General features: G+C 34.0%; 1 protein-coding gene across 3 annotated transcripts; it reads right to left on the minus strand.

Annotated features, from left to right (window-relative positions):
* Positions 1 to 24,909: 24,909 nt before the first annotated feature.
* LOC144300198 (uncharacterized) lies at positions 24,910 to 60,607 on the minus strand. 3 transcript variants are annotated; one of them, XM_077876140.1, is made up of 5 exons: positions 60,484 to 60,597; positions 59,251 to 59,317; positions 55,405 to 55,568; positions 54,480 to 54,573; positions 26,755 to 26,927 (listed from the first exon to the last, which is right to left on the minus strand). In XM_077876140.1, the coding sequence occupies exons 2-5, from the start codon at positions 59,305 to 59,307 to the stop codon at positions 26,874 to 26,876; spliced, it is 369 nt and encodes a 122-aa protein (XP_077732266.1). In that variant the 5' UTR covers positions 59,308 to 59,317; positions 60,484 to 60,597; the 3' UTR covers positions 26,755 to 26,873. The 3 variants fall into 3 exon arrangements, 1 of the variants encoding a protein (XP_077732266.1); XR_013366790.1 differs by lacking the exons at positions 26,755 to 26,927; positions 54,480 to 54,573; positions 59,251 to 59,317 and adding an exon at positions 24,910 to 25,408 and having other exon boundaries at positions 60,484 to 60,607; XR_013366789.1 differs by lacking the exons at positions 54,480 to 54,573; positions 59,251 to 59,317 and having other exon boundaries at positions 60,484 to 60,607.
* Between the last annotated feature and the right edge of the window lie 341 nt (positions 60,608 to 60,948).

A 60,948-nucleotide genomic window follows, 5' to 3' on the forward strand; every position in this document is an offset into this window, starting at 1 on the left:
GAATGGCTGCTAGTGGTTTTGGACTTGAATCAAAAAAGTCCTATGAACAGAAACGAAGAAAATTTATTTTCTTCAACAATCCCCATTCAAAAAACCTTGGAGAAGGAACCTCTCATCCAGTCTTTGTTACTTGCCAGTTTCTAGAAGAATCACCGTGGTCTGGGAAACAAGATCAGACTAGCCTAATTTGGAAGACTTATCACTCTCATCCATAAGATTACAGAAGCATTCTGCAAAACATATGTATGGACTCAACAACATGAAAAAGTATATTTCAGAATAAGAAAATTGGTAGAAATAAGGACAAATGTTCATGACAGCATTATCTTCTCCTGCTTCATGTGCTGTGCTGTAATTTTTCCTAGTGTTTTCTACTCCCACCTCTAAGGCAGTCAGTTGGTTATGTTCTATGATTCCATTGGTAATATACTTTAATGCATCTCATTATGATGTCATTCTATGATCCAATCTGTCGTTGACAACTTGGATCTTGTCAGATGCATTCTGAGCAACTCTTATGTCTCACATCCCAGACATATCTTCGGCTAAGATAAAAATTATATGGGGAAGAATCTGGTACTCTCTAGACCTGAAATTCTGGGGGCTGTTTTATTTTTCATTTCTCTGTGATTTATAAATTTAAAACCTATACATTATTTTTTCTGTGGAACAGTATATTCAGCCTTAAAGCTAATATTAAACTGTCTTAAAATAATTTAAAATAGTATCTTATTTAATCCCATCACATTCTTGTTGAGAACATCTTACAATATCCATTTTGTATATGAGTAAGCTAATGTCCTTAGAGATCAAGTAGTCTGTTTAAAGGCTCATGAATTTGTTAGTGTCTAAGTCTCCTGACTCTTTGTACAACATTCTTTGCATTTTGTGGCACTGCTATTATTGTTGTTATTAAAACCCATCTTTAGGCTTGCATTCATCTGCATTTCTGCACATCTTCTGAGATGCTCCATTTCAAGCCAATATTCTGTTTTTAAAAAATGATCTTAAGTACAGATTTAATCAAACATTACGTTGTTAATACACTTCAAAGTCCATTTTCTTTCCCTAACTAAAACATACCCTGAATGAGTAGATATTGGCTATGCTTCGACTTAGTCAAGGATACCAAGTGTAAAAGAGCAATAGAATTTCATGTAGCTGGCAGAGGCAATAGATTCACGACATCCTGACAGTCAAATCTAAGCTCCTAGGTCAACTCTTACAGCTTAAATGACTTCAGGGGTCAGACAAAAATATCAACAAGTGAAGTATACAAGGGTTGCTGCAAAATAGGATCTTAATAGTATTCTTTGGACAGAGACACACCTTGAATATTAGACACATAGGAATAGATGTCACGAGATGTGCTGTCACTTTATTTTCCCTTTTAGGAGGAAGAGAATAACAATCAAGCATGGTAATGGATGGTAAGTAAAACTTGGCCTTGGTGTTAGGGAGACATGAGACAATAAGAGGGACGAAGGGGAATGGATAAAATATATCTTCTCAAAAGGGCTAGAAGCTACCCAGTTCCAACTGATTTTTTCCATGTTAGAATGCCCAACCACCGTGGCTGGGTAGTCAGCTTTTTCAAGGGATACAATAAAGTCATAGATTCATACAACATCTTTACATGTTTAAATTTTGGCAGCCAATTTAAAATTATCAAAAAGTTATTGTTTGGGCCACTATGAAATCCACATGCTCTAGACTGAATTAGAAACACACAGGGGGCATTTGGGTGGCTCAGTGGTTAAGCATCTGCCTTTGGCTCAGGTCTTGCTGGGGTCCTGGGATCGAGTCCCACATAGGGCTCCCTGCAGGGAGTCTGCTTCTCCCTCTGCCTATGTCTCTGCCTCTCTCTGTGTGTCTCTCATGCATAAATAAATAAAATCTTTAAGAAAAAAAGAAACACACATAGATGAATCTGAAACCATGAAGCAACATGAAAATTCAGGAAAGCGGTATATTTTAAAGACTTCTGTGAGAACTCCTGTCATAATCAGAAGGTTCATGAGTTACAATTCAGAGTAATACTTGAACTAACCTTTTATCAATTAAGTGAAAGTGTACTTTTCCTTGTGTAGTCTGACAATTCTCTAATCTAAAAACAATAGCCAGGGAACTAATTGAAATACCCACAATCCAATTGCTAAGTAAACAGGTAGATTGTTTGCTAGGAGACTTTAGCTTTCCAAGTGAGAGATCCTGAGCAGAAAGTTAGAATCTGGGCTCAAAGAAGGAGAGACTCTGGAATCCTCCCCCCAATGGCAGCCCTTTGCCAGGTGCCCTCTGATGACTGAGATCACTGTGCCATTCAATCAGAGAAAAAGTCTACCTCAATGGTATTCTAGAAATCCAGAGTACCTCCTCTACCTTTTCTTTATCTCTTCTATCTTCTAGTACAGGAAGTTTTTAACAACATAGAAAAGAACTATTGTAAGCACTTGTAACCTAAAATAATTAAAGCTTTTTCGTTGAAATGATACTCTTAGAAGTGATTGAGATTTTGAAATTCAATACTGGTTTTTGTAAGAAATATTGTTCACACACCCTGAAATGAAATCTATAGGTAATGTAATATAGCTTCAAAATAATATTTAACAATAAGCAATGTAGGGATGCCTGGGTGGCTCAGTGGTTGAGTGACTGCCTTTGACTCAGGTCATGATCCCTGGGTCCTGGGATCAACTTCTCCATCAGGCTCTCCGCAGGGAGCCTGCTTCTCCCTCTGCGTGTGTCTCTGTGTCTCTCATGAATAAATACAATCATAAATAAATAAATAAATAATAAAAATAAGCCATGTAATGCCCTAATTCAAACATAAAGAAAAAAAATAAAGGAAATAATTTATAATATAGAATAAAGTAATGTATGTTAAGATTTGTGAAACACTAATCTAAAAAGCTAAAGCAGCCTCAAATTTTTCCCAAATGCCCCATAGGTAGTCCTACATGTGATAAGAACAGCTTTCATCTATTTAAATGTCTGGTATACATGTAATTTGCCTAGATAAGTGTTTTCCACAGAATACTGGGAGTTCCTTAGGACAACTACCTAGTGAGATGCTTAGAGTAAAAGAAGGATGACATATTCTAGTCTGTTTTTGGAAATACTACCAATTCATGTGCCCATATTTGACAGTTTGTGAAGTCCTGCAGAAATGAAACTCACTTAATTCAGTTTATCCTAGCAGTCTTCAAATTTGTTTGATTATAGAAAACCTTTTTCCAAATAAACTTAATTATATTTCTCTCCTGGTTTGTTTCATAATGGAGAATATTCAGGATAACAGCTTTCCTAGGGGAAGGGACCAAGGTCTGTGTAGAATGAAAGTGGATTAGAAATAGATGCCTATTTTAGGCAGTTCCAAGGATATGGATCACCTAAAAGACTATGCTTTAAATATCTGGGTAATTTTTTTAATCCTCAAATTTTCTAGATGGCTTATATTAATCTAATTAGCAATTCATGGTATATCTAATTCCACAAGTATTATTCTGGTTATCAATTATTGTTTTTTATATACTATTTAAACACATTTAAGTAGTTCTTTACTAAGCACAGGCTTTGTTTCCAGTAGTAGTAAATAGACATGTGAGTTTGTTAAATTACTTGCCCTCAGAGAATTTATTTCTTTCAAAATATTGCAAGACCATCTTGGGTCTTCTGTAGTATTTAGCAAATGCTAGACACTTGGTAATTAGTAACTGATTCACTGATTTTTATATTTGAAAGACTTATTTAGGAATATATAACCTAAAAAAGCATAACTGGATTTTAAACATATATGGTGCACTTGAGGAAAGGAAAATAGTCATTTTAATATCATCACATCATCATTATCTTCATCATCATCATCATCATTACCACCATCTGTTTCTCTGTAAGTGACACCATACAAAGCTTCATATAAAAATTTTAATAAACAGTCATTTCCTTAAAGAAAAACCACTGGTGAGAAATTGCTTCTCTTCACTTCTGTCTGTAGCATCATCTTCTTCATTATGAAGCAGAGAAAGGAGTCGGTACTCTGTCAGCCTGGTAGTTCTAATTTTTTATAAACATGTCTAGACAGAGAGGTATAATTATCAACATTATCTATATCATCAGTGCCTAACATTTAATGAGTATCTATTATGTTCCAACATTCTGCTAACTTCCCTACATGAATTATGTCAAGCAACCATCAAACCATCACAGCTCTGTGCACTAGTGGTAAAGATAGAGAAACCAGGGCAGAATGATGTTAAATAATTTCATCAAGGTCATGTGTTAGGGCCAGAATTTGATCTCAGGGCTTTTGACTCCAGAGCCAAAGCTCTTAAGTTGAGAAAGAGTCAAGAAAAGAACTTGGAAAAAAAAAAAAAAAAAAAAGAAAAGAACTTGGGTTGCTCTACCTGCTTAACTTTCACACATGTACTTGTGAAGCTGTGTGAATTGTTGCTCAAGCCCTTAATTGATTGGTACAAGAAGCAATTCTCAAAGCTCAGTGACTTGACTTTGTTCTGTAGTTCGAAGACTTAGTTTTTTCGAAGATGTGCCCATATTTGCTTTTTAAAGGAGAAATATTTAATTTTTTATTTATTTATGATAGTCACACAGAGAGAGAGAGAGAGAGAGAGAGGCAGAGACACAGGCAGAGGGAGAAGCAGGCTCCATGCACCGGGAGCCCAACGTGGGATTCGATCCCGGGTCTCCAGGATCGCGCCCTGGGCCAAAGGCAGGCGCCAAACCGCTGTGCCACCCAGAGATCCCCTAAAGGAGAAATATTTAAATCAAGAGTTTTCCAGTATCTCTAGGATGGTATCTATATTTCAGCCAACTTAATTTCTTAGCTTGATTTGGAAGCAGAGTTGAAGAAAATAAACCTAAATAATCTGATCTTTTCTCATCCCATTTCCCTGTCTTCTCTGATCTTACAGTCAAATAGGCAAAGATTAATTTGAAGTATGGTTACTTTCAAACATCAAAATTATGCATTTACAAAAAATATTTAGATATACATGAAGAAAGATGGTATTTAATTGATTAATGAATTCAACATTGGAGGGGGAAATGAACAGGAGTTGTTCTTCTATGAATTTCCTTGTGAAAATTACAAGAGCATCAAAAATGTGAGACTAAGAACTTTAAGATCACACACCGCTGAATAGTTTCCTACCAAGGGATCCTTCCTACCCAGCTGTCATTGCTGTCAAAAGAGGCACCAATACTGCTAAAAGAACAAAGGCAAAGGCAATACAATTTTAAAAGATACTGGTTTTAAGTAGAAAAACAATTGGTCAGTAACTGATCTTTGGATTACTCTATTCATCACCTAATTTTGCTTATTAGTAAAATATTTTCCACATATACTCTCATTTTTCGTTTTCACTTTCTTCCCTTCTTTTACTTTCTTCACTTTTCATCTTCACTTTCTTATATGAGTCTTTACTGTCTTATAGACAAAAGCAAGGAAAACAGAAACAAATGCCCATTGTATTCATGTGTAAGTATCATGACTCTAAGTTTTTAATTCATGTTCAGGATATCTGCGCTAATAGTGGTCAGCTATACACTTACTTCTGCTTCTTAGACTCTGTATGCAAATTGCCAAAGTGTACACAATTGTACAACATATAGCATTTTAGGAAATTACTTGGACTAAAGAAAACACCTGTATTTCTGGCTTTAAATTATATACGCAATTTCTCCCTCCACCACCACCACATGCTTGCATTTTCCCATGTGATGCTAAAATGAGACTGTACCACATTAAATTTCATCTGTAACATTCCCAGTCACGGCTATATTCTATTAAGATTTCCCTGTAGCTTTATCCCGACTCTCCTCTGTCTACTGTTTTTAAAGCAAGGTATGGTCAAGTTTACTCCAATTTCAAGGGCATTTATACAGAAGCTAAATAAGATTGGCCCTAGTATAGAACTCAGGGGAACTATACATGTTACTTTTCTTTTCTTTTTTTTTGTTACCTCTCTCTTTTTTTTTTTTTTTACAGTCTTCCATTCACAATCATGGGGGGAAGTGTGTGTATGTGTGTGAGAGTGTGTTTTACTGTCCCTTTTGAACTGTATTCTCAAATACAATTTGCTCAATCTATTGATACAACACTTTCTGGACATGAGGAAAGAGCTACTGTTAAAAAAAATAGCATTCTTATATTCATTCTAAAGAAAACAAAGCTATAAATTTATCTATAGTAACACATGCTTAAAATCAAATATGCAAAGAACATACTGAATATCATGAGAATAAAAACAGGTAGTAAAACTTTGACTACATGATATCTTTAATCCTGTTTTTAGTTTAAAATAGTTATCTACAATTTAGCGTCCTCTTTTCAATTTATGGGGTTTTTCCCATAGAAGTCAGCTCTGCACTTTGCAGGTTTCATATGCATATAATTTACTAAGTTTTGAACCGAATATTTTCTATATCTGTAAGGAATATTTTTAATTACATATATTGTTTTTATAACAGTAATGGTGTTATGCTTTGTAATGTCTCAGTAGATTTATTTTAAGGACTCTAGAAATCAGCATATTTATCGTTAAAAGTATTGTGCTGTAAGAGTAATCATTTCAAATTTGGTAGATTTTAGTGATTGGATTATGAATCAGGGATGTCGATCAGTTATGTGCTTTCCTTAAAGTTAGAATACTTACTAGAAAGCATTTTTTATGTTATAAAATTATAGATTTATGTATGACTTATTTTTGAGATCTCCACCTATTGTCATAAATTATTCTGAGAATTGAGTTTTTAACACATTTTTAAAAATTTCCTGGGACATCACTATACACAATAAAGATTTTAGAGATTTCTTTTTCCATCATGTCCGAGTATGGCATCAAATATGAAGTATCTTTCTTTAGAAATACCTGCTCACATATTTGAAACATTCACCTATTCCTACATGTGAAAGACCATGTAGAGAGGCCCTGAGATCATATTAAGAAAGAAAAGGATCCAGAAAAACTCAGCCTAGAAGCTGCCTTTTCCAAGACTGACATGAGGGAAGCCATCTTGGACCTTCACTGAGTTCAGTCACCAACTAAATACTGCCAAGTGGTCCCAATTGGTGCTACATGAAACAGACTATTCTGGAAGTCTACTCCTATCCCAATCCTTTATGTACAGATTGTGAACATATTAAAATGATTGATATTGTTTACGTGACTAAAATTTTGATTGCTTTTTACACAGTAATTGATACTGGAAAACTACCTTTCAGATTATAATAGAATATTGACTTATAAAATATACTTTCCATTTCTTTATAAATACTATTTATATGCCTATTGTTTATTAAATTGAAAAAAAGAGTACTTTAGCTCCTTCTTCTGTCTTATAATATTTTGTACAGTCCTCCATCATAGATTTTTTTTAGATTCTATTTCAATGGTGGGCTTATGTGTTTTGCTTCTCTCTCAGCAACCCAAAAAGAGACAATATAAAAAGCAATAGTTTTCAAGACACTAAACATCAGATAATGAATATCCTTGAAAGACAGGACAAAAATGAAGTATCTCCAGGATTCCTCTGGGGAGGGAATTCAGATACAGTTTGATAAGCCCCATGAGTTAAGGTATTGAGACTGAGAGGCAGAGCAAGGCATCTAGTACTTCATCTATAGAAGAAAGTACTAGAGAGGAGAGGGATGCACCAATACAGAGAATTATGTGAAATCACCGAGGGTTCCCTGGATTATTCAGCTCAGTACTGATCATATGACCTGAGACCTAGAGAAAAAAACACCTGAGAGGATTAGATACCAGGGTGTGGCACTCACATAAGGACAGGAAGACTATCTGTTTCATCAACCAGACTGGCTAGAAACCCTGGGTAGAAACCACAGAAGAGTCTTTCCTAGTAGGGAAAATAATTATCCCTAGACTGAGCATATAACTTTCTGCTTAGGGTGGGACTATGAAAATTTACCACTAACTATTGCTCATTTTTTTATTGCCTAAAACTTAGTCATATGCCCACATCTACATAAAAGGGAGGCTAGGAAGTATAGTCTTTAACTGGGTGTCCAACTAATAATTGACTCTTCTTCTGGGTCCCTCTGTATCTTGTTCTACAATGTGGCTGTGGAACTATTCAGTTCAAGAACAACATGTTCATTAACCCCTTTCCCCCAGTAAGAAACAAACTAACAACAAGAAGAAAGCTGAAGAAGAAGAAAGCTAAAGAAGAAGAAGAAAAGAAGAAGAAGAAGAAGAAGAAGAAGAAGAAGAAGAAGAAGAAGAAGAAGAAGAAGGAAGAAGAAGAAGTAGAAGAAGAAGAAGAAGAAGAAGAAGAAGAAGAAGAAGAAAGAAAGAAAGAAAAAGAAAGAAAGTTATTTCCTCCCTTCGTCAATGATAAAAGTACTGTTTTTAAATTCTGAAATACTTAACATATGGTTCTGTTTAACTGACAGATCTGTGGCATTGTACAGAGGAGATCTAAAGAAAATCCTCCCTTTTGGAACAAGCAGAAACAGTTGGTGCCTTGGGGAAGTAAACAACCGCTATTGTCATGGCCAGTTATAAATCAGATAAATTGTTGCTTGCACCTTACTTTTTTGTTAAATAACATGAGAATGTCATTGCAGCCTAACTTCCTTTTATGACTTTGAATTTTTAAAAATTTCATTTCTAGAAGAAAGGATTTAAAACAATGGTATGATAAGAAAGGGTTTAACCAATTCATTAAATAAGGAAATAAAATCCTCAATAAAAGACAGATTCTAAATAAATATTCTTTTTTTCTAAATAAATATTCTATTTTAAAATGGCTCTATTCTTAAGAACTATCACATGGATGATCCTTTTCCTGTTTTGAATTCAGTGTTTTACTTTTCAATAAGGAAAAATGGACAAAAGTCTGAGAATTTCTATTGTGTTTCTGACCATTTAAATACCACACACAATGTGTATAATTATCAACAAAATGAAAGGACAAAACAACTTTAAGGTGCAATTTGCATTAATTACCTTTTTTTCAAGTCAAAGAGTGATATATATTAGAAGAAAAATGATGGGAGGCAACCAAAAACAGGGCTATGAAGATAACATTGTTTTTCTCCTCAGTTTTCTTCTGTCATAACATAACTCTGAGTTTTTATCTACTCCAATACTATAGCTCATCCTTTACAACTATCTTCTTTCCTGAAAGCTATTGAGGAAAATGTTACATTGATAATCAGAGAATGGAAAATGATGAGCTAGAAGAGACATAATGTGCTCTCTCAGTGATCTATGATATCATGATGATTAAGAGGAATAATTAATAGTAGCCAAAAATCTTAATGCAGTTAAGAAGAACTTTCTTTGGAGGTTCCTTCTGTATTCTAAAAAATAAATGTAAATTTAACTATACTTCAAGAGATTTCCTCAAGTTCTCACAAATTGTTAAGGCTTCATTTTTATCATTTCAGATGATTTCTTCCTTTTGTACAAATGGGACTTTTAACTTACCTTAAAGCCTATGCCACATAAATAAAATAACTGCAATTTTGTACTTTTTTTTAAGCTTAAAATGTATATGGAAGCAAAGTTTACCATATATAATGAGTAGATGAGGAAGAGATTTCCTCAGGGCCAACCAAAACATAAAGTGTCTTTTTGTCTTAAAAAAAAATAATAATAGGGCACGGGGTGGCTCGTGGTGGCGCCTCTCTCTGCCTTTGGCTCAGTCATGATCCCAGGGTCCTGGGATGGAATCCCATATCAGGCTTGCTGCAGGGAGCCTGGTTATGCCTCTGCCTATGTCTCTGCCTCTCTCTCCATGTCTCCCATGAATAAATAAAATCTTTTTAAAAAATACTATTATTTCATTTATTTTCCATTTTCATATATTTTTCCTTAAAGATAAATGGACATGATTCAAATTATAAATCAAAAGTTCTGGGTTAGATTCATGGCTTATGATAAGTTCCTTAATCTTGCTTCAAATTTCCCATTAAATCATCTACAAATTATGAAAATGTGGGGAAAAATGTCTACATTGGCAAAGATAGCGAAGGAAAAGTATTACTCATATACCAGAAAACTGGTGGAATTTCTGCTAGGTATAATGTCAAAGGAACCATTTTGTACCAAATCGAATACAAAAAATATCAGATCAATTGACAATTTTACACAATGTTATTTCTCCACTTTCTTTGGAGCACATAATATTTTTGTTAGGGATTAAAACATTGATAGAAGCCAAATGACCCTATTAATTTAAATAGTCTTTAACTGCACAATCCTCTTTAAACAATATCTGGATCCCTGTTACCTTAAGAAACAAAGAAATTAAGAAAACAGACATTACCAAAATGAATACTTTCTCAGAATATTCTTCCATTGCTTAATCTTCAAATGGTGCCTACTAATATTTTTTCCTTTTATCTAAGTTCACTCAAACATGAAGATTTCTTTGTGAACATTTTGAATGGAGATACAGACCTATTATCAACAGAACCCAGCTCAGTTCTTGTTTTTATTTTTATTTTTTTCAGTTCTTGTTTTTAATTTCAAGTCATTATTGACAAGAATATGTAATCAGTTTATTAAACTGTGTGAAGACAATGGTGTACAGATATGAAATTTATTTATTTTAGTTCTTACACCATACCTGTTACTATTCAAAAGTCATTCCAAGAGTGAATGCAGTTGACATCCAATTGTTGAGAAAAAGGACAATCTTTCTGTTAGACATCTTTGTTTTTTATGAATTACTTATTTGAAAGCCTATTTTGGTTGGCCTGGATTATCAGAACCCCCCTCTCATCTATCTTATTCCCCTCTTACCAAAACATTGCAATTTTAACTTGCTTTCTCCTTTCCCTGGTCTTTATGCTTATAGACAAGGTCCATAGAGTGCTGTGTATGTTTGGGGGATAGCATTCCCTGTTTAACTAATTCTCAATGAGTCCTAAGAAAAATGTTTGGCTCCAGTAGTTCTTTTACCATTTTATTGTTTATGTGGACTTTTTCTTGGCTTTGGCCTCTAGCTGCCACTTCTTTTACAACAGAAAACTTTCATTCAACATCTTTTCAGAAATGGACATGTTTGCATAATTGAAAGACACTACAATGCCATCAAAGTGTTCTCCAGTCAGAAGAGATGGAAGCAATATGCTAAAAAAGTTTTACCTAAGCCATCAAAAAGGGAATAAACCAACCCATAGAAGAATTCTTTAGAAATGAAAAAATGTTTCTAAATTATAAACAGTGATGATAAAAAAAAATAAAAAATAAACAGTGATGATGTGTCTGAATAACAGTCATACTGATGGTAGATTAAAAATACTTTGTTATTCGTCCCATTGACAAGTGAAGTTTATTTTTCTCTTTTGAATCTAGGCAGGCTCTGCACTGCCTGACCAATCTAATAAAATGGTAGTGACGCTGTGCCCATTTCTGGGTCTAGGCATTAAGAAATTGGCAATTCCCATTTCCTTACTCCTGTAACTCTCACTCCTGTGAGAGTTTTTATTGCCCTGAGGCTGCCATGTTACAGAGACCATGTGGAAAAACCACTTGGAGGAAACAAGAGATTTCACAAAGAGAAAATGTTGCTTGGCTAATCCTCCAACCATTCCAGCTCCCAGCTTTTAAAACCATTTCATAGGAAGCCAACATGGAGCAGAGATAAATTATTTCACCTGGACCTATCCAAATTGCAGATTCATGAGCATACTGATTGTTGATATTTTAAGTCATTCGGTTTGGGGATTATTTGAAAGATAGTAATACATAAACAAAACAGACATTATAGAAGATAAAGGAACATAAAAAAGACAAACTCAGTAAATTCCCTAAGAAGGTAGAGTTTTAAAAAATAATGATCTAATCATAAGAGAGAAAATTTTATCTTTGATGGACTAATACAGAAAATCTGACTTACATAGAGTGGGAATTCGGGAGAGGAAGCATAACTTGCTCTTGTTTCTACATGAATGTAGCCATGAAATGTATATTTTTCTATAATTTTCTTCATTTTATAAGTTAATATATGTTTCAGAAGAAGGTAGTACATCTACTATTGTCTATATATGAAGAAAACACAGAAACATAATGGAGAAACATTATTATATTTCTATATATCTATCACATTAAATTATAAAAGATATGGAAAATCTGAACAATAAATAAAGTTGAATGAAGTGATCTCTACCTTTAAATTTCCCATATATATGTGATGCTTTATTCTTTCTAAAAACTTTTATATTTCTTATATATAAGAAACCTCTTATGCTTGGTGAAAACCCCCTTTATCCAATACTAACACCAACCACACAACATATACATCCTCTAAAACATGCTTTCACATCTGAATATTTATTTGCTCACAAAAGAAAAATTAAAGTGATAGAATTTGGGAGAAAATGTATATCAAAATTCTGAGGAAAAATGCAAGATTGTACTCATTTATAGACAAATAACTTTAACAGCTTACTTTAAAAATAAAGCATTAGAATGTATGATAAAAATTTAAGTATTTTCATTTATATTTAAAGTCTATTCTGCATATTTTAATTTTATTTTGAAATGATTTAAGAGAAATGGCACATGAAAGTAAATGAATGAATATTCAGTTACAGAAGTTTAAAGGTGAAGAATTAAATAAGCCTGCTGAAATAGCAGAAACGAAAAATATTGAAAAATAAATCTACTAACCAAAAAAAAAAAATAGACTTATGAATAATTTCCCAATCTGGTCTTAAAGCAATAAAGTAGTACAAGTGCAGTCAAATTATTTTGAAAATGAGAGAAAACATAAATATAAACTGGAAATAAACTTTGTATTTCAGAAATATTTGATTTAGTATTATAGGCTCCTTAACGCATGCATTTTCAGAATTCAGGATAGTTCTTAAGAACAGCAGCATGTGGGAGATTCCAAGAGTCTCTAATTCTCCATCCCCTCCAGTCCTATATAAAAACCAAAGCCTCTTCTGGTTTCTCCTTGTTAGCAGGCCTCTATCCAGACCTAACACAAAATCTTAGTCTCTGTGCCTAAGCCTGTACCCAGAGCTGCCAAATTTCGTAGAGAGAGTTGCAGACTCTTAACTGGTTGTTGTTCTGTTTCGTTTTGTTTTGAGAGTTTCTCTATTGTCTGCTCTCTAGAAATGTATTCCTTTGGTCCTTTGTGCTTCTACAGCTCTCTGAAAGCCTTCATATAAGATGGTTGTAAAATGTCATTTTTTTCTCATTTTTATTAGTGGCAGGATTGGTTTGCCATGGACTACATCATTTTGCTTGAGTGTGAAAGCTCTCTTGTTTTAGAATTAGCCAATCTTCTATTTCACTATAGCCACAGTGTTGATCTCAAAGTAACTTGATAACAGCACGAGGAAAAGAAGAAAGAGCACTCGAATTTTAAAGTGTTTTTATTTTTTAGCTCAATTATACAAAACAGAAAATTTCTTCCTGCCTGAAGTTATAAAGTTCTAATGCCCACTAGTTTTGGCAAAAATATTAGTTTCAAGCGGCACTGTTTCTATCCTAGTGTAAGTCCAGTTTAGATGTTAATATCATTTGTGTTTACTAACATGAGACTAAGTTCTCTTTTGGAAGAATCTTTATTCCATATAACTAATAACACTTCCATCTGGTTCACAGAATATCTTCACCATAAAACTGCTGAACTTGTAGGAGTCAAGATGAAGCACGTCTGTATGCAGCGACAGAGCCTTCAGGAATCAATCTGTGTAATTTGTTTCCTCTTCTATCACCTTTGTACACAAAGAGCAGTGTTGTGCTTACCTTTTAGTTACGTCAAAAGAAAAGAAGGACATAAAGCATAGGGTATTTCATTCCGTGCACATAAAGGATCCTAGGCAAGTCAAGCAATGTGTGGCATGAGTTTTGAAAAAAGCTTTACTCAAAAAGTACTTGTGGTACAACAACCTGGATAGCTGGAAGATTCAAGATCAATGCTAAGCCCAACATAAAGCCAGAGGATAATGAAAATAAACAAAGAAGAATAATGGTTTAATATTTCTTCCTCAAACAAGTGTGAAACAAAGGTGGATTGTTGCATAGCATAAGGTAGGCAGAAATGAATCATATGTTCAATTTCCCAAGAATTAGATAAAATGACATTTAAAGTATTTTAAAATGGCACATTGTGCATTGACTTTGAAGATATTATTCCAAAGTTCTAATAATAGAGCATAATCCATTTCATTTAGACTTCAGTTAAATGTGTTTTTGATGTAATAATACATTAACATAATATTCTAATATTTTAAATTATGACTTCAGGTCATGACTAATTAATCTATGGGGTTTTATTAGACTCTTTTAAACCCTAGAAATAGTTGGTAAAAAGAAAAATGACGTTTTAATGACTATTTTAAAGCAGTTTAGTCTTTAAAAAGAAATCTGGCTCTAAAAGTTCAAAATTGAAATTAAAGGGTGATTTAATGCTTAACTTCTTCATTTGTTTGGACTAAGAATTGATAGGGAAAGCTAAATAAGGAGGTGCAAAATGGCTCATTTATATGGTAACACAATTTTTATATGGATAATTTTTCTATTTTGGGAGTTATGAAAAGATGAAAGAGTTCTTTAATTTTTCTGGATCATAGAACATTGACATCTCCACCTGGAAATATTTTCCCATATTCCTCTGCCTAATGAATATTGACAATACTGAACTCTGAATCACAAACAAGAGTTATGTTTTTCTGGAATTGGTTTAGTTGATGCAAAATTTGAGTATATTTGAAGGCAAAAGATACACCCACAACTTTCCCAGATGATTTACTACAATTAGTAGACCTAGCTACAGCATATTCTCCCTTGAGAACAAAATCTTATACTACAGGCTAACAGATACCATACACCAGGATCATTTAGCTGACCCCTTACTAGAAATGAGTCAGATAAAATTGCAAAGGAGGACAACCTGTGGCTTTCCAAGGATAATGCCAAAATCTTGATGGAATTTATTCACATACTCATTCTTTCATGAATCAAGTGATAATTCATGAAGTTCTCCAGTTTATCTATGGATTGGATTTTTATACTCACTTAGTTCTTACTGATTTGTATTGAATTAAGTCAAAATAGATTTTAAATGCCATTTTGAATTATGTACCCACTAATGTGCCAGCTCAGAGTTTGATAAACTAGAGCTTGAGTGCAAAACCCAGCCTGCCATTTGCTCTTATAACACTTGTGATCTAAGACTGATGTTTTATATCTTTAAATGGTTAAAAAAAATCAAAAGAAGAATTAGATTTTGTGACACATAAAAATTAGACTAATACCGAATTTCAGAGTCCATCTCAAAAGGTTCATTGGAACACCGAATTAAAACAGAAATTGTGAAGAGCCTGAGAATTTACCTTATTTGCTGATATATTAAGATAATATGTTGGATCTATTGAGTCAAATAAAATAGATTGTGAAAATTAAATATACTTCTGTCTTTTAATAATACTATTAGAAAATTTGAAATTACATATGTATCCCACATTATATTTCTACTGGACGGGAATGCCTTGGTGATTGGTCTTACTAATGATCTTTCAGAGAAGTGTAAATAAATGCTTCATGTCTCTTTTAATAGGATTAACTGATCAATACAACAGAATAATGTTCAGATTCTACAAAAGATTGGAGTTACTTATACCAAAATAACAGAATATGACAAAATGATAAATGATGATATCAAGAATATAAGGCTTGTCCAATTCAAAGTCCCCATTACGCCGAATTCTCCAATTCCTTTGTCTTAAGAATTAACAGTATTGTAAGATTAAATGGTTTTGGAAAAGATGAATGTAAACCCTTTAGACAGTTCACAACTAGCGAACCAACCAAAATACCTATTTATATTATTATTGCTTTGTAATCTGCAGAAAACTTTCTTCATGGAAAATTTATTCCAAAATTCAAATCTTTATAGAAATAGAATTACAGAGATAAAATTTAGGTTGTGTGTCCCGAATCTCTGTTCTCTCAGGTTACCCTCCTCCCTGTCCCAGACTCACCATAGCATGGGGGAATCCTGTAGCTTAGCTTGAAGATAAGAATGTGAAGATACAAAAAAAAAAAAAAAAAAAAAAAAAAAAAAAAAAAAAAAAAAAAAGAATGTGAAGATACAGTTAAGATAGAGTTTATACTCTGAAGTTTTTCATCAGTGCTTCGTTGTCATAAAATCAATGGCTATTTTTTAACTTGAAATATAAAATTCAGCAATTTTGATAATCATTTTCAAATTATATATAAATACATGAACTTGAAAATAAGCACATATGGGGGCATCTTGGATGCACAGTGGGTTAAGCATCTGACCGTTGGTTTAGGCTCAGGTCTAATCTCAGGGTCATGAGATCAAATTCTGTGCCAGCTCAGCACTCAGCACAGAGTCTACTTGAGTTTCTCTCTCTCTTTCCCTCTGCCTCTCCACCCTCACTCTCTTTCTCTTTCTAAAATCAATCAATCTTTTCAAAAAAAGAAAAATAAAAAAGAAAAGAAGCATATATAATTTATGGTTTCCCATAAATACAAATATATTTCCTAAGCCTTAAAAATCCACACATAATTTTGTATTAATTTGAACCATATGAAGTTGCCAATTATGAAAATGATAACTTCACATAGTTCAACATGATAGATTAAAAAGATATGGATAATGGGTATACTAGCTACTTCTATTGAATTTCTACAAACAGTATGACTTCCACTCTATTATCATACCCCAGGTTAAAACCAGCACCAGACAGAGGTATTTAGAAAAGAAATACTTATATAGTAGGGAAGTTGGATCTTAATTATCTGAGAAAAACCTTTCAGGTATGCACAAAAGAAGTTCAAATTGGTTTATCATTGACCTTTTGAGGAGCAGTTGCTAGATTTTGTTTAAGATTTCCTATTGTAGGGCAGCCCTTGTGGCTCAGCGGTTTAGCACCACCTTCAGCCCAGGTCCGGATCCCAGAGACCTGGGATGGAGTCCCACATCAGGCTCCCTGCATGGAGCCTGCTTCTCCCTCTGCCTGTGTCTGTGTCTGCCTCGCTCTCTCTCTTTGTCTCTCATGAATAAATGGGTAAAATCTTAAATTAAAAAAAAAAAAAAAAGATTTCTTATTGTAGAACAACTTCCAACAGCCAAATTACATAGCTTCAGGAATTAGCTATGGAGCCAAGGGGATTTAAAGTCAACTTCTCCACTCATGCTATGAAATCAAATCTCAGATTATCAGCTGGCCTATTGATAACCATCTTCAAAGCTGCAAATTTATAAGTCAGTGCCATTATATGACGTTCAGACTGTAGGAGAGATTTTTGTTTTAATAGGTATATGTATATGTCAAAGTAATCTTCCAAAAAGCAGGAGGAATTTTCTTTTGGATATTATCTGGAAGCCTGATAAATAGGCATATGTGTTTGAAAACAACCATAATTCTTACTTTGGACTATTAATTCATCCAACATCTATTGAACACTTTTAGCAATTACACTAGATACTAGGAATAAAGAGATTATTTAAATCCTAGTCTATGTCCTACAGAATTCACAGTTTAGTTGTGGAGAAAAGAAGAGTATATAAGTGATAATTTAAGCCATGGATTAAATACATATTCTATTTGCCAACCAAGTTCTTTTTTAAAAATTTTGTTTATGTGTTGAGAGGGAGAGAGAGAGAGAGAGAACATTAGCAGGGAAAGGGCCTAAGGGAGAGGCAGGAGTAGACTCCGTGCTATGCCAGGAGCCTAACATGGGGCTTGATCCCAGGATCCTGAAATAATGACCTGAGAAGGAAGGCAGAAGCTAAACTAACTGAGCCACCCAGGTGCCCCTGCCAACCAAGGTCTTAAGAAGTTTTTTTATTTTATTTTATTTTTTTTTCTTTTTTTAATTTTTTATTTATGATAGTTACACAGAGAGAGAGAGGCAGAGACACAGGCAGATGGAGAAACAGGCTCCATACACTAGGAGCCAGACATGGGATTCGATCCTGGGTCTTCAGGATCGCGCCCTGGGCCAAAGGCAGGCGCCAAACCACTGCGCCACCCAGAGATCCCAAGAAGTTTTTTTAAATGCACCTTTTTTATTCTACAATGGTGGTCATAAATGTTGTCTTTTCTGTCTACAAGAAGCTGGTTGCAACTAAGGATACAAGGATCTGGATCAAATTTTTGCAGTAGTAATATAGATGATGCAATATGGGTGTGTATTTTAAGAGTTTATGAGGTACTATACAACAAAATACACTAATATTTTTGAGCACATATTTTTATTTGTATGGTTATGACTGTCTTTTGTTTTCATGATCCTATAGCCAGAAGGTAAATCACACCACTTAAGAATCCAAAAAACCAGAGGTACCTCAGTGGCTTAGATGGTTAAACATCTGCCTTTGGCTCAGGTCATGATCCTAGGGTCCTGGGACTGAGGCCTACATTAGGCTCCTGGCTCAGTAGGGAGTCTGCTTCTCCCTTTGCCTCTCCTCCCTGATCATGCTCTGTCTCTCTCTGTCTCAATGAATAAATAAAATCTTAAAAAAAAAAAAAGAATGCAATAACCTAATACTGAGAAACAAATTAACAAATTATATATTTTCTAAGCAATGTAGAATTATCTCTTTTTTACCTATACATGGAATTGTGGTAGGAGAAGTAAAATACAAACAGCATTATGATTGGGAGAAATAAGTGAGTGAGAGCTTGTTGTTTTCTGAATTTTGGTGGGTTTTTTTGTTTGCTTGTTTGTTTGAAGGGATTGTTTTGTTCTGGGGTTTTTTTTAATGAATTTTGCAGGTCACTGATCAAGTTTATCAATAAGGATTTTGAAAACTACTGATGGCATCAAAAATGCCATTAACACCTTGATCTGAAGACAAGTGAGCTCGTGCTTGGATAATTCCTTACCCCATGCATACTAAGACCTCTCTGGCATGTCAGATTCTGAATGCTCACAATTTTATGACAAATTTATAGTTGTTTCTGTCCAGGTTATTTCTTAGCATCTTCATCTAGAACCACTAGATTATCTTTGTTGAAATTGAACAGTTTTATCACCCCATTCCCTTTAATACTTTTGAGCAAAAAACGAACAAAACAATTTGGGGGAAAATAACTGATCTTTTGCTATAATCATAAAAGGAACAAAACCAAACCACTTTAAGGCTGATAGTATTCAAAGTTAAGTGATGTTAGAAATACAACAAACTGACTTCTTTTTAGCTTTAGGTATCACCCTGAGGAACTGAAGCTGAGCTACTTCTAATCAGCTTTTTATCACGTTGAAATTTATGATTGTTAATATCTTCTGTATTTGAGAATTAATACAAAAAGTTTGCTATGAAAAGTCCTAGGAATATCAGACATTAAATTTGTTTTAGAGTCTTTGATCTCATAGGCAAAATGGTGTATCTCAATAAGCAGGGATTTCTTATATATATGTATAAAAGAAAGCTTGAAAATAGAAACTTTAAAAAAAAAAGATTTTACTTATTCATTCAAGAGAGAGCACAAGGAGGGGGATAGGGGAGAGGGAGATGCAGATTCCCCGCTGAGCAGGGCTTTATCCAGGACCCAGAGATCATGACCTGAGACGAAGGCAAATGCTTAACCATCTGAGCCTCCCAGATGCCCCAAAACTAGAACTTTAAAGTTGTTTCTATTTTTTTTTAAGATTTTATGTATTTATTCATGAGAGACAGAGAGAAAGAGAGAAGCAGAGACACAGGCAGAGGGAGAAGCAGGCTCCATGCAGGGAGCCCAACGTGGGACTCGATCCCCGGTCTCCAGGATCATGCACTGGGCCAAAGGCCAGCACTAAACCTCTGAGCCACTTGGGCTGCCCTCTGTTTTGACACTATATTGAGATAATATGAAAATTAGAAAATACTTTGGAAAGTCTCTATGGTCATTGAATTTAACCAGAGGATTTGATGTAGTTTAAAAAGTATAAACCTTCACACCTGCCAGATAATAGACCTAAACTTCATATTATATGCGAATCAACTGTGAAAGGTTTACAGACATTTCCTTATTGCTTTCAGGACAGAACATCAGTCATGTCTTGTCTATTAGACTATGGGAAATTTAGGAATTTGAGACATTTTACTTTGAAAATTAAATTAACCAACCACCCCTGATTAGTTGACATTTAGTCTACTAGTTCTAAATATAGCTGAGACGATATTTTAATCTTTTATTTTTTAGATGTCAGTTTATATCCTACTTTTTCCTTAAGTTCTCCCCTACCTCCCTTAATCAAAAGTTCCTGCTACTTTATTTAATTCCACAAATCCTTCTTAAAATATTACCATGTGGCACTTTGCTAAGAACCAAGAATGTAAATGTGAGAAACTCAGAGTCCTCCAACCTCCCATAGGAAAGTACTTGTATTTTCTTTTGGTGTTCAAATTATTCTGTGTTTCCCATTAGTGTCTAACAAAGGGCTCTTGTTTTATTCATCCCTTTCTCCCCAGCACCCAGGTGAATGCCCAACTCATAGATATATTTGATGAATGGAATTCTTGAAGTATATCCTTTGTCATAAAAATTTAATATCTTTTGCTTATTAAAGAAGATCACTCTATTTTTCATGACTAAAATGGTTTTCTAAGATGAGAGATTCAATATAATCAGTATAAGAAAGAATGGTACAGAGAAAAATAGGAAATCTGGCCACCAACCTCTAGATCCCATTGTAATATAAACCACGGCTGTCTTTTCACCGTATATACCCACACCCTGGCCCACAAAATCTGGCTCACAGAGGATACTAACCACTATTAGCAGCTCAGTCAGCTAATTAGAAAGTGGGGGAATTGTTGGTGGACATCACCCATTACTTGTCTGATTTGACATCTTTTGTTTCAACTTTACATCCCTATTTTTTACTGTCTGGAAAATAGATTTAATCTCAACAGCAGGTTAAGTATGAAGATAACATGGAAGAAACGTTTATAAAAATGTTTTGTAAACTGTAAGTTGCTAAATGATTATATTATTTTAATATGACCTTTGTTTTATTTTGTTTTGCATTGCTTTATACAAAGAGAGAAACCAACCAAAATAAATGCTTCTAATTTCTCTACCATACATTTTAATGATGTCATAGGATATTCAGTTTCTTCTCTGACATTTCTTCTGTAGTATTATTGGTTTTGTTGCATCTCTGCCATTCAAATTATGGTCTTGAATGCTGATAGGTTTTTAAAATAGTTCACAGGGTAAAAAAAATCCAAAAGAATTTTCAACTTTAAGTCAATGTATGAGTTGGTAAATCCAAAAGCATTTTTAGCCTATTTTTCTTAACTGGGTGAGTCTCAATAATTTTTTTTTTAATGAAAAAGTTTTAGTTTCATTATCATTTTTCAAGTTTTATCCATATGTTTAAATATATCACCACAAGCTATTATATGAGAAGGTAATTATCTATTCATTGATTTGTCCTTCTTTTTATTTTTATTTTTTTTATTTTTATTTTTATTTTTTTGTCCTTCTTTTTAATGCTACGTAAAATCTGCTCTTCATTAGGATGGGCATGATCTAAGATTCTTATCATAATTCTTTATTGACCTTGCAAAAGATCATGTACATGCTTGTCCCAAGTCTCTCTGTTTCCATAAAGTTATAAAATACAAGTGTTCTAGTATAAACCTGACTATCAATCCTAGACATGTTTTACATCTTTACCTTCCCTCTTTCCCAAATAGATACATGAATGTTCACAGATATAATTACAAGTTCATATCACAAAAAGTTACAATATTTAGTACTACTTATTTTTTATTATCATAAGTCTGAGGAGGCCCTCAACATTTACCAAATAAAAACTTAAATTTTATACATATCAAAAGTATCATGTATGGAGTACCTAATAAAGTCTCATAAACTTGAATTATAGTTAGCAAATGTAAATAACAAAAGGCCTTACTTTTGTGTGCAATATCTATTTGTAGTAAAGGAGAGGCTAGTGATATGGCAGGAGTTTTTCTAATGCCCACACAGTACCTTTATATATGAAAATAACTTAAAATTTTCTGTTATCTTAAGGGAAAGGCAATTTTCTTAATGAGTATCCATGGATTACTGACAAATTAAAACAAGCTGTCTACTTTGTATTCTAGCAAATATGTTTTACTCTTCTAGTGTCAGATTTTATTGAAGAATATTGGGTTAGCATTCACAAACCAAAAAATTACAATGAAAATAATAAAAATTTGGGAAGGTTAATAAAGTAATTGGAAAGACCATTAGAAATCTTCCCAGGATCTTATCAAACACAAACCTTAAGACAAAACTTCCACTGTTTTAAAAACTTAAGTAATGAACAATCCTGTGGATTGAAGTCATTTGAATGCAGAGCTCTAGTATTTGGAGTTAATCTTATGTATGCTTTGAATTTTTTGAATGACATAATAGAAGTTCTTTAGCATGACAATTTCAAGGCTCCCTATTTCAGGACTAAGTCAAAATCAATTTTATTTCTTTATTGATGTATAGTCATTTCTGACTGGATCCTGGCAAATGCTCCTCATGTGGTACAATTCTAAAAGTTCAAGTTAAATAAACCATCCAATGAAGATAGTTCCCTTCAGAACAGATTAAAGTCCTCTTGAATTGGAGACTCTATCTTTGCTAAATTTACTCATCTTTCACTTAACAAATGATTGTTGACCACTATCTATGCACTAGAAAGCCAACAGTGAACAAAATAAACAAACTCTGCCCTCATGGAGTTTATATGTTAGTGCAGGACACAGATAGCAAATAAATAAGTAAGCATGTGTAGCTTCTGTTAGATAGTGATAGATGCCAAAAAGAAAAATAAAGCAGGGAAGGGGGATAAATAGTATCAGATATGTTTGTGAAACTCCAGAGTTTTTTAGGGGAAGACTCACTGAAATTTTAACATTAAAGCAAAGACCTGAAGGAAGTGAAAGAGGAAGCCATTTGAATATTTGGAGGAAGAGAAGACTGGAAAGAGAGAAGAGCAAGTGCTGAGGCCCAAAGCAGATGTGTGTCCAACAAGTAGGAACAGCAATAGGGACAATGTGACCTACATGGAAAGAATGAGAGGACAGTGGTCAGAGTTAGAGGTTGGAAAAGTAAGAAGGTGATGGAAAGGCATGTGGAAGCTTAAAGTCATTGCCAATTTTTTAAATTTTACTAGAAGATCAGTAGAAACCACTTAAGAGTCTTAAGTAAGACTGATATGATTATTAAAAAAAAAGACTGATACTATTTTTTAATATCAGTGGAATGAAAGAAAGCAAGAAAAGAAGGAATACTAGGTAGGTGGCTATGGAAATAATACATAGCAGAGAGGACAATGGCCCAGACTAGGGTGGGAGCAAAATGAAAAGGATTTGATGAGTGATTGAATGAAGAGTATAAAGGAAAAGGGAAGTGCCATGGACCTGATACAATAGAAGAATAAAAATACAAGCAAATGGATCAAACGAATGGAAAAATGTAAGTACCATTCACTGAGACAGGAAAGAATATGGATCAATCTCTAATTTCTTGACAAGCATATTTAAACTATAAGTTTCCTTTTGTTTTATTTATTTTTTAAAAAGATTTTATTTATTCATGGGAGACACTGAGAGAGAGAGAGAGAGAAACAGACAGACAGACAGACAGAGACACAGGCAGAGGGAAAAGCAGTCTCCATGCTGGGAGCCCAATGTGGGACTCGATCCCAGGACTCCAGGATCACACCCTGGGCCAAAGGCAGACGCTAAGCCGCTGAGCCACCCAGGGATCCCCTAAAATTTTCCTTTTCAATACTTCTCTATTTCTCACAGTATTTAATGTATACTCTCTTTAGGATCATTCTGTTCTACGCATTTCATATTTTTTCCTGTGGCTTCCTAGATAGCAAGATAGTTATTTAGTACTATGTTTTCTAATTTCTAGTGATAGGATTTTTTCAAATTCCTTTCGGTTATTCAGTTTTCAATTGTACTGAGTTTTGGTGAGGAAAAGATAATATGGTGTTGATTTTTTTAAATGTATTAAAGATTATTTTTGCACTAGCATATGATAAAATTTGTGAAAGCTTGAAAAGAGTGTGTGTTCTTGGTATTCTGGGCATAGAGTTTTAAAATCATGTTATTCAGATGCTTCTTAATTTGTACTTTGTCAGCCTTATCTATGAATTTTTAAAAGAGGGATCTTAAACTCTTTAGCTAGGACTTCTCACTTACCTATTTATCCGTTCAATTCAGTCAGTCACATTTAATATACTCAGGGGCATTAAGAGACTATTTCATTTATCTGCATTGTTCACTGTTTTGAGTCCCTTGAAAGCAGAGACCGTGTTAGTCACTGTAACATTTGAAATAAGGAATACAAGGCCTGGATATAGAAAACCCTGAACTCATCTTTGCTGAATTAATGAACAAATGCCTATTAAAGCAGAATTAATTTTAGAATATTTTCCCATGAGAGTTATATACTAGAACTGGTACATCTGCATATTTTCCTTAGTATCTTGTAATTGTATAAAATATGATGGTGCAGGCATTGTGTGGACAGGATGGAGCTAATTAGTTTATAGGAAAATTTAATCTGTAGATATATTTTCATGATCTAAAAAACCATGTTGGATGATCTTAGATAATCATTTTCTTCATACCTGCTTAGATTATAACTGCAGAACAAGATAAATATTTTCATAAACATTCTGGAACCTACATATTAATTTGACTATTTACTATTTGTAATCTTCTTTCAAATTAAGATTTCTAAAAATTTTGGTGTTAATTACCTTCCATTTCCATAATATTAAAAGATAAAATAAATCACATCACTTCACAGATATATTTTTTATTATTTTATTATTTTATTTTATTTTTAATTGGAGTTCAATTTGCCAACATATAGCAAAATACCCAGTGCTCATCCCATCAAGTACCCCCCTCAGTGCCTGCCACCCAGTCACCCCCAACCCCTGTCCACCTCCCTTTCCACCACCCCTTGTTTGTTTCCCAGAGTTAGGAGTCTCTCATGTTATCTCCCTCTCTGATATTTCCTACTCATTTTCTCTCCTTCCCTCTTTATTCCCCTTCACTATTTTTTATATTCCCCAAATGAATGAGACCATATACTGTTTGTCCTTCTCTGATTGACTTATTTCACTCAGCACAATACTCTCCAGTTCCATCCACGTCGAAGCAAATGGTGGGTATTTGTCGTTTCTAATGGCTGAGTAATATTCCATTCTATACATATACCACATCTTCTTTATCCATTCATCTTTCAGTGGACACTGAGGCTCCCTCCACAGTTTGGCTACTGTGGACATTGCTGCTATAAACATCGGGGTGCAGGTGTCCTGGCGTTTCACTGCAACAGATATATTTTCTTTTTGATCCAAAACAGAACATGGACATGATTCTCAATTATTATTGAGCATCTACTATGTATCTTTGTGCATCCCACAACCTACAATGAACAGAAAGAAATTATGTTAATAGATATCATACATATTTTCATCATAAATATCGACATCAATGACATATAAATATGTCACCTAAAATATCATTAAATATAAATAATATAATGGTAATTGCTATGAAGGAAGTATACTTGTGAATAATAACATAAGAGAATGATGAGGTTGTGTTTACTTTAGAGTGGCATCTATGAGAGGATAACATCTGACTTGAGATCACAATGATGGGAAATAGGAGGTCACAGAAATAGTTGGTGGATAGTCTCATAATTTCTCACTAAAACTATTAAAATCTGACCCATTTAATTGTTTCTATTTTTAAAAAATTAATATTATAAACCAATGTTATAGATTTAATACCACTGAATACATCAAGAAAGGGGGGATATTTTTAACCACAAAGGTATTAGAAATATCCAACTTGAAGAAATCATAATCCATTGTGGGAATAGGTGACCATATTGAAGAGTAAGGCAAGATTTCAAATTCATATGCTCTACTTTATGTTCATAAAGATTTAGTCATTTTATTGGCACAAATTCTTAACAATGGTCCTAATTTATCTTGAAAAAAATTGTATTAATATTTATCTGTCTTACTGTTATTTATCAAGTAACTTATTTAATCATAGATGAGGAGAAAAAGTTAACAGATTTATTTTAAAAATTTAAAAATTAAATTCTTCAAAAAATGTATCACCTTTTTTCATACAAACTTAGTATATGTCTTAATAAAAACTCATGAATATGTTATTTGGAACGGACTGGTCTTTCATCTTATTGCAATCCTCTTTTTTTCTTTAAAACCTATTCCCAATACCAAATACTAATTTAGGTATTCTATGACAATGGTCAATTATTTTTCCCTACTTACTTACGGGAAGAAAATAAACAGTCTGTGAAACTTTAAAGAGAAAAAAACTTCATAGCTACGGTCATTTAAATCTGCAACTAAACTCCTTAGAGAACTTATAATTAATTAGATTTTGCTTGTGACTCATTTTTGAGCTTCAGAAGTTTATCTAATGGGTGTTTCTCTTCAAAAATCCATTTCACTAAAACTTGTAGCTCAGCATATTTTAACCAAGCCTCTTGTCTTCATCCTTTAAGGACATGTAAAAATTATCTGATTTTTACAGATCCAGGATTGTCAGAAGCAACAATATGAAGAAAGACTCAGAGTCTCACTGAATTTTAATCTGGGGTGCAGGGGAACTGAGACTCAAAGTCATTCTCAAACCTGACTCAGACTTGGACCCTAAGTCTTAGTGTCCTCCAGTTTTTATTAAGAGAGTTAGCGGGTTGGCTATAGGAATGATTAACTTTGGAAGGCAGAGAAAAACATGTTTATTTCAAAAGGTTAAAGAATAGGCTATTGACTCAAGGAAGGAGGAGCAGAGGAGCTGTGTCTGGAGAACAATGTAGTCAAGAGTCAGTGTGCCGAGGACTACCAGATTCAGTGCTCAGATAGGCTCCGCAGCTGGTTCCTCACATGTTCCAATGACATTACCTGCAGTAGAGGAAAGAGAAGCATAGCAGCAGTCTATCAAAAAATATTTGTCTTGGGACGCCTGGGTGGCTCAGTGGTTGAGTGTCGGCCTTCAGTTCAGGTCATGATCCCAGGGTCCTTTGATGGAGTTCCACATTGGGGTCCTCTCAGAGAGCCTGCTTTTCCCTCTGCCTATGTCTCTGCCTCTCTGTGTGTCTCTCATGAATAAATAAATAAAATATTTAAGCAAACAATCAAAAACAAAAAATACTTGTCTTTACTCCTCCTTATGGAAAGTACCAGGACATTTTGAGAATAGTACTGATAGATCAGAGGAAATGGGAATGGGACATTTGAGACCAGAAATGATAGATAATAAAATATAGCAAAACTCAGACTTCTTTTACATCATTAGGACCTTCTTTTCCAAAATATCTGTTGTACTGTCCATGTCTTCAAATTGAGTTATGCTTAGAAGTAATACTCAATGGTCCAATAGAAAAATCACTGTAGGGGATCCCTGGGTAGTTCAGCGGTTTAGTGCCTGCCTTTGGCCCAGGGCATGATCCTGGAGTCCCTGGATGGAGTCCCATGTCAGGCTCCCGGCATGGGGCCTGCTTCTCCCTCTGCCTGTGTCTCTGCCTCTCTCTATCATGAATAAATTTAAAAAATTAAAAAAAAAATCACTGTATAATTGCCCTTTTTAATAGATTCATAATATATTCAGATATTATGAAGACTCTAAGAAGTTGTGCAGTCAAGAAATGTATTTTCTTTGTTTATAGGGACTTCAAAACGTATTTAAGACTAGAATATTTTTCTTTCTTTCTTTCTTTCTTTCTTTCTTTCTTTCTTTCTTTCTTCTTTCTTTCTTTCGATTTTATTTATTTATTCATGAGAGAGGCAGAGACACAGGCAGAGGGAGAAGCAGGCTCCATGAAGGGCGTCCGATGTGGGACTTGATCCTGGGACCCCAGGATCATGCCCTGGGCCAAAGGCAGGTGCTTAACTGCTGAGCCACCCAGGCATCCCAAATATTTCTCTTTCTAACCTACCCACTCAACCATGCACTCAACAACCTGGCTCTTTAAAACATCAGACTAGAAAACTCTCTATGTTGGTTTTTCTTCTGAAGTCGGCCCTTGTCTCTCATACTTTACATTGCTGAGTACTGCACTATTGATAGTTTCTTACCCTGCCCAGGACTTGGATGCACACTCATTAAAAGAAAAATGAGCCTTACAGTGAATCAGTCTTGAAAACATTAAAAAAAAAAAAAAAAAAAAGAGGTTCCGTTCAAAGCAGAAAAATTTTCAAGTTAGAAATCTTTGCAGATTGTAATATGAATTTTCACTACCATTTTCAGGACATTCTAAATGTGAAATTAGAAAAAATATGCTAAATAAAAATATATAAAAATCATAAACACATGGAAATCAGAATTTAAATAACAACTTCAAAATAAATAAATAAATAAATAAATAAATAAATAAATAAATAACAACTTCATAAGTTTTCATTTTAATTAGTGTCCTATAATTTATTTTTATTTTTATTTTTTTTAATTTTTATTTATTTATGATAGTTACAGAGAGAGAGAGAGAGAGAGAGAGGCAGAGACACAGGCAGAGGGAGAAGCAGGCTCCATGCACTGGGAGCCCGACGTGGGATTCGATCCCGGGTCTCCAGGATCGCGCCCTAGGCCGAAGGCAGGCGCCAAACCGCTGCGCCACCTAGGGATCCCAGTGTCCTATAATTTAGATCTAATAATGGCTTTCTGCTTAAATGTTGGTATTTTATTTTATTTTTTTTATTTATTATTTTTATTATTTTTTTTTATTTACAGAGAGAGAGAGAGAGGCAGAGACATAGGCAGAGGGAGAAGCAGGCTCCATGCACCAGGAGCCTGACGTGGGATTCGATCCCGGGTCTCCAGGATATTGCCCTGGGCCAAAGGCAGGCGCCAAACCGCTGCGCCACCCAGGAATCCCTATTTTATTTTATTTTTAAATATTTTCTTTATTTATTCATGAGAGACACAGGAGAAAGGCAGAGACACAGGCAGAGGGAGAAGCAGGCTCCATGCAGGAAGCCCAATGTGGGATTCAATCCCAGGACTCCAGGATCACGCCCTGGGCCAAAGACAGACACTTAATCGCTGAGCCACGCAGGTGTCCCTAAATGTTGGTATTTTAAAATCATATTTTATATTTTTAGTTGTTATTTTTGCAAATAAGACTTCTCAAAGTCTGAAGACAAAGCACCTTCAGAGAATTGACTAAATAGCCACCACTTCTTAAATGTCTGCTGCAGAAAATTAATATTGGACAGGAAGTTAGGAGCTGTTCATTCCAGTCTTGCTTGGTTATCAAATACCTAATTGACCTAAAGCAACTCAGCCTCATTTATAAAATTAAGGGAACCAATGATCAGAGTTGTTGCTTTTATCTGTAATATCGTATGATCCAAACATAAGAAAATAATATTCTGAAGCATATTTCTAAGTAATAAATGGAATTTCTACCAGACAAATGCAAGCTGTCAATGTGGAGGATTCCACTGTGGCTTGAGTTTGTAATAACAAAATGAGCATGTGTTAAATTTGTATTATAGCTTATAAGGAATTTTTTTCAAATATTATACTAACTCTTAGAATAGCCCTGTGTTTATGGTATCACCTCGATTTTATGTAAAAGGAAACAATAGTACAGGCAAGTTAAATTACTTGTCTATTAGTCACAGAGGGAGAAAACTCTGAGCTGAATCTCAAATTTAAGTATCTCGCTACAAAGCCACTGATTTTTCTACACTGCCAAGGATTTTTCTGCTAGTGCAAACAATTATTCAATTGTGTCAAATAACACTGCAATGATTGTTTCTTGCTTTCCCTTCTAATTATTTTTAAATGAAAGCAGTTGCATTTAGCAGGAAATGTGTTAATCTCTCTCTTTCTTTTCCAAAGAGCAAAGGGTACCTTAAAAGCATTCCTGAGGTTTCTTTCTCAAAGTGGAGGCTTTTGTTCTCCATGACTGATACAATCTTCATCTAGCAATTCCTCTGTTATAAATGTGTTAAACAGACTTTGAGCCTAGTAAAGTGTCACATTATTGTCTTTGGATTGCTGTCATTATTACTTATCTAATTAGAATAACATTACAAAACAAACCATTTTTCTTTCAGTGTGCATTTTTATATGGTAGAAAGCCCACTCAAGACTGTGTGTTGTTTGACTATATAATCCACTGAAGTCATCTACAATATGTAGTTGACACACCTCTGAATTTTACCAGCTACTAAGAGTTCAGCGGTTCACAATCAGCGCACATGTGTGCGGATGTCAACCCAGCATACTCAGTTCCTCTCTTGAGCTCTGTGGGTACCAAAGAGAGCTTTTAAACAGCCGCTAATGAGTACTGATGCATCCCCTGAGATTGTATTTGTGCATACATATAGGGCAAAGTAACCATTATATAAATACTTCAGTTACTGGAACCACTCCAGTATTATTTAATCCACATTTCAATACATTAATTACATGGCACCCCCATGAAGTATGCAAGTGCTTTTATTTCCATAGGCAAACCAAAGTAATTAAGTTAATTCTAAGTAAATTAAGTAAAACGAGGTTACAAGGGAAGTCAACAATACTTTCGCCAAGATTGGAATTAAGGCTTTTCGATACCCATTTTTAAACTCAAAATGTGGTTTCATAGACTGTGCAGAGCTCTAGAAGTATTATTTATTGGGGAATATGATCAGGAGGTGTAACCTGATTATAGAATCATCAACCAAATTTTTATGAAGATTATTGTTTAGCAGCGTCAACATACTGGAGGGATGAACAGTATTTTAGAAAATTTATTTTGAGATTTATTCAAACATATTTGTGTACGTGCAGGTGCAAGATTAAGTGAGAAGTAGTCTTACTTTTTTTCTTTTTAATTCATCTTAATTTGTCACAACATTTTAAAGCAGGATGTGACTTGAGCACTACATTTGCATTCACAAAACTTGCTCTGAGTTACTTATCAAACTGCTTTACAACATGCCTAAATAGGCTTATATATTTGCTATTCTTAACAATGCCTTTCTTTTGAAACAAAACCTATAGATAGTTGCTTCCATCAAGTTGTTTCAGTTTAACATATTAATTTCTCGAAGCCTGGTATATGCAGTTCATAGCTACAAAGGATAGAAAGATTTAAAAAATAGATCCTAAGAGATGAAAGTTGTTTTAACCAATATTTTTCTTTTAAACATCAAGGTATATCAAAACACTTCAGTGACAAAAGATTTGGTCTAAAGGAACCTTACTTTTAAAGCTAACGAATTAGCTCGTATATCATTTTATTTTATTTTATTTTTTTAAAGATTTATTTATTTATTTATGATAGACAGAGAGAGAGAGAGAGAGAGAGGCAGAGACACAGGCAGAGACACAGGCAGAGGGAGAAGCAGGCTCCATGCCAGGAGCCCGACGTGGGACTCGATCCCGGGACTCCAGGATCGCACCCTGGGCCAAAGGCAGGCGCCAAACCGCTGAGCCACCCAGGGATCCCTCCTATATCATTTTAAAATAAGGGTTTTTTTGAAAAATTTTCTGAATTGTTTCCTCATGCAAAATTTTCTTATTCTATCATCATAATCTTATCAAAAGAGCAAATCTAAAAGCCACCTGGCAATTGGTGCTGTGCATCTTAGAGCATGTGTATATATTGTTTATGGTAAGTTTATGGTAAGAGAAAAGAGCTCCAACCAAACAAATGGAATGATGACAAGGAGCTGCATGTATAGACACATATATAAAACTAAGTTTAAGTAAAATGCAAACACAAAGCCATGTTTTCATTTAGTTTGGAGAAAAGAGTCCATTCCTGAGGCCATCATTCCAATTAATTTCCAATTAAGTAAATCTGAATTTGGAAACCTGCAGCAACCAAGATGATTGAATTCCAAATATGCAAGGTTGACTCTAAGCAAGACTTAGAAAAGCATATTTTGGCCTTTTCAAAATACATGTACACACAAATCTCTGAAGGGAATATATACTGCTTACAAATACACACAGGGAATAATGATTTTTAAAAGTATTATAAACCAAGAAAAAATGTCTAATATTTCTGGTTATTTTGTTCAGTTCTAAGTAATATTTCCAGTGTGCCTATTGGTACTTAAGACAGTTAAAGGTTACTGTCAAGAAATGTGAGCTCAATTTGTACCCTTAGAGACTCGTATGCTTTGTTCAAAAGAACTAGTGATTTCTGTATGGTACCAGACAACACTGAACTGCTCTGCTAAAGATTCTGAACCCATGCTGAGAACAAATGCTGCAAATCTCAAAGTCAACACAAGTGGAAGATGCAGAAGTAGTAAAACAAACAAGCTCAATTTTTTCAAACTCTCATCCAAATAAGAGTGAGGGCAGTGACTTCTCAATCAGATAGCCGTCTTGGCACAGGAGTCATTGGTTCTTTAGACTAAGCAGAAAGAAGAAAACAGGGTAAAAAAAAAATCATACTCATTAGGCTGTCAGGATGTGTGCGGTGAAAAGATAGTTGCTTGAAAAGAAATAATAGATTGTGAAGATGAACATCTTTCTAAGCACCACTCAAATTGTCTCTGTTCATAGCACATTATTTCGCTTGTTTTAGGCCACAGGATGTGCTGTAAAAGCAGACTCTATTTCTCCAAGGAATGGAATTGCTTTTTAATTATTTCTAGTTCAACAGAAGCACAAATCAAAGAAGCAATGTTTTTCATTTGATCAAATGGCTAAATAAAAGGGAGGTGGAGTGATTAAAAAATAATAGCCTCACAGAGATATAGGTAAAAAATATAAGGATATGCCAGGGTTAAAACAGTATAGATACTGTCCTTCTCTCAACTCTTTTCTTCTTTCCACCATGTATTTTACATTGGATCAAAACGGATAAAGAATAGATGATTAAAAAGGAAAAAAAAAAAGACTCCCAAATACATAGATAAAAATATCAACTTATTCCAAGAATGAAATAAAAGAGAAAAATAAACTTCCTTCCCCTCCATCACACAAACTTATTTTCATAAGTGACTTACACTAATCAAAATGGCTGAAGAGCAAAGATTTTAAAATAAAAAACAAAAACAATAGTCTCTCAAACATGTAGGTAAATAATACAAAGGCATTCCAGGATCAAAATAAAAGAGACTAGATAAACCTTTCTCTCCTCCTCACCCTTCCCCCATCACACTGAATATTTTTCTCCATGTGCTTTCTGTGTTCATATCCATGACACTTTGAATTAATTTTTTCCCCTGAGGGATGGATTACCTTATCTAGTCTGGGCATTTCTGTAGTTGACAATGAACCCATGAATTAATCTGAATATAGAAACTAATTACAATAAAACCTGTTCAGTGTTCTCACTTAAAACATTTCCTTCCCTTAAATGTTAATCTTTAAAAGACCAAGACAATTGGCACAAAGGCAATGTTTCTTTCCCATTTAAGGAACTTTTTATTCTTTCAATGCTGATATGCATTATTTTCAGCAACGGAGTCAGTGAGGTAGCTTTATGCTTTAGGTTATCAGGGCACTGTTTGGGTAATTGCACCCACATCGTCTAAAAGGTCAAAATAGCTAAAAGTTTTAAGGAGAATTTAATGAAAACTGTAGAGGAAAATAATGGTTGAAATAATAGAAGCAAAAGTCATTAAATAGAATGGAGACAATTGAAGTCACTTATCCCCCTGGGTGCTTCTGCACATTTCTTTCCTCTCCCCCCTCCATAATCTGACAGATGAAGAAATAGAGAAGTGTGTATGTGATGGTTGATGATCCATTCAGGAATATCTATAAATATTTTGAGACAAATATGCATATATCTTCTTCTTAAAATATCATGAAAACATATTGAAACTTTAGAATGGCTTTAACTTCTCAAAAGATTCAAAACATTGTTACCAAACTTTTATCAACTTAGAAAAATAAATATTCCCTGTGCATATCACAGGCCCCAGATGTTTTTATATCCAAGATCCCAGGACTACATAATGAATATAGTTACATGATCAATAGTAAAAAGGTAATTTGCTATTTCTTGTAGAATCCTAGAATATAAGTTTATAGGAAATTTAGAGTAGCCTAACCCAATCCTCTCATTATGTAGATTAAAAACCATGAAAATAAAATGGATGACATTTCCTGCCCAAAGTTTCCTGGGCTAGGACCCAAATTCTTTGTTTCTAAACCCATTCCTTTCCCTACGATGCCTCAATTATCTCACACAGTCTGATGTACACACAGGCAATGCAGATAATTACATTCAGTTGGGAGTGGATTTATCTTCACTCCCATGGAAAGCTTGGTCTGAAGATGAGCTGGGATGGAGGCCCTGCTTCAACTCTAAGCCTGGCAGGGGGAAAAAATAATCAGGGGGGAAATACCTAGAGACTCACTGTGTCTTTCTTACCCTATCGATAAATTGCCCTCCTACACCTGAAGGCACAATAGAAATCACTATTTTAATTACCTTAAACAGTAGCAGTAGATTGTGTGCACTAAAGATCTGTTATATGTATTTTTGTTAATGGTAAAGAAAAATAGCTCAGAATTTTTTCAATTTACAAATACTGTCTAGAGATTTTAATAACTAAGAGGATTCTGCAATCTGCCATCTGTTCCCACCAGTCAAGGGCAGCTCTTGTCTCAAAGTCTTCTCTTGTCTCAAAGTCTTCTCTGTTAATGACCTCTTTTAAGGTATGGAGGTATTTTGCTTCTGTATGATATATGACATTGTTAAATAATCAGAATCTTGATATTTGCTTCAACAATCCATCCTTCTGTTCATATTTTAGAAATGCCTCTAAAATGACAGATCCCCAGGATGCAACAGATAAGCCCTGTTCCTGTCTTCCAGGAGGATCCCCTTGGTGGAACACACATCCAGACTATTCTTGTTCTCATCATATTTTAGACAACTTAGGTTTCTTCACTCCCTCATTCATCTGCACCTTCCACTGGAATCAGAGTTTTGCTCTCAAAATAATTCTCTTCCCACTTCATTGATTTTTTTTCTTGGCTTTTTTTTTTTTTTTTTTGGTATTTCCATAGTTTCCACAGGACCTATGTTGGTTATTTCTAAACACTCCATTACTGTTTTTGATTTTAGAGTCCTAAATCTATGGCTTTACCCCTTATCTTCTTTAGGTCTTACTTTCCAGTGTCCATTCAAGTTTTGTACATCTCTACTTTGGTAATTTCTCAATCTTTCAAATTCACATCCCTGAGACTTGCCCATCCTCCTGAATTTCTTTCCACATAAATTGCTTCATCGGCCATTGGTTATCTAAACCAGGTAATTCAGTCATTCTTGTCTATACCTCCACTCTTAGATCTTTACATACAAATGTTCCTTTAGTCCTGCAAGTGGACATATTTCTGTATTCCACCCCTACTCGCCCGCACTCACCTATCATATTCTAGTCATGGCCCTCATTCTGTTTCAAGAAAAAGCTCTAGTTAATTGCTCACAATTTTTTTAAGAATAGCAATATATATATAAGATAATCTCTAAACATGTAATTCTTAGGGGAAAATATCACAGAAAGAACACCAAAGCAGCTTCTTTGTCAGAAAAATGGTGGAAATAATCATATAAAATATATAGACTACTCTGTGACACGCACTTAAATGATTCAAGAGTCATAATTAATTTTGACAATACTAGAAACAATTTTTAACATTACTAGAAGTAGTATTCATAAGCTAAGATTGCATAATTTTGGTCTGCTCTGGTTAATGTTTTTAATTTGATGAATATGCAATTTGATTTTAATTATGAATACCACTTATGTAGTTCATGGCTTTTTGTATGGGTTGATTTTTGCTTATATTTCTAATATAATGTGTGTGTGTGTGTATATATATATATATATAGTTGATTATACTGACATAAATGTTTTTTAACTACCTGCAAAAGAATGAACTATCAAAAATTAAAGCTATATCCTTGAGTTTTGGTTTGTCTAGTCTTTGAATAGTAAATTTACCTAAAATCATTTTTATGAAAAATAACTCATTTTTGATCCACTTTAAAAGGGCAAAGATAAACACCACAATAATATTGTAGATCATTTTTATCAGAAATCTTAGTCCTAGATATGTTTGACAAAGTTTAAAAGCTCTAATAAAGAAAGACTGACATCCAAACTTCTAAACATTTCACTAAATATCAAACCCTTAAGGTTTCTCACTCTCACCTCCTAGCTCCCCATAATGGCCCTCATCATTCATGTCAGCAGAGACTGGTTCAGAGGCTTGTCATGGCTCTTCAGTGTCATTCTTCAATTTACTCATGTGTTCATGGTGTAGTAAGGAATAAAAAGTCTTGCAGGTAAGCACATTAGGTCCAGAAAACAATATCAAGAAACAAGTTTTTAAGAGAAAGATGTTTCTGGCTGCATACTTGAAACCACAGATATACATTAAGTACAGTTATCCATTGTCAAAATTTAATTAATAGCTTTTTAAATATTTTTTAATATTTTAAAATATTTTTTAAAATATTTTTTATGTATTTCAGATGGGGGTGGGAGGAGGAACAAGCGGGAGGGGCAGAAGGAAAGAAAACCTATGCTGAACATTCAATCCTGTGACCGTAAGATTACCACCTAAAACCAAAAGTCAGATGCTTAACGGACTGAGCCACTCAGGCACCCTTAAATAAACATGATTCTTAACCTCGTATGTGCCAGCTTGTAGTAATGCTAAACATGAAAAAATATAATTATCTTATGCATTTGAAGAGAGAGATTCATTATGTGCATTTTAGAACATATGCTTGATATTTAACCAACTTCATCAAAAGTGTCTCGAAATATTTCAGATTCCTATTTCTTCTCAAGGCTCCACATTCAATCCAGCCCCTATTTAGATAGGACAGGGTTTTAGCATCTCTTTTTACTTCAAGTAATATAGTTTTAGTTGAACACGGGCTATATTTCATTAATATACTTTACATCTAGTTTTGACCTTTCATTGTGACTTTCAGCTTAGAAAAGAACTTAAGGCAACCATAGGAGTGAGAACTTGAAGGGGATTATTTTTCAGATCTCCCTTTGCTCTTTTGGGGTCAATTAGTTGGCATCAGGAAAGACAAGGTTACTATGTCTAATCATAGTTATAGCAATGCATGCTGTTAGGGCACTGATATTAAGAAGAAATGTACAGAAACTTTTTTTTAAATGAAAGTGGAATACTGTAAAGGTTTGAAGGCTCAGTAACTGAAGCAACTACCCTCATAGACTAGGGATAGCTTAACAAGCTGACATTGACCCTAGGTGCCTGAAGTTTCGGATGCCCCAGATTGACAGTTGGCCTGGAAATGGCAACCCTGTTAACCCAAAATGATTCTGAATTTAGAAGTACACTGAAGAAGATCAGTCTTTCTCATTTCCTGTAAAGAAGTATGAAACTGGCTTTTCTGCGCTTGAACAACCTTGCCTATTAGGGAGCAGTAAATAAAATCCACATGTATGAAATGTATTCATCCAGTGTTCTGTTTAGTTTTTATGTGGATTTTTTGCAGCTATTATCACATGTAGGTCATAGGGGTACTATTTAGCACACACACAAAGATGAGTGCATCTTGCAGCGTCTATCAACCGAGCAAGACATTAGAAAGTCATGTCTTAAAAATTACAAAATAAATATGTTTCAGTTAACTTTTTTGTTATTGTTTTTATGGTCTTCTTTTTATAAACAAAAGGGGGGAAAGAAAGCTGGTCAATCATTTTACCTATGTAAGATGGTCAAGAAACTAAATGGGATAAACTATAGAATGAATTTGCTTCATTGAAACAACAAACAAAAATCGGAGTTGTCTGTATTGCTTTCCCGGATGATATAAGCTAAAAAGACAAATCTTTAAGAACAGTTTGCTGTTAATATAGTAGAAATGGGATTTTCAAATGTACAATTTTGGGAAAATTCCCCCCAAAAAAACCTTTTTAAAAAGTTCCAAAAAAAATCAGGTTTTACTTTCATTCTTTTCTCTCCCCCATTTTGCCAAATGCAGAATCCAAAAATAAGCGCGCACGCGCGTGCGCACACACACACACACACATATACATACATAGATAAAATCAGTAAGATTTAGAGATTCTGAAAACTGACAATTATTTCCTCAGGATAAAATCTAGGAAGTAGAAATTCTGAGTCAAACATAATGAAAATGTAGTCTTTTGGTATGTGTTACAAATGTTTGGAAGCTTGGATGCCAGCAGCACAAGTTTCTCTTTCATTTTTGCCTTTAAAACTGACACACTTCCTCATTTTGTTTTATTTATTTATTTTAAACAATTTCCTAGTTGAACCGCAAATGTTCAGAATTGGTGAATTCAGTTGGTGGATATTCAGTTTTCATTCAGTTGTGCTTGCAACTTTTATATGGATTTGATTTTTTCACAAAATATTGGAAAAATATAGCTGAACTAAAATTTTAATATTAAAAAAAATACAATTGAAGGAATAACTGAATGAATCAGTGCTATGGCTTATTAAAGCCCACTGCCCAAAGACTACCAGGAATACACCTGTAGTTTAAAAGGTTTAAAAGGTAATTTATTTACCTTTAGCAAGGGAGAAAGCACTCCAAAGGAAGGTGGGACATCTCAGCAAAGGGATGTGGGTGAAGCTTCGTAAAGGGTTTGGGACAGTACTGGTTGATTCTAAGGCAAATTTAAAGAAGCCAGGGCCAGTTCTGGAGTGGATACTGTCAAAAAGCAAGGACAGTTTTGGTGGGTGCTTATTTTAATTTTTATCTAGGACATGTATGGATGAAAGCAAGCTTTCATAGGTAAAGGATGAGCAATCATTCACATTAGGTTGAAGGAGGTGTACTAAAACTGTATTTTTTGTGGTTACTGTATGATCTTTTCTCTGTTTTATTCCAAACATGAGCATAGAATGGTCTTCTGTGCTTGTTTATGTTCCACTGGCAACATGAATTTTTATATATATACACTTAGGAAAGACACTGATTTTTCTGCTTCTCTGGGAGACACAGGATCAACTAGAACCAGATCACAAGAAAATGAGCTCCTCAAGAGCTTTGGTAGATAATGCCCAACAATTTCCCAAAGTCACAGATACTTTGTCCTAAAGCAGAGTTTCCATTATTCTACATCTAGTCAACACTTAGTATTGTTGGCCTTTTAATTTTGGCTATTCTGCTAGATTTTCATTGATTTCAAAAAAATTTTTTTTCATTAATTTCTCATTATGACTTTATTTTTTAAAGATTTTATTTATTTATTTATTTGAGTGAGAGAGAGAGAGAGAGCATGAGCAGGGGTAAAGGAAGAAGCAGGCTCCCTGCTGACATGGGGAGCCTGATGACATGGGGCTGGCCCAGGACCCCTGAACTAAAAGGACCCCTGGGATCATGATCCGAGCCAAAGGTAGATGCTTAACTGACTGAGCTACCCTGACACCTCCTCAATGTGATTTAAATTTGTATATTTCTTAAGTACTACTGAGGGTGAACTGTGTGCATACTGTCCATGTGGACACTCTCTTTAGCAAAATAAATCAACACTCTTGTCCAGCTTTTCCAATGAGCTCTGTCTCTTTATTATTGCCTTATCCTTCTTTATATGTTCTAGATATATAAGCTTTGGGTGTTACAGGTTTTGGGTTTTTTTTCTGTCACTGTGGAATGCCTTTTCAATTCCTAATGGTGCCTCTTGATGAAGAGAAGCTTTAATGTCTATTCAATTTAAAATCTTTTATTTTCGGATTTCATAATTTTATCCTATTTAAAAAATATAGTTTTCACCCAAAGGCTGTGAGCATAATCTTTTACATTGTCTTCTAGGAGTTTTATTGTTTTGCCTTTTACATGTAGAACTACAAACCAAAGGAAGCTGATTTTTGTATACGGTTTGAGGTAAAAGCCTATTTCTAGAAGAATGGATAGTCAGTTGTCTCAGCACTGTTTATCAGAAAGTGCTTTCTTTCCTTACATCGTAGTTTCACCACTGTATTAAATAACGAGTTCACATATTTCTACCTTTGTAGAAGAAGGGAGTCTGCTTCTCCTTGCTCTGGCCCTCTTCTCATGCTCTCTCTCTCAAATAAGTAAATAAAATCTTTAAAAAAAAGAAATATGTTGTTTATTTTTCAAACTTTCAGAGATTTTATGGTTTTTTAATTGGTCAAAATGTCCTGCATTTATGATTGATGTGGCATTTTACAATTCAGAGAAATTTGTTAATCATGCTTTTAAAATTTTTCATGAATGTTATGTTTTTTTAATTGTTATAATACTGATGGAGAGTATACTATGTTAATTATATTGATTTAATTTTCAAAAATAGCAACAATAGTTCTATTAAAATAAATGCTATTATTATTTACATTTTATAGATGAGGAAACTGACACCCGAGTAGGTAAAATGACTTGCCCAATATCACACTGCTAGCAAGTGATTGAATTGCCTTTAAAAGGAGTCCAGAACGTGTACTTCCCACCACCATCAGACACTGATAACCTGAGTTTCTTTTATATTTTAGATAGTTTATTTTTTTATAACTCACAGTGAAATAGATTCTGTTACATGTAATTGCTTTCAGATAGCACCCCTATCTAATTATGGTATTTTGGGAAGTTTTAGTGTTCTTGATTGATATGTATTATATCAAATGTTCTTAGTAGTTTAATTTCCAGACTTAAATAAACTTTAATGTCTATAATAATTCGAATGATTTTTAAGAACAAATAATGATATTTAGAATTCTGTTTTTTAAAAATTATATGCTAATATATTCAAAAAGTACTGAAGGCAATACATAACAGCACCTTTAATCTAGGCTGGATTGACAAATAAAAGTGATACGTTGATTCTTGTGAAAAGTCCAAAAGTAATGCAAGTTTGGGATAATTTCTCTGGCATTCTCTTGCCTCTTCCTCCCCATGTCTTTTTTATCTTCGAGCTGATAACTTTCATGGCTGAAGGATGACTGCCATCAGAAAGGCTAAAAGCCTCTGTTTCTTTGGTGAAATCCACGAGGAGACAGATGATTTATTTTCTCTCAAGCACGGAGCAAAAGTACTGAGTTACACTTTGATTGGAGAGACTTAACTCGTGTGTCTACCCTTCAAAGTGATTACTTTCACTGCTTTAAGGATAAACCAATCAGGGCCTATGTCTGTAGCCAGCCTTAAAGGTGTTCCCAGACATTTACAACAGAGGTGTGGTTGGGATGCCTGTTTAGATCACCATGAAAAAAGACAGTGTTGCATAGACTAGCACAGAGAATTTAGAAGTCTAGATAACGTGGTATCTCTCTCGATTGGATGGGGGCCCCCAAATGTGGGGCTCTGATCAAGTGAATGCTGGTGGCACGGATGGTGAAAGGATTCACCCAAGGCAGAACAAAGGAGAGAGACCTTTACTAATACATGGCAAGGGAGCAAGTGGTCAGGAGGGCAGAGGAGAGGCTCTGCCAGGAGGCAGTGGGTGAGAGCTGTTTTTAAAGAGAGAAGGCGAGGAGGTATGGTGATGTATGGAACTTTCCCTTTTGTGTTACTGCTAATTTTAAGTAGCTCATTGGTTAGTTAGGGGCCTATGGATATTGTGAGGTGCATTCCCTGATAGGCCTGTGTTCACTGGGGGGTCGCTGTGGCCCTTTCTACATTCCATTGCCCCAGCCTGTTGTCTAAAAGCAGCTTCCACACAAGTGATCTCAAATGTAAAAACATATAAGATCTGGGACACCTGGGTGGCTCAGGGGTTGAGCATCTGCCTTCAGTTCGAGTCATGATCTGGGAGTCCTGGGATGGAGTGCCCTGGATTGAGTCCCCCATGGGGCTCTCTATGGGGAGCCTGCTTCTTCCTCTGCCTATATTTCTGCCTCTTTCTGTGTCTCTCAGGAATAAATAAATAAAATCTTTTTTTTTTTTTAAAAGTAAGATCTTAAAATGTAAAGTAAGATGATTATAAATGTAGTTTGTCGTTTTAGTTCATCTCCTTAAATCTAAATATTTCACACAAAACAAATCCTCTTCCCTGCTTCAAAATTTCTCTAGTAGCTTAAAGTTGCTCTTTGAGGGAGCAGCACTTGGCTTAGACTTGTTCTGTATGGTCCTCAGCATGCTCTGTTCCTGTAAGATTTCCTGTTCATGTACCCAAAGAGATATTTTGCTCCGTGAGAACAAAGCCTATACCTGTTAAATATGCTCCACAGCCCAGGAAAATTGGCCATGTCCTGGAAGCTAAATAAATAAACACTTGTTGTTTCAAGTTATTGCATCCAGCAAAAGGAAATTTATTGATTTACAGAATAGGAAAGAGGTAAGCATTATTTTTACACAAGTTACAGTAAAATATATAACAGTGATGTAGAAGAGTTAAGGCAGTTTCTTTAAGTTTTCTATTGCAAAACACATCCTAGAGAGCAGGGGATGAAAAACAACTTAGGAGAAATTAACTTTGTTTTCTAGGGTGTTTACTGGCTACTATAGATAAAGTATATGAAAAAGGATAATCAAATAATTCCCTAGGAGATTTCACAATATCTATTTTGCTTTTTATATATAGTGATTCAATTTTATTTTTAACAAAATTACTGAACCTGCTAGTTTACCTTTAGTGACAATGTTCTATATTTCCAAAAATTATTTCCAGAGTTCTTAAAATCAATAATTGGAATAATTGGAATAAATTGATTTCTACTTTGTGTATCTTAGATCATTTTGAAGATGAGGCAATGCTTAAATATTATGTATATATGAGTGTGTATGCGTATGTGTGTACACATATCTCTAAATGTATACACATTACTGGGTGCTAGATGTGCTCTTCTTATAGTCTTTTATTTTCATTTTTGGAAGTATAACTAAAACCATGAATCTAGTAAGTAGTAGAGTTCAAATTTAGATTCAGACTTAGTCATACTGCATGTCAATATGCATCACTTGGCTCCTTCCCCCTTGAGGATTCATGAGTGCAAATCATTTATGGGCCAGATGAGGAACCTGAGGACTGTGGGTCATGTCAGAAATAATCTTAGGTTTCTTTACACTTAACTCACATATCTTTTTAGTAATCCAAACCTATTTTGAGTTACTAAATATTTTAGGATGCCTCTAATAAAATAGTCTATGATATCATTATGATATACTAGTATAACGAATGATTAGATAAACTTTGAAGATCATTTTCCATAAAATCAAAGCCCAAATTATTATGCAAAAAGAATGCTGGGAAAAAGCCAGTTGAAACCATCAAAGATTTGGCATATTTTATTACATTCTATCATGTTGTTGTGGGACAAATGTTTACCATTTTAAGGACTATAATAAAATGCATGTGCTTTGGCTAAATATTTCATGCTATTAAATGTTGACTCCCGCATAAGCTTTTCTCCCCTGAAGAAACATCCATGCACTATGGTATTTTCAATAGAATTACTGACTATAGTTTGTTTTCACACCAAATATGTGACTCTTTTCAAGTTAATGGATAAATTTGCTCATCTCTTTCTTTATTATAAGGCAAAGATAAATAAGTCTTTTTCACTCAATCTGCTGAGATAACTTGTGCCCATGCCGAAAGGTGATCTGTTCTAATCAACTTCACGAAGTCTGATGGAATTACACTGAACATATCTCATACCTGACACAACTACAGAATGATACAGTTCAGGACAAACATTGGTGACCTGAATAATACATGACAGACAGATGACCGGGTGAGAAAAGTAATTTTTCACCTACACCATTTGAGTTTCTTTATTAAAGGCTGAGACATGTTTGATGGAAAGAAGGCTGCTTTGCCAGCTAAAAGCTGGTGTGTTTTATTAATAGCTCAGTCAGTATTCCCCTGCTGTTTTACTATTTGAAACATGTTATTTTGGCAATAAAATACAATAGACATTTACTCTGCATGAATACTCAACATTTCATAAGAATGCAAAGTTGTTGGTAATCAGATATTACTATTTAATATACTTCCATGGTCAAGGAAAGTAAGCTAACTGAACAGAAATATTCAATTTTAAATTAAGAGACTGATTATTTGTGAGTTGATGATTCATTGTTGCTTATGTTTCAATTTTGCAATACAATTTATACAAAGAAAATGCATGAGTAAAAGTAAAAGTATTATCATTGATAATAGTCACATATACTTCTAATGGATTATTTCAGGCAAAAGAATTTAATTACATTAGAGAGCATTCTTTGACAAATGCTCTAGCATCATTAGTAAATTGCACAATTCGAAAGAAACATAAGATATAGGGAAATAGTGGAATCTCATTATTGTTGACTTTAAAAATTAAACAATAAAGGTTATTGCGAAGCAAATGAGTGTATTCAGGAAGAACAGAAAAATTGCAATTGTGGACAAGCAAACTATGGCAAAACAATAGGCAATTTCAGAGAACAAATCTTTTTAAAGAAGAAAAGAGGAAGTTGAGAAGAGTTGTTTTGAACAAAAGTCATTGTAGAAAAATGAATGCGAAGTAGTGGCAGCTTCTCACTGACCTTAGGCAAGGACAGCTTACTGTTGGAGGCTAAGGGGTAATCTTACTTCTTGTTGAACTTTGCAAGCTACCAATGAGTGGTAGTGCATGACAGCTCCCCACTCATGCCTTCCCAACATGGTTTGGAATGAGGTTTCTTCTAGTCATTTTCACATTACTAAAAAAATGCAGTTGTATACCTTTAAAAGTGTAAATCACACTGCTTAATTCTAAAAACTGGTCTTGATAGACATATTTTAATGAGGATTTATGTCATCTATAGTTAAAATACTTTTGTCACATGAATATATTAAATCTATTTAGTCTTTTAAAATAGTTTGTTTGCTCAAATTGACTACTGGTATTCCTCCCCAGTGATCATTAATTTATACCCAGTGTCTTTGAAATACCTATTATGTTCTAGACCTCTTTTTTAAGATCTTAGAGACAGCAGTGAATAAAGGACAAAAAATATGTTTTAATGGAGTGTACATTTTAGTGGCAAAAGACAAATAATAAGCAAACAAATTTTATAGTACACCAGTTGGAGGTAAGTAAGCATAAAGGAGGATAAACACTGAGGTTGTTACATTAGTAAATAAGGAGGTGAGGAAAGATCTCAGTGATAAGATCATATTTAAAAAGAGGGCGATTAAGTGAATTATGAATATTGTAGGAAGAACATTTTAGACATAGATAAGAGGAAGAAAATAGGCTTTGTGACATATATTTGGAATTGGGGCAAAGCTGGTAGGAAGTGAGGTCAAAGAGATTTGGGAAGTCATAGGAAGTGGGGAAGAAAACAAAAGTCTATCATAAAGACTCAGCTTGACTACGTTAAGGACTTCAGCTTTAATTCAGTCTAATGTGGAAAGCCACTGGAAGATCTTGAGTAATGACAGAGACATGCTCTGACTTTGTTCTAAAACTGTCATTCAGGCTGACACATTTAGAATCCACAGCAGAGAGTGAAAGATGAGAGTAGACCGTTTAGGAAAGTGTTTCAATAATCCAGATAAGTGATGGCAGTGACTTAGAACTGAGTGAGAGGAAAAGAAGTGGTATAAAGTGGTCAGATTCTGAAAATATTGTAAAGGTTACAATATTTGTTGTTGGTTCAGATTTGGAGAATGTGAGATAGAGGAGTCAAAGATGAGTTCTAGGCTTTGGTCCCAAACACCTAGAAAGATGGAGAAAGAGTTACTAAGTTGAAGAAGATTGAGGGAGGACCAGGTTTGGGCAAGGTGGTATAATATTTATTAGTTTACCTATTGGTGAAAATCAGAAATGTGTTGTGTTGTTTTCCTAGGACTACTGTGACAAAGTTGCACAAATTTGGTGACTTAGAACAACAGAAATAGAATCTCCCATGGCAGTGGAGGCTAGAAATCTGAAATCAATGCATCAACGGGGACACTCCAATGCTTCTATGGGATCCTTCTTTGCTTCTTCTAGTTTCTAGTTGTGGGCGTTACTTGGTTGGTGGCAATCTCTGCCTCTTGGTCACATGGCAATCTCCCTGTATCTCTGTGACTTCACATGGCCGTCTTCTTATGAGGAAGCCAGTCAAGTTGAGTTAAAAATCCATACTACTCCAGTATAAACTCATCCTAACCTGACAAATTACATCTGCATCAATTTTATTTCCAACTAAGGTACTATTGTGAGGCATGAGGACTTGACTATATATACATATATTGGAGAGGGGCCAAAATTAACCTATAAGAATTACAAATATGTGACATTTGAAAGTAAAACCTTCAGGCATAGGCATTGAATAAATAGGGGACTATACTAGTTGGAGATACCTGGGTTACAGATATAAATTTGGAAATCATCATAGTGTAAATGGTATCGAAAGCCATGAGCTGGAATAAGTCTATGCAGGGAATCCAAAGACAGAGGCCTGGAATACTTCATTATAAAATAGAGAGAGTAGGAGACGCAAGCAGAAAAGAATCAAAAGAAAACATCAGTGGGTTTTAGAATCATCAAAAGGAGAGACAACTAGACAACATATGCTGACACATGTAATAAGTAACAATTCCTCTCTGGCTGTTTCCTCTCATTGATGATCATCGTGTGAACACATTAATACATTAGAGTTGCAAAATGGTGAATTCTAATTCTTTCACCACTTGTTATCTGGAACATATAAAAAAGTAAAACTTCCCTTTGTCACCTATTTGGTCACCCAGAGTACATAGTTCTTATAGGAATGGGAAAAATATTTTCTTTATTTCCTCTATCACTTTTCAGAACAAGAGATTGGTCCTCTAACAATAGTGACCACTGATTATGCTCTTTAAAAATTTATTTTAGTATTATTGTAGACTAATATATTTAAACCTGTTTGACTTCAATCCATTACAGTTTTGTTTGTTGAAGCTCCGATTGCCCCAGCTCTGACTAGTGGGAACCTATCCTAGTTAGCTTCTGAGTTCTTTTGACATGACTCTTTCAGTCTTTGATAGTTCTTTTGATCTCAGCTTTAACATCTCATACAATTCCTGTGCCAAAGCCAGAAATCAGCCATTTCTCCAGAGACTTATTTTCTCTTAGTGGGAAATAGTAATTATTACAAAGGATAGAGTTGGGAAATATACATTTTTAAGATAAGTGCATCATAAATTCATACTATTACTACCAATTAAAATTCAAAACCCTTGGGTTCAACTTACGCACGTCAATGTTAGACTTGTATCTTTTTTCTTTCATATACAAAATATATATTCTCAATTTCAACATAATTCTTCCTTTGCAAAAATAAGAAGGAAACAAATTTAAAATAACAATATCTGTATAATATACAATATGATAATTTAAAAGGAAGGGTTAATTTTCTTATTTATTTATTCCTTTAACAAATATTTTTGTTTTAGGATATAGTTTATCCCTTAGAATATATAGTCAGATAGTTGTATCATAAAGTCATTCAAAATAGCTCTTCTCTAAGCATTTTTTCTATCAACTAAATACACAATGAATTTCACTTATTTCATTTTGCTTTTCATTTTTATAGATCTTTTTATTTTATTTGTCCTTTTTTTAAGTAAGCTCCACACTCAATGTGAGGCTTGAACTCATGACCCCGAGATCAAGAGTCACATGCTCCACCAATACACCCATCCAGGCATCTCCCTTTTTGTCTTAAGTTAATGTAAAGTATTTACAAGAGTCCAAAGTTAACTTTATGAAAATTATAGATTTAAATAAATTTATCTTTTATGTCTGTTTTCCCCATTGTATTGTCTCTCTACCCCCTTAGAAAAATCTCTATTTACTTATGTTTTATGGTTTTTCATTCCTAACTCAACCAATGTTTGAGCAAGCAAATACATATCTATAGTCATAACTCTTTTTTTGATAATGGGTTTTTAAGTATACAAATTTAACTCTACCTTGCTTCTTTTACTTATAAATATATTATGGAGCTAAAGCCATAGTTGTATATTAGAAATATTCCTCATTGCTTTTTACATATGTATACTGCCATTTGTGTATATAGCATAGTTTATCCAACCAGTGCCATAACAAACTTATTTCTTACAGGTGGAATTTGAGTTGTCTTTTGCTTTTAAAAGAATGCTATGATGAAAAAGCTTACACATACATCTTTTGTATTTTTATCACCATTAAAAAAAAATAGATTCCTAAAAGTACAATTGCTAGGGCAAATATACATGTAGTTATTGTAGATATTCCAAATTTCCATATGTATATATTTCTTCATAATATATGTCCCCCCCCCAAAAAAAAAATATATGTCCCCAAAGCTTCACCAACAAATTACATTAAAATTCTAGATTTTTTTCAATTTAGTAAATAAGAAATGGTATCTCAGTGTCATTTTAATTTCTTTTTTTATGATGTATGTGGAGTTTACCATTTTTCATGTTTAAGAACTATTCACATTTCTTTATCTGTGAATTGTCTATTTCTCTAGTTCATTTTTCTGTAAGATTAACTTTTTTCTTTTCATGTTTAAAAATACTTTATGAAAAAAATAAAAATGCTTTATATCTGTATTTAAATGCAATCATACTCTCAAAATGTAAATGATTTTTTAAACAGTGTTCACTCATTGAACATTATTATTACATCTGGGGCACTTTCCATGTTATTTCATCCCAAACATATTCCACCAATACTCTCATAGTACAACATTTATGGTAAAATGGATTAAATTTCATTTTATGAGGCATTTAGAAAACTTGCTTTTCTCAAATATAAACATATATTTATACATAATGCTTTAATAAACAAATTATTTTTATGAAGTTATGGCAGGATACAGCAAAAAAAGAAAAAAAATTATGGGAAAATGAATATTTTTGTAGGTTTGAAAACAAGATACGGACTAATTCATAGAATTTCTTATAAAGGGTTTAGATTCCACTTTTATCATACTAGTGCCTGCATAAAACTTCCTGAGAGATTACAATTTAGTTAGAATAAAAATGCATTTGATATTTTAAAGTATTGGTTCAAGTAAGCATTTTTCATTTTAAAGTATTTCTTTATGATTTATCCATCCACATTCTTTAATCCTGATATGTTTATTTGTCTTAACTATATATAATTGTGGCATTATTTTCTGTGCACACATTTACTGGCTCACATTGCCAAAGAATTACATTTTCACTAATAAATTAATAATTATATACAAATTACATGTTCCTCTTGATATTTTTTCTTTTACAAAAACTTGAAATATATTTCTCCCTACCCGGATTTTGAATACTCTATTTTTATTTAAAAATTTGATCTTTTATATTGAGTTAATCAAACTGAACTTATTTAATTGTAATCGAAATTTCGATTTCCTCAAATTACTAATAGGCCACCATAATGTGTTCATTTAATAATACTCCATTTTTCATTGATTTCTGATATGATTTAAATGACATAAATCATTAAATTGGTTGTAATTTCTCAATCTTTTTTTTCATATCACATTAATATTCTGATATCTATGTCTGAGTGGTCCATGAATATAATCATGAGGCACTGTCATGAATTGAACAATTTATATAATGAAAATTTAGGGCAGCTCCGGTGGCTCAGTGGTTTAGTGCCCGCCTTTGGCCCAGGGCATGATCCTGGAGACCCAGGATCGAGTCCCACATCGGGCTCCCTGCGTGGAGCCTGCTTCTCCCTCTGCCTGTCTCTGTGCCTCTCTCTCTCTCTGTGTGTATGTCTCTCATGAATAAGTAAATTAAAAATCTTAAAAAAAAGAAGAAAATGTATATAAAGTCAATTTATAACCAACTTAGCATTAGCATCTTCCATTGAAGATGGAAGTTTTCATCTTCTATTGAAGTTTTCCTCATTGAAAAATATCTTATTATTTTTATAAGTGTTCTCTATACACTTCAGAAGACAGTCCAGTCTATAGCTTGCAAATCTAGAATTTTAATTTAATTGATCATAACCTTTATTTTTCACTTCTTTTGTAGCTAACTATATATTCAAATGTTATAATCCATCCAGTTTCCTGTCAATTTTTCCTTGAGTTTCATGTTTAGTTTTTTTTTTAATATTTAGTTTTTATTGTTAGTTTTGACACATAAGTGTTTAGTACTTATAATAAAGAAACCTAGTACTAATACTACTAATATCAGTTTTCTCCTTTTCTTCCTATGATAGTACTTAGTATATTTCCCATTCTTTCTTGCTTTTGGTGAGGTCATATAATAAGGCTCTGGCCAATAGGATATGTAGAGAAATGATCTCTGCCAATTTAGGATTATTCTTGTTCTCATAATTCCTTACACTTTCTCTTCATTTGTCCATTATCCATATTCTAAAATTTCAGTGGACAATGGTAAGGCTCTAGAAGATAACAGAGCAGCTAAATTGTAACAGACTATTTTCCAGAATAAAAAACTCCCAGTTTCTGCAGTGAAGTGCCACATTAAAGAGATTTATTGTATTAAAAAACTAAAATGGTTTGTTATACCAGGTGACTTATGATGAATAATATAGAGCACTCCTTTTCTCACTATGATTGAATATTTTAGTAAGGTAAAAAGATTCTCTTTATTCTGTTTAATACCTTATACTTTAAATTCTCTATTATTTCTATATTATCTAATAATTGACTTGTTTATCTAACTTATCTAATAAGTTGACTTGTTTCAACTTTTTTACAAAAAGCATGAGACAATTAATATTGCTATTTTGCCCTTTTAATGAAAATTTGACTCTTGAAATTGTTCTCATGCTTTCTTTTTTAATTTATGTCTTTGACATGTTGCCTTTAAAAGTTATTCATTTCTATGTGGATATTTATGAAAGTTATATTGTTTTCTTTATTTTTGGAATCCAAGCAATTTTTTTTGAAAATATCTAAGAATGTATTTACTTTCAATAATTTTTCCTGGATCATAGCAAGCCTTTGAATAAATGGTCTCAATACTTCAAAAAACTAATACACTCTTTATTCTTTCTTTTATTGTATTTGTTCTATTTCCTTCTTTGAGAAGAATCATTACTTCTAGGTTAGGTTTCTATGATTATCCTCTGTTGATATTATTTTCTTCCCATTAATTTTCTTCTTTATAATTTTCTATGTTCTCTGAATACTTATTGTCTTTTCCCACAAATGATTAACTGTTGTATTGTTAAGGCTACTATATACTGGTTTTGTTACTTATTTTATTTAATTGTATTCTCTTTTTTTATGTTCTATTTTGTTCTTCTAAATAGTCCTCTCTTAACACATTCATTTTACTATTTGATTTGTTTAAAAATTAGAGTAGATATCTTCTTTAAAATGTTATATTTCAAGAATTAATTTGTATCAAGGGAGACTCTCCACTGAGTCCTTTTTTTTTTCTTTTCCTCCACTGAGTCATAATGATATTCTCTCCCTTTCCCTTTATCCATGCATGAAAGGAAAGCCCTAAGTTGTAGTGTTAAAGAACCTACGGGAAGCAGGGATTGATCTCAGATTGTTCACAGGTCTTTCATACTCTCTTTGCTTAAAGATGTGTCAGGATATGTCTCTGTGAAATGGAAAACCAGAGCATAGATTGAGAAATACATAGAGGAAAAGCTGACCTACACAATGCTTATAAAATTTACAAATTTACATTAGTTATTTCAGATAAGTAATTCTATTTCAATCTTCTAGGCAATTGAAAGAATATTTTGTTTTTCTAAGCTTATGGTAACCGGAGCAAGAAAAGTGATAGTGGACCCCAGATTAATTTTCACTGCCTGAAAGTTTTCCAAAACTTCTTTCTAAAAGGATAAATGGAAAGTATGTATATAGACTTCACAATTTGGTACTGAGTTAAAATCTGTCTATTCTGTAAATAAAATCACTGCCCTAGCTGGCTCAGCTCCACTGTTAGTTTTTTTGTACCTGGAAACCCATCATAGACTTAGCTGGTATTCATCCAGGTGTGTCTGGTGAACTGGTGGTGGGATTCATTTTTCAGGGATGATTAGCATGAGGAGTTTTGGATGAATGAAGGTGGAACAAGCGGGTATGGGTAACCCAAGGGAGAAAATGGCGTGTGAGATCAACCCACAATGACAATACACATTCTCTTAGTCTGTGCTGGGGAAACTAATGTCTAAGTCTTACCAAGAGAGAGACTTCAGGCAGAGGGGTGCCTGGTTGGCTCAATTGGTTAAGTGTCTGCCTTTGGTTCAGGTCATGATCTCAGAGTCCAGGGATTGAGCCCAGAGTCTGGCTACCTGGTCGGCAGAGAGTCTGCTCCTCCCTCTTCCTCTGCCCCTGCTTGTCCTCTCTCTCTCTTTCTCTTTCTCATTCTCAAATAAATAAATAAATATTTTAAAAAGAGAGACTTCAGGAAGAATTTAAAAAGGAATTTCAGGAAACTGGGAAAACAAACAGTCATGCCTATAAGCTTAAATGAAAAGTGTAACTCAGAGTAGGAAGAAGAGCCATCTCTTTGTTTCTGTGGAAAGTATATGAGAAGAGTCTTATGAGAGTGATCTTCCATTATCCTCTTCTTGGCCTTGGCACTATTGCTAACATACATTTTAATTCTCAATATGTTGAAAATCTCAAACTCCATAATTATTATTTTGGTTTAAAATGGCCAACTAACTTAGAAGAAGATTAAAAATGACAAAAAGAAGTCTACTATATTTACCATTCTAGTGCTCTTAATTCTTTTGTTTCAATCCATAGTGTATGTTTTTTGTATTGTCTGTGTCTTGAAATAGCACTCAATTTCTTCTCTACTTTCTTGAGCATATGAAACATAGTTATAATTGTTTTATCCTTTTCTACTTATTATATAATCTTTATCATTTTTCACTGTGTAGATACGGATTGAATTTTTTCTTTATTGTGGATTGTATTTCTGCGTTTCTTTACATCTTTAACAATCTCTGGTAAAATGTCAGGCATTTTTAATCTTGTATCGCTGAGTCCTGGGTATTTTTGTATTTCTATAAATATTCTTAGCATTGTATGTATTATGAGCAGTTAGATTACTCAGAAATAGCTTGATCCATTTGGGCTTTGCTTTTAAGCTTTGATATGAAGACCAGATTAGTCTTTGGTTGAAGACTAATTATGCTCCACTACTGAGGAAATATCTATTTAAGCATCCTAGCTGATGTCCCATGAATTGCAAGATTTTCCAGTCTGGTTGGTGGCAGTACAAATCCTCTGACATTTATAAATCACAGGGATTATTTTCTCTGTTGCTCTTGCTTCTTTGTTTGTTTCCCAGACTTGGATAGTTTTCTGGCATGTATGCACAAATCAGTACTCAAATGAAGACTTGACGAAGATCTCATTGCAGATCTCTGGAGTTCTTTTTCTGTGCAATTCTTTCCTTTCTGCTTATCCATGACTGTTCTGCCAGCTGTATCTCCATAACTTAAAGAGATGGTTCAATTCCATCTTGGTAGGACACAATGTTTTGGAATTCCATTCCTCTGCAGGGAGTAAACTAGGACAGTATCCTGTGTCAGTGGTCACTGTACTATGTTGTCCAGTGTTCAAGGTCTACAAAACATTGTTTTTATATATTTTATTTGTTTTTTAATTGTTTCAGGCAGGAGGGTTTTTCTGGTGCCTTTGACAGTGTGTTACTCAGAAGCAGAACTCCCTCAATACTTTTTCTTGTCAAAGAGAAAGAGAGAGCATGTGTGCATGAGTGAGGGGACGGGAGGCAGAAGGAGAGGGAGAGAGAGAATCTTAAGAAGGCTCTATACCCAGCGCAGAGCGTGATGCAGGGTTCTATCTAAGGACCCTGAGATCATGACCTGAGAGGAAATTAAGTGTCAGACACTTAACCAACTGAGCCCCAGGCAGCCTCCCTATACATTTTTAATACCGTCTTTCCTCTATCAATGTAAAATGTTGTTTGTACTATATTCCAATAATTCTAATACATACATTGTTTAGTTTCTAGACTCTCTTCTATGAACAGTGCCAATATTACATGAATTTTGTGAATAAAATTTCATGATATATATCTCTCTATTTCTTAGGCCTGGCCTTCTAGCATTTGCAATCTTGTGATTATTTTTCCCTTTTCTATAATTTTCTTATTCTTATATTATTCTTCAACATACCTTGTAACATAAAACATATAACATAAACTTCATAATCTTTGCCTGATGCCATTTCAGCAAAATATGTTTGTTTTTCATTTTACATTGAAGATAGATTGATTCAAGCTACATGACACCTTTATATATTTTTATTTTTTTATGCTTTTGTATTTCTTCCAAAAGCAAGACATACCTTTTTCAAACTCTATGTCTCCCTATGCTGACCCCTCAATAGAAGTTGTTTGCTTCATATATTCCCTCAACATTTTAAGTTTTTAAAAAAAGTTTTTAAATTTAATTAAATTTAATCATATATATAATTTAATTATTATATGTAATTTAATTCAATTATATTTAAATAATGTTTAAATAAAATTAAGTATTTTAAATGTTAAGTATTTAAAACTAAGTAATTTTAAGTATTTTAGAACATTTATTGCTTTTTTACAATTGTCTGTTTTCTCCAATAATTTATCTTCATGAGTTAGAATTTACATATGGAAATGTTGGGGCACCTGGGTAGCTAGGTCGATTATGTGTCCAACTCTTGATCTCAGCTCAGGTCTTGATCTTAGGGTCTTAAGTTCAAGCCTCATGTTCGGTTCCATCCTGGGCAAAGGAGCATTATTTAAAAAATAATAATTTATATGTGGAAATGTTTTGCATTTGATATTTGAAATTTTAACTATGTTGTCTATTATCTAGTGATTTCTAATGTTTTTTTAGCTCATTCTCTTGGATTTATGAAATGATGCTACTTTTTCAGTTCTCCTTTCTAGCATATAAAACTTATAATTCATTCTTAGGTCCACTACATTAAGTAGTCCTCTGAAACAATATTTAAAAATATCATAGATAGTAAATTCATTTTTCTGATTTCTGATTTTCTTGGAAATTCTGCTATTTCACTATTATACATGATGCCAAATTTTGTTTTCTGATAGTTGATTATTTTCATGTTAAGAATATATCTACTCGGGCAGCCCCAGTGGCTCAGCCTTTTGGCGCTGCCTTCAGCCCAGGGTGTGATCCTGGAGACCCGGGATCAAGTCCCACATCAGGCTCCTTGCGTGGAGCCTGCTTCTCCCTCTGCCTGTGTCTCTGCCTCTCTCTCTCTCTCTCTCTCTCTCTCTCTGTCTGTCTTTCATGAATAAATAAATAAAATATTTTTAAAAAAGAATATATCCATTCATTCCTATATATTTAGGGAGAAAAGAGATCTTATTAGGGACATAAATATTTGTCAAAAGCTACAATATCAACCAAAAAAAAAAAAAAAAGCCCCAGGTCAAGAATAAATATATTTTAAATTAGTTTTGACTATAAATCTTTGCAAAATGAAATTTGTACTGAAGCTACAACCAAAACAGGCAAAATGCATTTACTTAGAGAAAGGAAAATAAGACATGGTTGACCAACTTTTAAGCTCCCATCTCTCACCCAATTTGTGGACTCTGGGACATGTCTATACACTCCAAGTCTGCTCCATGAACACTGAAACCTGACAGTGATGACCAAACCTGACTACGCATAAGCATCGCTGGAGAACTTCTTCTTAATGTAGAGTCCAAGGCTGATCTCCTTGAGATTCTGATTCTGTAACTCTAGGGAAAAGAATGGAACTCTGTGTTTAAAATCTTCTCCAAGGAATTCTCTGATTGAGCTTGTTTTGAGTCATTGCTTTGGACCGTATGAAGTCTATACTGTATGTTCAGCTTTATAGCATTATTCTATTCTGTAAACATTTAGAATATTGCATAAATATAAGCATGTCAGCCTAAAGCACATGGTAATAAGCACATGTTTTGAATGTAAACTATGTAAGAAAAGAAATAAAATAACCTATATATAAGTGGTCTATAATGCCATTCCTTTTTCTTGGTATATCAAGGCAAAAATGGGGTATAATTTAGTCAGTGCTATTTTTGGACCAGGATCTCTGCAGAAGCTTTGGAAAATTAGTTTAAAATAATTTAGATTGTTTTGTAAATCTTGACTCGATATGTTCTAGAGAACTATGATCCATTGTGGTTGGGCACATATATCTTTTATTAAAGAGAGAACTGACAGTAATGACACTATTATTCAAATACATTGTAATGTTAAAAGTATTCATGTTGCCCAACTTTCTGCCCAGAGTGTGTATATTAATGATCAATTTATTTTGCCACAGGGAACAAAGGAACATTTTTTACTTTCCTATGGGCTATAACAGGCCCTGTAACTAAGTCGCATAAAATGTTGCTATAAACCAATATAATTAGGAGTCATCAGTGCTCTTTTTTTCTAAGTATAAGATATAAAAGAATTGAAAGGAACGTGTCTATTGAAAGTTTCATTTAAAATGATAAAAATACAGTTTAAAATACATGGAAAAAAATCAAATAGATAACCCACAGTCACTTAACAAGAAAGAGAAATCAAAACAAAATCTGGGATATTTTCAGTTTTCAGACAGCAAACCAAAGTAATAGATGTTAAAATAGCAAAGCTTTAGGGCAGCCTGGATGGCTCAGCGGTTTGGTGCCACCCTCAGCCCAGGGTGTGACCCTGGAGACCCAGGATTGAGTCTCATGTCAGGCTCCCTGCATGGAGCCTGCTTCTCCCTCTGCCTGTGTCTCTGCCTCTCTCTCTCTCTCTCTGTCTCTCATGAATAAATACATAAATTTCTTTTAAAAATAGCAAAGCTTTGATCATAAAAAAAACTCCCTGAATTTTTAGTGGTAATAATTATATACTACCTATTTAGTGATACTATTTACTAAGAGACATGAGGAAATTCAGTAAGTCTCCAAAAAGAAAGCAGTTTGGGCAATAATCCTCATAAAAATTATTGCCTTGATTCACTGATTTACAACTCAATTTTTCTATATGATACATGTTTCAAAAACTTTTAGATTTGAATTACTTACCCCATAGATCAAAAATGGATCAGGACTTGGTATTTCGATAAAGAAAGATCATATGGCATAAACCTATACTAACCGTCACTGTATTTAAAGTCTTAGGGGAAGTACTTCATGATTTCCAAATTATCACATATTGCAATATAATGTCAACTGTGATTTCAATGTGTTACTTCAAGTTTGGTGTTAAATTTCTAAAGTAAAACACCTGCAGTTGGAAGACTAAGATTCTCAGCTGGCTAAGTGACCACCTATACATATCCTGTGACAAATATATTTGAGAGGATATTTTGCCAACTATTATGGGTGGATTTTTACTCTGGCATGTTGCTGCAATCACAACCTTGCTCTCAAATTGTGTGAGTGTACACACTGAGCACACATTAGCTATTGCACAGGAAACTGATGACATAGCAGAGTCGAACCCATTAGAAAGAAAAATGTTTGCTTAAGAAAGATGCAGATTTAACTGATATTGTAAATTGTTCTTAGTAACAGCAAAGTTGTGTGTTTTTATTTTATCTGTGGCATTTAGTTTCAACCAAAATAAGGAAAAGTGATATACAAAAGTAAATAATTGATAATAACAACAACATTATCTACGAGCCTTAAAATTGTTGAAGGCAAAATAGCTCAAATGATTCCTAATGCCTTTCAGGCACATCTGAATCAAATAAGGTAATTATTCTTTAAAATGCTTACACAAAGTCTGATTTGCATGCTAGTAATTGCTATGCCTTGTGGCATCCAGCAATTGACACAGCGATGATTTTAATTATTGTAATTTCATCAGTATAAATACTTCAAAGTTATGCAAATACTATCTCATAATCCACATAGACAGCTCCGAGTATTTGATTTACTAGCCTTGTAAGTCTCTTTGTCTGTGCAGTTTACTCTCAGATGTGACTCTGCATTGCAATTGAAGCCTTTCACTCACATCAAAGCTCTAAATCATAACAAGATGAGCTAATTTTACAAAGACTGACACTTCAAACATTAAGTTGCAAATACAATTAGAAGATGAAATATAAAAAGGACTTTGCTTGGATATCATGGAGCACAGATACCTGCAGCTAATCATGTCTAATGTTTTCTTTGACATGAGAAGTAAAGATACAACTCAAACAAATGTCTTTGCACGAATAAGAACAGAAAAGATCCTCCCCATTACATGCCTAATTTAAATGCTACAATAGTAAAATCTTACTGTCATTTGATAAATCATCATCTTCAGCCAGTAGAGGGTACTGAGTTGCAAATAAGGCTTCCCTCATGAGATACAGATATACTATTTGTAAATCTTAGACTCTTACTCTTGAGTTCTCATGGAGTGGAAACTCTTACAATGGAACACACCCACCAGTTAGGAAATTGTGTTTTTTCAGTAATATTATTGCTAGAAGTTATCCCATCATAGCCTTGAATAAAGCTAAAAATATTTTGCAAGGGGGAAAAGAAGCACATAGGTAATATTTGAGAACATTTTAAAACTCACCTGTGCTCTTATTGTATGCATACAAATTGAAAAAAATGGTAGATATATTTTAAGTTCTTTACAGTTGATGAACTTTTATTGTCCTATTGAAAAACATATATGCAACTTAATTGGCTCTGATTACTACTTTTTTCAATGTATTCACTGCATCAGAAATGTATCAGGTTGTAAGTAGAGGAGAAACAGCAAAAGACAATGGCAAGATATAATTTTCAACAGAGAATAGTGAGTGAACATGCATTACCTATTTGCCATAGATGAATGAGAAAAACCTTGATTCTTCTCAGTGCTTTTTATGAACAGGTCTCTGGTGTCAGATTCTCTGTGATCAGTGTCATTTTCCCATCAGCTTAAGTGGAAAGAGAAGGTGGGACTGGTTTGCTCCTCTTAGAAAATTCTGCTCGGTGAGTTGGTATGTTAAACCGAATTCTAAGATGACACCCTATGAGTTATGTCCTTTTATGAACCCCTCTCCTTGACTACGAGCAGAATTGTAACTTGTAACTTGCCTGTAGGTAAGAGAATATGGCAAAAATATTTGGATAGGTACTCTCTTGATTAGGTTTGGTTATATGGCAAAGGTGATGGGATAGCCACTTTGTGATTGTGCTACATTGTATACAATTCTGTCTTAGCAGACTGGAGTGAGAAATTCTCCTATGGGGCTTGAAGAAGTGAGCAGCCATGCTATGAGAAAGTCTGAGAGAGGATCACATGGCAAAGCAATGTGAGTACCCTTGAGGGACCGAGAGGGATCCTCTGCTGACAATCAGCAAGAAAAGAAAACAGAGACCCCAGTCCTGCCACTGAGAGAAACAACCACATGAGCTTGTAAGAAAGCCTCAAGTCCAGAAAAACAAACAAACAAACAAACAAACAAACCTGATTGATACAGATTGCTGCCGTGGAGATCCAGGGCAGAGGACCCAGATTAGTCATGTTCAGGTTCCTGATGCAAAGGACTTGTGAGTGAATGAATTCATCTTGTCTTATACTATTTTGTGGTAATTTGTTTCACAGCAATAGGAAACAAATACAGTGGATGTCATTGAAATTGGTTAGATTTTGCACTGTATACCCAACATGTGCACCCATGTGTTTGTATTACAGAGTCTTATCATTTTGTATCTCACTCTGCAGCTGGCCTCAGTGGTGACTCTGAGGCTGACCACTGTACATATATCTAAGTGATTGATAAATCAGTATTAGACAACAGGATTCACAGAGGACATTACCTCAATTCTGATACTGCTATACTACAATTCATTTTTTTTCCTTTTCTTTCCACTGGTTTTCCTTTTACCTAAATAACAGTCTTAAAATATGTTTCCTAACTATAAAACAAAGTGGTACTAAAGAATTTATTTAGAAATTATATTCAGCAGAAGAAACAACACATCTTCAATAATCTAAAATCCAAGACTGGTTCCTGAAATAGTAACTTTGGACATGTTGTTAAAATTCTTTGACACCATCTTTCTCATTTATAATTTGGGACTAATTAGATATGGCTCACAAGTCTGTGATAGATATGAGAAATAATAGAAGTACAGTGGCCGGCAAATCGTAGCAATTATGATAACAATGACAGAAAATATGAATGATTTTTTATTCAAAGTCACTGAGACAGATATTTTATACACATTTATATCAGTGGTTTTAAATTTTGGAAAAAAGTAATGAATTATAAATATAGTGCACCAAAGTATTCTATTCCCAATCCCTTTCTAGCCACGGGACTGTGAGATTGTCATAAAACTTCTAGAAGCCCTTATCTCACCTATAAATAAGAGTGATGATATCTACTCTACCTACTTCACAGAGTTTATGTGACTCTCAAAGATGATACATGTGAAATTTTATCACAATTTCATATAAATGCAGGCATTAGAATTATTTCAAAGAAGTATAAGTATATATATATTGAAAAATGAAATAAGTATTATGTAATAATTTAGCACAAAATTTATTGAAACAGTATCTTGGTTCAGTTACCTATTTATACATTCATAAATTTTGCTTTCAAGAATATCTGAGAAAAATCCTCAAAAATTTGACACTCAACCAAGAGAGATGTCAACATCATGTGTTTGAACCTCACAAGTTGTAACTCACCTCTAGAAAAATATTACAAATTCATCTTGAACATGCAGGAAAAATAAAGACTTAAAAGGCAGCTGGAACACCAGAAAACAGACAGCAGCATGAACACCTAAATACATTCTGTGCAACTAACAATGAAACACAGAGAGATAACATCAGTAAGCCACAGTCGTCAAGTGACAGGAGTGACATAACAATGGAATCACAGGAGAGGCACCGAAAAGCACTAAAAATGCAGAATTAATTTTGCACTACCTCCTAGCAAGGTTATGATTTTGCCAAGGTCTCCTCAGACATGCTTTCACTTACTGGACACACTTCAAACTTCTACTCGTTAGCATTGGGAATGGAACGTTTCAAACACACCCGCTGCAGAAAATTCTAACTACGCACACAAATCACTGCCAAGCCTAGAATCCTTCTGCCATGTACTTTGTTAAATAAACATTTATGTTCTTTACAGATATAGTACCTATC

The sequence above is a fragment of the Canis aureus genome, chromosome 28 (assembly GCF_053574225.1).
Source record: "Canis aureus isolate CA01 chromosome 28, VMU_Caureus_v.1.0, whole genome shotgun sequence".
NCBI lineage: Eukaryota > Metazoa > Chordata > Mammalia > Carnivora > Canidae > Canis > Canis aureus.

Bases quoted from the DNA above. Each gene is read 5' to 3' on its own strand.
- LOC144300198 (XM_077876140.1), bottom strand. From the start codon at position 59,307: ATGACTAATCTGGGTCCTCTGCCCTGGATCTCCACGGCAGCAATCTGT. The intron at 55,569-59,250 runs GTTTGTTTGTTT...TCTTTTCCCTAG, and splicing joins CAGCAATCTGTATCAATCAG to AGTTACAGAATCAGAATCTC. The intron at 26,928-54,479 runs GTGCCCCAACAT...CCTCTACTGCAG, and splicing joins TAATCGACCTAGCTACCCAG to GTAATGTCATTGGAACATGT.